At 35.6% G+C, this 62,589-nt stretch overlaps 1 protein-coding gene across 1 annotated transcript; it reads left to right on the top strand.

The window, feature by feature from the left end:
- Positions 1-17,757: 17,757 nt before the first annotated feature.
- Positions 17,758-57,618, top strand: LOC133214483 (coiled-coil domain-containing protein 102B-like). Its single transcript, XM_061357393.1, is given in 6 exon segments — positions 17,758-18,029; positions 29,215-29,850; positions 31,679-31,887; positions 36,214-36,322; positions 56,812-56,969; positions 56,971-57,618. Coding segments are annotated over 5 exon segments (1,191 nt in total). The 5' UTR covers positions 17,758-18,029; positions 29,215-29,226; the 3' UTR covers positions 57,062-57,618.
- The last annotated feature ends 4,971 nt before the right edge of the window (positions 57,619-62,589 follow it).

Below are 62,589 nucleotides of genomic sequence, written 5' to 3'. Positions count from 1 at the left end.
GGTATTTTTCTTGCATCTTCCCTATCAGGGCTATATGGAGGAGAGATTTGGGTGTATTATAGGGCTAAGTGAAGTAAAAATATATTTCTTCCAAAATGCAATGTTAATCAGTGTTTGGTTTTCATGTTTTCAGCATTTGTTTTATGTGTTTTGTTTCTGATTTGTCTGTTTTAGGAGATTGAAACGATGACCAAAAAGTTATGTCAGAACTAGTTTAATGTTGAGATCAACCTGTTAGTACATTAGTTAGTTGTAGTTTCTACTCTAGAAACACTGACTGACAAGATCAGGGCTTTGTCACCACAGAAAAGTTGTATAATACTCCCCGCATATGGCATCTTATAAATAATAGCTAATTACAGGTAATTGCACTGCATAATAGGTAATTACGTGGGATACTAAAGTTAGATCTCTTCTCACACCATGCCGAGACTGTCAGGCAGACAGACACAATCAGATCCTGGAACAACACCTCTGGTGTTACAGCAGCTTCTTTCAGTTTCTGTCCCTAGCCACCCTGTCAGGGCAGCTCTTGGCACCCACATACAGCAGGGACCTGCTTGCACAGCTCCAGCATATTCATGACCTCCTTGTCACGCAGCTGGGCATGTCCAGAAGCAGCTGCAAGCAGGTTGGCAAGTACTGTCATCCACCTATGGCCTTCTAAACCAGCATCTGGGTTTGGCTTTGAGGTAAGAAAAATCCCATCCACTCTTTCCACATAATCATGTGCTGCAGAGTAAGTTTTAAATGCTAGGTTTCAATATTTTACTCAAGGTGGTGGTGGGCAGGAGTCAAACTGAGTTTTTGCAGCTAATACGAACACTATTCACTTCAAGGAATATAAGTAGCATAGGAACATCCTTATCCAAATTTAGAATGAGGTTTTACAGCTTTTACCTTAATGAAACAAAATTGGCATTGCTGTTATTTTTCTTGGAAATTATCTTTGTGGGTTGTTTCATTGGTTTGGGTTTTTTTTTTCTTCATTTGGCAGTTATCAGACCTGTGCCCATGATGTCATTTGACAGTCTTTAAGGGCTAATTTGTGTAGTCATTTTGAGAAAAGTTTACAGTCACTTTTAAATGACTTTTTTGCAATGCTTACAGGAGTAGTGTTCACATCTGAATTTTTGTTATGCTTACTGCAGGTATTTTCTGTATGTTGCAACACTGATTTAATACAGTTTGAAACTACAAGAGAATAATTAATGCAAAAGAGATGTGTGAAACTTTAGGGATCTGTCCTATCTATTTTGTATTTAGCTTTATTATACTTTAGTTTTCACTATTCTGCTGTTGCCAGAAAACTTGCCCATCACTCTGACTGTATGAACCAGAGCAGATTCATGGAATTTTGTGGTGATCCAGAGGAAATGTTAAGAGTTATTCAGCTGTACTTTCTCCCCAACTTAGCCGCATAATTTTTGAGCAAAACATTCAGCATATAGAAGGAAGGAACAAGAGAACAAAGAAAATATGCTTTAAATTAATGTAAGTTAACATAGCTGGTGGTGTAATATACATCAGAATGCAGTAATACTGTGGTCAGCTAAATTTAGAAGTATTCTTGGTGTGCTTCAGATGCTACCTGGCAAATAGAAACTTTGTAGTTTGAGTCAGTAGACAGGTAATATGTTGAAATGATATGTGGACAGTTACTAGTGAATTCTCAAGGACCTGATTCACAGTAATTAAAATGAAGTTTACTTCATCTTGATCATTTTTATAGACCTGGCCTATAAAATTGAATGCCTCTATTTGCTAGTTTTCTGTTTCTTTAACAAAGACAGTCGCAGCCAAAGAAATAATGCTTATGGAATTTACATCAAGTTGTTTGGCAAGCTCTTCTTTGACTTGATGGAACTGTGCAGGATCCAGTATCTGAGAGCAAGCTTCCATTATCGTCACTGACTTAATAAGGGAATGGCTCCCAATGGTATGGAGTGCATTACATGTCTCATACCAGCACCACATGAGAAATTAAACTAGAATACACTTTTGCATTATCCTCATGTTCCTCTTGTTTCCCACTTGTTACTAATTATGAGGTCCAGATCGGCCCTTTTCAAACCTGTGCTTACAGTTTCCTGGCCCATCAGTCAGCAGTTGGAGGCTTCTGGTCCTTGGCATTGTCTCTGTTATCCCTTTTTTGTGACCAGGTTTTTGTCTTCTTCTTGTTTATGGTTTCCCCCTTTGCTCATTGTTGAATAAAGAATGATCAATGTATTGAAAAGGTCCTTGATCAGATGATGACCTTAATGAAGCAGGTGCTCTCCCCTTCTATATTCCCTTATTCCAATCTATTTCCCATTATCTATGATGCTGCACAGCCTGGTGACCTCTTCCTGCAGCTTCTTTGCTCAATCACAAGATGAGCAGACAGGCAAGTAGCCCATCTGTGCTTGCTCCTGCCCCAGCCAGAGGCCCTAGACATCCCTGCAGCCATGTCCTTGCAGAGCTGCAGCTCCTTTTGGAGCTCTCTCTGGGTTGAGGCCTCTGCTGCGTGAGGGTAACTCCTCTGGTGGAGGTTGGGGACTATCCTCTGTTGCATGTCACCATCACTACTGAGCACAGGGATGCTCTTCTTGGCAGATCATATGTCCCTTTCTGCACGCCCTACTGTGTCAGCTGCTGTCTCTCTTGGCTTCCTCCATGGGCAGCACCCTGTGTCTCAGAGTGTCGCTCATTAGTCACACCAGAGTGGATCTTTAACTGCTGATTGTGAGGTCAAGAAGTAGATACACTAGATTAAGGATTCCAGTTTTGGCATAGGAGCAAATCAGATAGATGGAGAGGGTTACTGTGACTAGTGCCATCAAGGGACTAAGAATTCTTTTAAGACTAAATCACTTTCTAGCCAGCTAACACATGGTAACACCGTAACAAGCAGGGAATTTTGAGATACTGCCTTTACAGAAGAGGAGTGCTCTGTCTGGACTTGCCACAGACAGTCCTTGTTTATTTTTAAGACCTCTGTGTAACAGTCATTAATCAAAACATAGCTGCCTTCTGATGATAGTGTTTGTGTGTTTAGCTGATGTTTTAGATGCAGAGAGTATTTCAGGTTTCTACTTTCTTTCTTCCCCCCACTCCTTGTTCCCATATAAGGAACAATATGTAAATTCTATAAAGCAAAATTATCAGAAAATCTGAAAGCATTTTCCTGTTTTGGAGATGGGAATGCTGAGACGGACAAGAAAAAACAGAAGGTGAGTTGTCTGTGCTCTGCAGCTTTAAGAGAACCCAGAGTTGTATAATAAAATATCAGAAAAGCCAAAAAATAGTACTTGGTGTTTAAAATCACTAGTTCTAATAAGTAGCCATTCAGCTACATGTTTGGAAAATGTACTGCATTGGTCAAGGAAAGATAAATGCAAATGAACTAGGGGTGTCTTACATGAAAGGGAGAAATCTACGAAGATGATGCCAAAGGTCTTTTCTCCTATGATAACTACTCTGCTTTGAAAATAGTCACAACATACACTTAGAAATTTCCTATATGTGTCTCAAAACTAATGACAAATGCATTTGAAGGAAAAAGACTAAATTATCTGCTTTGAAACGCTGTGTTTTGTTATATATGACTATTCTAGCAACTACTTTGTAGTATGGTAATTTTTCCTGTGTGACTAATAATATTTTATATAATTTTCAGCTGAAGAAATTACTTATGCCTGTGCAATCAAGGAGACAGCTTTAATATCAAAGTTGCCGGTATAATTTGCTAATTATTCAAATTTTAAATATTATATCCACTGTAGGATTAATAATAAGCTGTTTTCATTTTCAATCAATTTGCTTAAAATATATTTCTACCAATTTTCAATTATTTTATGTGCCAAATTTAATTTTCATAATTACTCAGTAAGCAAATCTATGTAAAAAGAATCATAAAATAGTTAGGGTTGGAAAGGTCCTTAAGATCATCTAGTTCCAACCCTCCTGCCACACTAAACCATCTCACCCAAGGCCTCATCCAACCTGGCTTTGAACACTGCCAGGGATGGAGCACTCACAACCTCCCTAGGCAACCCATTCCAGTGCCTCAGCACCCTAACAGGAAAAAATTTCTTCCTTCTATCCAATCTAAACTTCCCCTGTTTAAGTTTGAACCCATTATCCTTTGTCCTATCACTACAGTCCCTAATGAAGAGTCCCTCCCAAGCATCCTTGTAGGCCCCCTTCAGATACTGGAAGGCTGCTACGAGGTCTAAATAAATACCACAGCTATTGATAGAAAAATTACAAGCAAGCACTTGTATTATAACTTGAATTTTAATTTTATTTGATAGTCAGTTACTATTCACGATTAACTGTATTCTCAGAACGCAGGCCAGAAACTGCATAGATAAAATTTTCCAGTTATGTAAAGGATAAATGGACTGAAATATTTTGAAGGAAACAATTGCCAACAAAAGCAAAGGAAGAATAAAAAGATAAATTTACTTTAAATTTAAATTTACTGTATTGAAATAGTTTACCATAATTTATTATCCTGATACTGTGAAAAATCTGATTGCACCCCTCACTAGGCCATTTTTCATATATGTGGAAAACATTGTCAACAAGACACTATCCAACATTTGCAGGAGGAATTGGGACAAAATATAATTACAGTTGTTCTGCAGCTTACTTATTCTTTCTTTGGCAACTCCATGGTTAAAATCCCTTAAAGTTAAAATAGAAAATCATTTTGCAGTTTCAGGTCAGGGTGCCATATCAGATTAAATGTAAGTAAAATAACAAACGTCAACCACTGTACCTACAGATATCATTAACCACGCAAGAATAATCCCATTTAGACTATGCAAGTTTATGTGTGTGAGTTTATCCATATAACAACCTTCTTGAATTTGAAAAGATTAATTTGTTACTCCGGGTCTGCACATATCACTGGATACCTAAGTACTTTTTGTCTCCTTCTACAGAAGCAGTTTTACAGACATACAGTAGCATGGGCTGTAGTAGGGTTGCATGGTGGAAAAAAATTAAAGAAAAATTAATAAGTTAATAACTAAAATTATTTTTGTTTAAGAAGAACAATGCATTGTTTCAGATGGACATGCAAGCAAATTTTTGTTTGTAAAGATTCTGACACTTTTGCTTCTTCAAGAGCTTTTTAACAAAGAGGGTTATTAATTGCCAGTTGTTTTTTTTTTATTTTGGTAAAATAGTTTCTAAATTGCCGATAATAGCAAACATCTGCAGAGTTTTATTTGTAGAGCCAACAGGATGCAAGCAGAATGTGGGGTGCTCATGTAATAGCTATGATAAAAACCAGACACTGTGTTAAAGAAAACCAATCTCTTTGGCTGGTAACTATTGCAATTTCTGTATTGTAACTCTCTCTATACTTTCTGCATAATAAAATATGTGTTCTGTTTAAAAAGAGGAAGTGGTTTTTGCAGAATTTAAACTATGTTACATTCACAATATTTCACGCAGGACATCTTTCCATGACTGTACATGGGCAGAGGAGCGAAGATCACACCACCAGGACATCCACCAGCAGCCCAAGGCTCGGAGACTGCAGAAGACAAAGGGAGGAACCCTTGGGCCATTGCTGGGGCTGGTGCCCCTGGGGGTGCCAGGAGGGTAGCAGGGGCTCCTTATGGGCCTCAGGGAAGGTCCTGGCAGCCAGGTCCTTTCCCCCCCTTTAGTCAGGGCCAGGGCAGCCAGAGGCAGTGGGGAAGTTCCAGGCACTGGGCACCCCCCTGAGCTTATGGGTGGGCAGGGAGAGCTGTGCGAGCTGGGGAATGGCCCTGCTGGGGCTGGCAGTTGCAGAATGGGAGACCTTTGCAGTGGCCTAGCTTTGTGACCTCACATTGTCTTGAGGTTGGAGGCTTAGAATTAAGGTTAATGTTTTCCCATGGTTCAAAAGTCAGATTTATTTTTCATTAAAGTAATCTGAAAGTATTAACATATTATCCATCCACACCCATTTTTTGTTTTGATACACAATTGCAAAAATTTCATTGTGTGCCAGACAAGAACTTCGATAGCAACTAGATTTTTAGGATTCCAAACTCATGTAATTGACAGAAGTATAATTACAGAAGAATTTTCTAAATCCTGTCCCAAAATACCAAAATTTCAAAAGGACATATTCATCAGGAAAATACCTGCAGGTACAGAATTAGGTAGGTAATACAATGTAGATGAATAAAATGTTACTGTTTCATATATCTGGTGGGGTACAAAAATGACACACAGCTGTATGCCAGGCTGAGGTCCCTAAGAAAAACTTTGTCAGCCTATTTTTTTATAGCATGTGTAGAAAACAACACTGTTGCCAGACACTTTGTTGGAGTAAGATCTGTGATATCCACTCTGGAATGATGGCCAGCATCTTTGTAACAAACAGCTTAGCTTATGCCTTAGCTTTCCAACATCCCACTGATTTTCACAGAACTCTATGTCCTTCTTTTGGACTTTGAAGCTGCAAAAGAAACTTATGCTTCTTTGGCTTGTGAATCAGTCTGTCAACATCTTGGACTGTAAATTGCAGCATGCTTACTACAGTTTGCTTGAATTGGCAGAAACTAGTTGTACACGTCAGTATCCTGTGATTATTAGCAGCAGCAGAAACTGGAGGAGTTAATAAGGGACTAAAAATCATGTTGGGGGTTGCTGTTATGCTGTTCTGATTCTTCCATCCATGTGAGAAATTATTCTGCTTTTATTGATCTGAAAACATTATGTTCTGGTAGGCAATCATGCAATCTTCTTTGAATCGGAAAAAAAAAAAAAAAAACAAAAAACCTTCCATCATTTTTATTTATACTCTTCCAAATTTATTTGCTTGCTTTGGCACTTTCTTTTGCTCCTTTATCTAAGAATGGGGTTTCTGCACATTTTTTAAAGATTCTAATCTGACAGAGTCTAGGAGTCTGACTTTCAAATCATCTGTCATTTACTTCCTGTGTCACATATCCTGTATGCATTTGCTTCATATGCATCATAAAGTTGTGGGATCTAGTGTTTGTATAGTACACTCTAATCCCTTCCACTGAGAAGTCTCAGAAAATTTATGCTGTTCAAAAATTTGTGCTGTTCAAAACATTAACTGTCAATAATATGAATATATAAACTACACATAATTGAAAATCTCACCCTGGGAAGATTTACTTTGGCTTTGAGTTAAATAATTCAATATTATGTATGATCCATAGATATTCTCTGCATTATAACAATACCAATATGAAAAAAGTATTAAGGAGTTGATGTTTTTATACAGTAACAAGGGAACATGGGAGAAGTTGACATATTATATGAAATAAAGCTTTTGTAATTTCTATTGTTCCTTTATCACAGGTATTAAATTTCCCTGTTATCATTTTTAGTTTTTGTGATAGCGTCTGTATTTATAAAACTAGTTTTATCATTAAACCTTAGAGTACAATATGGATGAATTTGAAATATCCATGAACACCAAGGAAAATGTGTGAGGCAGGAGTTCCAGGTGAAGCCCAGAGTAGGAATTAAAGACAAGAATTTATTAACCTGCTATGCCAGGGACTTTCTTTCTGAGAAGTCACTGTCTCAGGGTCTTAGTTTCAAGAAAAGGGAAATAGCATGCTAACAAAAATTTGCAAGAATTTATATATTCTGAGGATCTTCTGTTTCCAAATACCTGCAGGAGTTTCTCAATAGGATTTCACCAGAATGTTTTGTGTCACTCTACGCTGATTTAGATGTACTTTTATTAGCTTCTTACATTGAGAACATCAGTTCCAGTAACTGGAAATTAGTTTCTATATGGATTCTTCCATAGTGGTGATAAATCAATACATGGTTTCTAAAAATATAAGTTTTCTAGAGCTGTCAGGCCTTAGTCTGCTTTATTTTAATGGAAAACCCACAACAAATCAAAATCCAAGTAAGTGTTTGTCAGCAAAATGTTTTTGATTGAAGGTGTGTATTAACAACAAAACTCTTGATGCAGAGCTGTTGTCTTCAATTACCATATCATGGGTGCAAAAAAAAGGGGGGGTTACCTTCTAAAAATGGCAGTACTTTGAAAATTAATAAAACACCCTTTTCAGTCACTATTTTTGAATTTTGAGATGACTATATAAAGACATGAAGTGCTCTCATTTTATTCTTTCTAAATGTTTCCTCTATCTTTTTATAGTTGGTGATTGTTAGAAATGTCTGTATAATAACTGCTTTTTAGTCTGCTTTCTCATAGACAGGAAAGCATTTTGCTAGCTGTACAATGGGCACAGCACCCTTTCTTAGAAGCTGAAAAGCCTCCTCTTTTTTCACTTTGAGCAGCTTTCACCATGAGAAGAGACTCTAACAAAATACAACTGAGGGGTATGAAGGGATTCTTTGTTGGGTAATACCTGTGGTGACAGGCTAGAGCTAGCAAGTGCTTAGGTGAGGTATTAATGTGCTTGCAACTTCTTTGAGAACAGCTGAGTCCTCTCACCTGACAAGCTGTCGGTCAGCTGGGGAAGGGCCAGGCTCCTCCAAATGGGCTGACCTTTCCTGCTGCTGCTGCTGAGTTACTGTCTTCCAGTTCTGTGGATCTGGCAGGTTGGAAAAGCCTTACAGTTTTGCCTCAGTACTTTTTCCTTTGACTCCTGGAGCTGTTAACTCTTGTTGTTTCAACAGTTGCACTTCCATCTGGTTTTGCTTTCCTTATCTGGCCTAAGTTTAGCTCGCCTGCTTTCTCACACCTTAGCAAGAATTTTCTCAGTGAACTGGAGTCAAGGTCAGGCACAGAGGCCATATAAACTAGAGCTGTGGATCTTGGATGTCTGACTCCTACAGCCGAAGTGTCACGCAGCAATTAACGGGAGAAGTTACTGTGAGAAAAGTACTGGAACAGAAGCCCAGAAGACAGTGAAGCAAAAAAATCAAAGAGAGGGATGTGTAAAACAGGCAAAAGAGCATGGCATACATGGCTTAAGACACTGGATTCATCACATGAATAGGATCTATTCAAATTCTAGCTTTGAATTTCATGTTCCTGAATGCAGGTATGAAGTCATGGTAAAGTATTGAGGTATAATGATGAAGGATAATGGTATCAAAGACAATTAAATCTTTGTAAATTTGTATATGGGATTGACTTCTCGAATACATTTTTGGTTATACTGTTTTATTTAAAAATACCTGATATTGACTGAACTGGAAAGAAAGACATCATTACATGCTTTGTGTCATGGTCCCAAGGCAGTGCCAGCTCTGCCTGCCCCTGCTCACTCCCAGGGCTCCCCCTGTCCTCCCCCCACCATCATCCTGCCAGGTTCATCCTGTGGTGCCCTGACTTTGCATGAAACTGTATTCAGAGAATATTAGCAGGAAAATATCCTGTGCACAGGACTATTCATCAAGGCACAGGATGTCCAAAAGTAATGTTTCAGTCTCATAATGAATATATTAGTATCAATTCAAAAAACAAGTGAAATTTAACCACAGGGAAGGCAATATGGAATAGTTAGTACTATTGCATTGTTGCTCAGGACATTATTTATGTTTTTTTTTTTTTATGGTTCTGTTACTGAGATGCTTGTAAGTATGATAAAGTAAAATAATTTCCCACCTAATTTCTTTATGGGAGAATAAAAATAATGATACTTTTGTTGAAATCTGCTTTGTAGAGATTCATTTAGGTTGGTTTTAGTGTTCAGGTTTTGTGGTTTTTTTTTTGTTTTTTGGGGGGTGTTGTTTGGTTTTTTTGTTGATTTTGGGGTTTTTTTGTTGTTTTTTTTCCTGAGATCTGTGGACAAAGAACTGAGATCCATACACGTGCATTACAGACCTCAGCCAAAATCTGCAGAAACAGTTTCCATAACTGTTGTGCTTTATAATACACATGTTGAATTCAAATAACTCTATCTGTTCTCAGTCTTATGGCAGGTTTAGGCTGGGTAGAATTCACTGAATAAGATCTTCACTCTTCAGTGTTTGCTCACAATGTTTGCTTCTGGAAACAAACCAGGCAAGAGTTCTGGCTTATTCATTATATGTTATTTCATTTTTAATCTTATTTTGACAGTACAAATGCTTCATATGATCATAGAGTAATGCTGAGTTTGAATACTATAGCCTGACTCACAATGCCTAAGTTACATAGTGTTCCACAAAACAGCAAAACATTGTTACTAATATTTAAGTCTTGTAAACATCATTATGGATAAATAATTTACAAAGTTACTTAACTGTTTATCAATATTTCCTTGATACCCTTCGTTTGAAACAGGTTATACTTAAGCCCAAGTGCCTGTACCATTGTCTCAGCTTCACTAGTCAGCTCCAATCAGGACACTCTTACTGAAACCATAAATACTTTTAATAAAACTGATTTAATCTTTTCCCATGAGGGAGCCACATGAATTCAAGCTGAAATAGAATATCCTTTTAACTACATGAAAACATGTATCCCTCCTGGAACGTGGATTGAGCAAAAACCATCTGAAAATACCAATATGTGCATGTCCAATCTTCAAAAGGTGGCAGAACTGATGTTTTTCACATTTGGAAATGATAGTACATGTGCTGAGAATTGTCCCGGAACATTTTTGTTGCTGAGTCACTTTTATTGGGAAGTTAAGAAAAAATCAATCTACAACATGTTTTTTCTCTTTGTATTTTGCCATGGTGACAAGAGACATCATTTTAATGTAACTATAGCCAAGGTTGTTTTTGATAGAATCTGAATCTGTAGTTCCATAACTTACTAGATTTATAAACAATGACTTCTGCAGCACAATTATTGCTCCAGAAGTATGTATTTCCTAGAGAATATTTGGTCTCTATCAGAAAAAAAACATATGGATAAATAGACAGGAAAATAGATATTTTGATTATTATATTAACAATAATATAAACAAAAATATTCTCAAAACTTCTAATTGTTTCCATAATGCAATACAGTTCAATTTTGCAAGCTTGCAAATTATTTGTATCATAGTATGCACAGAAAGTTTTATATAAGCAAAGATATTCTTGATTTCAGCACGTTTTCATATAGATAACATAAATAATCTCTAAACTGCTTTATTAGCTATTTCTTTTTACATTCTGCATTTCTCTTAGAAGAAATTTCTCTTTTTCTAGAATATTAATAATATTAACAGGAAATATCTGAGCTAGCTGTGGTTTTGTGCTCACAGGAAAAATGAGATAACAGAATAACTTCTAACGTTAGTTGTAGTCTAGTTCAGGACACCCAGACAGAAAGCCTTATTGTAACCTTATCCTGTTTAATATCAGACAGCCTATTATCTTTCTTACGTATATTCTGTTGACTTTTAATTTGTTTGTATACTTCTTTATGTTAGCATGGTAATTGACATATAAATATATTAGGAGAAATATAAGATATAGAAATGAATAACTACTGAGTAAAAAAGAATATTTGCACAGGTTTAATACTAATGCAGGTGTTCTTACTCATCATGAAAATCAGATATCTACAGGATTATAATCTGCTGAAAGCAGTTTTTCCAGTTTCTCTGTTATCTGATTACTAATTAAGTCTTGTTGAGCCATTTCAACTTATTGCTCAGAATCTCAAGCTTTGGAAGATGATAATATTTTAGATGGGATAAAGTAAGTTAAATGTACTCTGAAAGTAGTATCTTATCTTTAAAGTGGAAATGATATAACTTGGCCTGGGAGGACATAAACTACCAGTGCATATATAAAATATGTTCTAAATGCAGGTGATTTTGAAACTGGAAAAATAATAACTAAGGACTAACAGGTCAAATTGAAATTTAATTCAGATTTATAAAAGAGAATTCATGAATTGTTAGCCAGATGTCATATCTTGGTGCACAGAAAGAACAGTTTAAAGCCAAAAGCATGTGGTTGATTTTAAATAACCTGGTGTCATGTGTCTCCTCTTAGGAGTTAACATTTGCTAAAGCTAACGAGGAAGAAAAAACTCATGTGAAAGATTTCATGAGTGTTTTTTTGAGTATTGTAAAACAACATAGCCAAAGGTCTAGACTTACTACTATGGGAAATAAAGGTTAAACTGGAATCAAGATTCCCATTAATATATTTCCATTAAACATAACCATTCAAAAATAGAATTAAATTAATTCAGTAGTAGTCTTAATAATTTCCTGGGAAGTGGATGCGCTTCTCAGGCTAACCCATAGCAGGTATTTTCATATGTGTTAACTTCAGGACTCTCAAAGGTAGACTTAGAATGGCTTTGTTTACCAATGGGCTCCTTATTACCAAGAGGTTATGGGGAACAGTTTTTTTAAAAAGATGCACAAAGTGTGGGTTATCTTAGATGCAAGACATTTGTGACAATCTTGACGCTCAGCTGCATCGTGCTGTCTTCATGGGTACTTACCTCTGCAAACCATTGCCAACAGGTAAATTTGGATATAATAGAATCATAGAATAGTTAGGGTTGGAAAGGACCTTAAGACCATCTAGTTCCAACCCCCCTGCCATGGGCAGGAACACCTCACACTAAACCATGTCACCCAAGGCCTCGTCCAAGCTGGCTGTGAGCACCGCCAGAGATGGAGCATTCACAGCCTCCCTGGGCAACCCATTCCAGTGCCTCACCACCCTAACAGGAAAGAATTTCTTCCTTATATCCAATCTTAACTTCCCCTGTTTAAGTTTGAACCCGTTAATATGTTAATAGAGATGGCTGTGAGGCCACATGGAAAGAGACAGATAAATTGTGCATAGTACCTTTAATAAAAGGGTATTTTTAAACTAGAATAAAGATTCATGTCTTTAGATTAATAGCAACACTCTTTTGCAACCACTTCTAGTACATGGTATGGTGTAGTAATTGCAGCATATTTGTGACGTACAAGTACATCCACAAATACTGTTCCTGCTGTCATAACTGAAAAGTTATTTGCACCACAACGTTAATTCAAGACATTTGCCTGACACTCTGCCCAGACCAGTGCACTCTTTTTATTTGTTTAATGCTCTTCAGTAATATTAAAATCATAGAATCATAGAATAGTTAGGGTTGGAAAGGACCTTAAGATCATCAAGTTCCAACCCCCTTGCCATGAGCAGGAACACCTCACTCTAAACCATATTACCCAAGGCCTCGTCCAACCTGGCCTTGAACACTGCCAGGGATGGAGCATTCACAGCTACCTTGGGCAACCTATTCCAGTGCCTCTCCACCCTAACAGGAAAGAATTTCCTCCTTATTTCCAATCTAACTTCCCCTGTTTAACTTTTAACCCATTACCCCTTGTCCTATCACTACAGTTGGAAGTAGTTTGTATATCTCTTTGTGGCACTTTCTTGTTCTGTCTACAATAGTTTTAGGTGATTAATAATACTTGTTTTGAAGTTGTGATCAATTACTTTTACAATAATAACAGGTAGGTTAACAAATAATAGAATAAAAGCTTAAAGAAGAGTTTCCTATTTATTTGTCTCATTAGGCATAATTGTGCATAAGAATTATGCATAAGAAGTACATTCTTGATCACTCTTTAATGGTGCAGAATATACTTGAGTAAAGAAAACTGCAGAAAAAGTATTCTATTGTTGTAGGTAACATTTGTGTATGAAAAACAAAGAAAGAAAATTACATTTACCCAGTCCAAAACCAAAATACAGATCATGCTTGACTTTCTACATATAAATATGATCTGTGTTCTAATTTTTATTTAATCCTGGGTAAGGACAACTGACCTGGTAAATGTCATCACAGCAGTATGGAGCAAGGTCTTGCACACATTCATGCTTTTTAAAGCTCTTTAATTGCTAAGGCACTAACTTTCAACAACTGTATGCTGCTGATGTTCATCTTGGTTTTGGACTACAGGAAAAAATACCAGGAACATGTCTTTGGATATTATTTATAATATTCTGATTTAATTACCCAGTTATGAATGATCCTTTTCTGAAATAGATGCAGAATACTCAGAAACCTAAATGAAAATATTCTTTTTATTAATAACATAGAACCTTCAGTCTTGCCAAATTATGTCACTTAAAATGCTAAAGCTACAAGATGTTTTCATTATTGAGAATGGCAACCCTACAGCAAGGGAAATGCTGTTGCTTGTAAAAATTAATAAACCATAACTTTTAAAATTTTTAACTGTGTTTGTAGTGATTACATTTTTTGTGTCAGTTCCTTTTGCTGTTTGAATATAGAGTACCAGCAGTACTGTTAATCCTAGTAAAAGAAATAACTAGTTCTACTTCAACAATGGCCATTGTGAGTTTTCATTTGTAGTGAAGAATTGGAAATACTTGTTTTTTCCAGAATGGGATAACTGGTGTTTATAACACAGATTTAGACATCTTCCCTGCTTAAGTGTGTTCTGTTTCTTATTCTTAGGTTAATTGAGGGGGAGAAAGAAAAGATTATTTCTAAGGCTGTACTTATTGATAGCAGTCACATTCTAAGGATTCAGAGTAGCATCTCATCCTGAAGTCTTCCCCACATGATAATGGAAGATGTATATACTTCTTGTACACTTAACAGCAGTATTTTTCAAACTTTTTTGAAAAAAATCCAACCACCCCAAAACCCACAACCAAAAAACCCCTCTTTTATTTTCTAATTGATATCTGAGGAAAACAAACTGAGATATCTGAGCATATGAATGATTATTCAAGAAATATGTTTTCCCTAAAAATGTGAAACTTTGAATTTTTTGTTATAGTGTGGGACCTTTCACATTTTTCATCAGAAATATATGTAGAGATTACTTGATTTCTTTGATAGGAATGTGTTGATTAGTACTGATTCATTCAAAGCCAGGTTTTTGTGTTTGATTAAGATGATGGAATAAAAAAATTTGCCAAGTCTCTAGCTTCTTTGCACCCACATATACATGTCTTTCTAATCAGTGCATTAGTGAATAAATCTAAAATTCACAGCAGCATCACACTTGTATGCAGTTAATGAGAGGTTTGGCAAGGTCTGCTGCAGAGATGAGATTAAAAATTATATGACATTTTTTCCCTTATCTGCTTCTTCATGCTTCATAGGTACCTTCTACTGCCAAATTGTCTTCTTTTTATTTTCATCATTTAAGGCTCTATATCTAGGGTTCAGGTACAGTAAAAAATGTCCTTCTATCCTTATATTTTTCAAATGCATTGTGATGTTTTTTGCTTCACTTGTATGAAACTGTATATAGCAACAGGTAAGATTAAAAAATAGTTTCATCAACAAAGAAGAACTGGAATGTTTATGTGTTTTTTGAGAATACTTAAAGAAGACCAGTTTCAAGATGTTACAATTCTAGTGCTTCAGACCCCTCTCTATTTTCTAATTAAATTAATAGAAATGTTTGGATTTATTGCTGTTTATGCTCAAAGTGCTTTATTGGTTTTTGACTTGAACAGTATTGAGATTTATTTTCTTATACTTGCTAAGGAAATTGCATCAATATAGTAAATATTGCTAACTTCTATATTTTGAAAAAGACTTGCTCTGTTTAATTTGTCTCAGAGGAGAATGTTAATCTTCCTTATTGGCTCAGTAATCCTAAAATGGGTCAGGCCTCTTCCTTCATGACCGCCAAAGGGTTGGATCCTGATATTTTAAAATTCAAAATTTGGCTTTCATTTCTGTTAATGCTTCTTGGTGGATCTTGGAAGAAGCAGGTCAGGCATACTGCCAAGGCTCATATGTACCTAAAGTAAAGGGAGTCTACCTCACATTAATCAGGGGTGCAAAAGTCCAGGTGACCTCTGACTCCATGTATCAGAACATTTGTTCTAGATTATTGATGCTGTTTACAGTCTTTATCATATTTTCTCAATACAATTTTCTTACAAGAATAATGATCAGAGCCTCATTCTCTTGAAAAGCGTATGAATATTCTTAGCATGAACTTACTAAGAATTGTTGACATACCTGGAAACTTCTAGGAAGATAGTTCAGCTCCCTGTGTGAAGGTCGTGTGTTAGCAAGCTTGCATGTTGGCATCATCTATTTTGTAATTATTACAGTGATAGGCCAAACATCAATGTCATGGTCAAACAAGACTGAAAAGGAAGAATATATTTGCAAGCAGAAATGTAAAAACAGCTGACTATTCCACTTCTTTTTCTTTTAATAAAAAATTAAATTGCTTACCAAATCTAGCACCATACGTGTGTCAGGTTCTTGCTACCTTTCCCTAATAGTATTGCATAGTACTTCCCCTAGTAGCTTGCTAGTATCAGGAAGAGTTGAAAAGTTGCAATCCAGCAGATTATTTAGTACAATAAATCTTTATGGGTTTTTCTTTGGGTTTTTTGTTTGTTCATTTGGTGTTTTTTGTTTTGTTTTTATTCTCTTACAAAGTTGACAATATACTTCATCAAAGTTTATAAAACCTGTCATCAGGGGGTTGGACTAGATGATCTCTTGAGGTCCCTTCCAACCCTTGGGATTCTGTGATTCTGTGATCTGCATAGTTTGGTCAATAGAATTTCACAGGGTAACTTCCCAAATCTACAGTATAAGTTTTTTTATTAAATTTTAATGCATCTTTAACAACTGTGTAAAATCAAGATTCCTCCAAGAATTGTCATTTACTATGGAATGTAACAGAGCCTGAGCTTTGGTTATAACTTTACTATTCATCTATTCTGCATTATTTTTTGTGCCTTTTTTCTTTCTTGAAAGAATATGGTTTTCCTTTCCAAAAAGTAGTCAGGAGAAAAAAAAAACCTGAAAAAGAGGCTTTGAGGATTTTAAGACCTCTGTGACAAAGAATTCAGCATAGTAAGTATCTAAAGGGAAGGTGTAAGGAGGATGGGGCAGACTCCTCTCAGTGGTGCCAGGTGATAGGACAAGAGACAATGGGCACAAACTAAAACACAGGAAGTTCCAGTTGAACATGAGAAAAAAACTTATCTACTGTGAGGGTGACTGGGCATTGGAACAGATTGCCCAGAGAGCCTGGGGAGCCTCCCCGTGGAGAGAGTCATGAGCCATCTGTACTTGTTCTTGAGCAATGTGCTTTAAGTGATGCTGCCTGAGCAGGAGGTTGGAATCGATGACCTTAGGTGGTCCCTTCCAGCCTCAATCATTCTGTGATTCTGTACTTCCAACAGGGCTACTTCCTTCATGTGGTGTACTAATGCTTTCTTCTTTTTGAATGATAAACAATACATTCTCTGTTACAGGTCTTCAGGTCTTCACTTGTGAAGATATTTTCAGTTGTGATCAAAGTGACATGATTTCCTCTCAGATAAAACTAATGTGCATCAATTTATTTAGAAACTAAGAATTTGTTTGAATATGGGCAATGGAACATGCTTCTTGGATGCATTCAGAGATTGCAGTAAGTGAATAATGGTGGAAAATGAGTTCTGTAAGTAAGTCATGAATGGGTTGGAATGTGGTTAGTTACAAAGAAATAAAATACTGTGTAAGTTATGATGTGCATATAACTTTATTTTTAAAAAGTGAATTCCTGCAGTAGGGGTAATGGAATGTAGACAGAGATTTTTCATAATTTTCAACATCTTCTAATTACTGAATCAATTATAAGAATACAGGTATTGGCTCGATGATATACAGTTATGCAGTGGGAAAAACTAGTTTGATTATAGGATATTGAAAACTCAGGAAATATAGTAAAAGCAAGTAGTGGCATAAGAATCTACCCAACCTAGAAAATATTCTTACTTGTGCTTAACTACTGTGATTGGAATAAATAGTTTAAAATTATATATAATACTTATATATATTTTTATATATATAATATATTATTATATATTATATAATAATAGTCTGGGATTACAGACTTCAGTTTAGAAAGGTAGGGAGAAATAAAAAAACTGAATAAAGCGATACTTAGTGAAGAAAATATGGAAAAAGTTTTATATTGCATAAATGGCTTATACTTTAAAGAAAAATGTGGGTTAAGTTTTGATAAAGCCTGACCAATGAGAATCTTCTTCAAGTTACTGTGGAGTGGCTTTACTGCTGTAAATAATCCTGTTGGCCACATCCCAGTACAGTGCAGATGAGAAAAGGATGCAGGAAATTCTGTTGTTTACATATGTGTCTGTAACACTGAGAAGCAAGAGGAGCCCAGCAAACTCGGAGGGTAAGGGCTCTTAAGCATGTGGGTTTGCTGTTTAATTTTTATATTTCTCTTTAGGGACAAAGTATGAGTGACTATCATGCTGATGATAAGAAGGAAAACAATGTGAAATATCCAGCCAAAAATACTGAAGATCAGAAAACAGTATTTGAAATACATGGCTAAGTCAGATTTAGCTATATTTTTCTCATCTATCTTTTTCACTACTTTCAGGGAGTATTAATTCTAACACCCCATTAATTGTAGCTTGTTTTTCAGATGTAGTAGGACCTTTACTTACCATAATCAGGTAAGTTTTCAAAATCTTCAAGTGGCATTTTGTTAAATTATTATTTCTTATTTTTTATTTAGAAATTACTATAAGTGCAGAAAGTTCAAGGATTATACTGTTTCAATACTGAAAAACTTCTATAAAGCACTATAATCTGCAATAGGATAAACTGATAAAGCATTCATAACTTTTAATCATTATTGGTATTACAAACATATATCATGAGAATATTGTTATGAGTTTGCAGCACTTCATATTGCATTTTTTGTTTGTTTTCACAGTGTTTCTATTTTTATAAATTACACTACTGAGTTGTATAATCCTAACTTCCTTCAGAAAATACCTGACGATAGAATAAGGAAAGAGAGTGTTCTTAGCTATATGATACTGTTGTAATGCAATGAAATATAATTTATGGATACTATGACTTGTTGATGCTGGGCAAAGATATATAGTTTACATTATTTAAAGGCAAATATCCCAGATGGTATGAGACTTTGTTGATGATCCATTCGTAATGAGAACCAAGGGACAAATTTCAAAAGTAATGTTGATGAGTTTAATAAATATATATAACAAGTAGTATTAACAGACCTCCTACTGACTATCCAGATAGCTGCATTTTGTCTTAATTCTCACTGATCCTTTTTTGCTAGAAACCTAGCTTTTGTTTTTTATTATTTATGTTAGAAAATTCACATTCTTTCAAGTTTGTGAATACAATTCTTTGGATAATATAATAAAGATAAAAGGATTTCTGTAATCTATTTGGTATAATTAATGGAACTGTCAGGTGCCCTCTGCAGAAGATTCTATGAAAAACTTATTGAAAAAATGTGAAAATAAGAAGTCTGTCATTTTTATGTATTTACATGTAGCCAGTTTTTAGTTGAGGCCATTCTTTTGCCTTAAAGTATTAATGTCAACCTCTAATAAATTTTTAGAAAATGAATAATCTATAGTAGCTGGTATTGAACAGCCATTATACACTGCCATTGACTGCAGCACCAAGAGGTTTATATCTCGGAATCATTTGAAATGTACAAATTAGTTATTCTACTAGTTGACACTTCTGTGGGTTGACAAGACTAGTAAATGTTACCCACTTCCATTCTGTCTGAAGAACAATATTCAAAACAAAGTATGCCAAAGGAGCCTGCATGAGTAACCAGTACATATTAATTTCTTCTCTTTTGGTGGGACTACTTGATGGCCTACTGTAGGTACTGAGAGAATAGCTATGCTTCTTTATGCATTTGAGTACTATTTAGACTACAGCACATGATAATTTGTGGATTATTTCATATGGCCACCCTAGGAACTGTAAAGCCATGGCTTATGTGACACTATGAATTATTTCTTAAGTACATTTCCCTCAAAGAAGACTTAGTGGAGCTGGAGTCATCACCAAATGCTATCTTATATCATTAAATCCCACAAACGAGTCCTTGAACTGTTTAAAGACATGAGGTGGTGCTAAAAAACTGCAGTGGCTAAAGACAATGGAGAATAATTGCATGCAAATGTCCAAGAAGTATTTTTTCTTCATACTTTTTTTTTAAGAATAATCATTAATTATGGAAGAAATTACTTCTAAAACTATCCTGATAAAGCTGATCGTGTCTTTGCACAACAATATCATTAATTCTGATACAACTGTATCAAAGTGGTCAAACAAGCCAAAGAGATAGGCTCTGTCCCAGAGAAAACAAAATATTCATGAGCATTCTTACTTGTCTTATGTGGGTGGGAAAATCACTTATTTCCAGACTGACACTGAATACTGTTTTGAAAAAAAATTGTTCTGTCTCCAAAAAAGCATTGGAATGTTTCATGGTCTGAAACAATGCATCAGATATCTGTGATTAGTTTTCCCTACTTCCAGTGTTATGAAATTGCTTTTGAAAGTAAGTCAGTCTTTCATTAGAAAAAGATAAATGGTTTCAACTATAACAAGACTATTCTTAATCTCTTATATCATAAAAATTCAGAATTTGTCAGAATATAAACAGGGATTAAAAACTTGACTTTTTTCAGGTACATGCCTTTATATCTTCACATATTGAAAACAAAATTAAAAAAGCTCTCAGTGTTGTTTTGTTACTAAGCAAAACAAGCCTATAAATGAAAGTGAAGCTGTCCAGTTTAAAGTAACATTCAAAAAGTTGTCAGAAATTTGATATAAACTCTAGAAAATAAAATTTTGATGATTTTTTCTTTAAGCAGTGAAGCTTCTCTATACATTTAAGTGACCTCTGCTGTTTGGATGAACAGGTATTACAATTGTATCTAACCTAATTCTTGTTCAGTAAAGTGCTTTTCAGAATGAGTAAAGAAGTCTGTTTTCAGTTGGCTTTTCCAACTTCCTTTTGAAACTGAAGGAAGCTCGGCTGACTTTATCTAAAACTCAGTGTGAAAAACATGGGGAGAGGAGGAACAGAAGGGGGACCAAAAATAAAAAAAAAACCTAAACCCATAGATCTTTGAAGTGCTCAGTGCCATTTCGGAGTAGCTGAGCATCTTATATTTTAGCTATACCAAATAAGAACTTATGGAGGCTCTCACAAAGAGGTTAATTTGCATTTTAAAATAAATAAATAAAAAACCCCATTAAATAGTAGCATGCTAATGTTAGCCGTGGCTGGCAAAGGAACCTAAACATTGAGAATCTGACATGACACAATGGTATTCATTTTTAATAGTGTATTGTAAGCTTATTTAAAGCTTACTTGCAAATATTTATGTTTCATATATCTTAAATTGATTAACAAATACCCTGGATAAACAGTGAATGAAATGATTTTGGCTTCCTTTTCTTCTTTGACTTGTAACTTACAACTGGCTTAAATGCTTGTAAATTTTAACACTTCTAAAATCATTTATGAACGACATGCTCAAAGGTAGATCTAATCTTGTGGATAATGTATGTCTTGGGTATTATTCCCATACTTTTCCTTCTTTCCAGAAAAACAGAGCAAATCCATGAAAGGCATTCTTCTGTGTCATGTTAAAGGACTGTCTGTCAGTATAACCAAGATAACAGATGTGTGTACTGGCTGAGCTGCATATCCTATATTTACACACTGACAGCTCTGATTGCATGGAGTATTTTGAGATATTCTGTTGTTGATTGACAACTGGTTCGGTTGCAATTTAGCTGATCAGTGTAAGAACCTACCTGCTTAACTTACATATCTCCAGTAAAGGGGTTATGACAACTTTAGCACTGATGTTCACTTCAACGTGCAGTAAAAAACGTTTGTCATATTAAACACACTAACTTTGTCTGCTTTCTGTGGAAATGGAAGAGGAAGACTCATGCACCTGGTTATTCTTTACCTCAGCTGTGGAACTGCTGGGAAAAAAAAAAAATCAGAAACCATTTTAATGTAATTAAGAGGAAATCTCACTGCATCTGAAGAACAAGATGCCTAGGTGCTTTCATAAATCACATGAAGAGTTAATTTGCATCTTTACCTATAAGCACTGAAAAAATATAGTGTTTCAGTATACTGAGCTGATATTAGCTAATGTGAAACCTATTCTTCTGAAGCAATTATCTGTTTTAGTTTCGAGAGCAAGTTACTATTGTTCTAAAAAAAAAATCTATGCTATGCAGGAGATGCTTATTAGGCCAGACCTTTAACCGATAGGAATTCATCTGTATGAATTAACATTGCCTTAGTTTAAATACAGTCTGAATTTACTATGAAGTTATTATTCATAGCATGTCTTTCCTAATAATTGTGCACAGCATCATTCAGAAAATAAAGGTAGATTATCAATATCCACATAAAATCAATGGGATGAGATTAGAACTCACGTAAATTGGCTACTTGTTTAGTCCAGAAGTTTACACTGGGTTTTATAAACCTGTTTGTATGGTGTATAACTCGTAAAGATCTAAAACTTTGACTGTTCATACTTATCCTAATTACCTAGGAAGTTGATTTTGCTTCTTTTTTTGCATTGATCATTTACAGAATCACAGAATCCCAAGGGTTGGAAGGGACCTCAAAAGATCATCTAGTCCAACCCCCCCGGAAGAGCAGGGTAACCTAGAGTACATCACACAGGAACTTGTCCAGGTGAGCCTTGAATATCTCCAATGTGGGAGACCCCACAACCCCCCTGGGCAAACTGTTCCAGTGCTCTGTCACTCTCACAGTAAAAAAGTTTTTCCTGATGTTCACATGGAACCTCCTATGCTCCAGTTTACACCCATTGCCCCTTGTCCTATCACTGGACATCACTGAAAAAAACCTAGCTCCATCATTCTGACACTCACCCTTTACATATTTGTAAACATTGATGAGGTCACCCCTCAGTCTCCTCTTCTCCAAGCTAAAGAGACCCAGCTCCCTCAGCCTCTCCTCATAAGGGAGATGTTCCACTCCCTTAATCATCTTTGTGGCTCTGCGCTGGACTCTTTCAAGCAGTTCCCTGTCCTTCTTGAACTGAGGGGCCCAGAACTGGACACAATATTCCAGATGCGGCCTCACCAAGGCAGAATAGAGGGGGAGGAGAATCTCTCTTGACCTACTAACCCCACCCTTTCTATGCACCCTAGGATGCCATTGGCCTTCTTGGCCACAAAGGCACATTGCTGGCTCATGGTCATCCTCCTATCCACCAGGACCCCCAGGTCCCTTTCCCCTTCACTACTTTCCAGCAGGTCAACCCCCAACCTGTACTTGTACATGTGGTTGTTCTTCCCCAGATGGAAAACTCTACACTTGCCCTTGTTGAATTTCATCAAATTTCTCCCTGCCCAACTCTCCAGCCTATCCAGGTCTCACTGAATGGCAACACAGCCTTCTGGTGTGTCAGCCACTACTCCCAGTTTAGTGTCATCAGCAAGCTTGCTGAGAGTACACTCAGTTCCCTCATCCAGGTCGCTGATGAAAATATTAAACAGCACTGGTCCCAGCACCAACCCCTGAGGGGCTCCACTAGTCACAAACCTCCAGCTAGATTCTGCCCCATTGACCACAACTCTCTGCCTTCTTCCCTTCAACCAGCTCTTGATCCACCTCGCTACCTGATTATCAAGCCCACACTTCCTTAACTTATCTATGAGGATGCTGTGGGAGACAGTATCAAATGCCCTACTGAAATCAATAAAAATTTCTAATAAAAATGATAGGCAACATCAAAAAACAAACCAGGCAAACTCTTGTGTCTCATAAACCACAGCTAGCTAGTTCAATTGAGTTAAGCTTGTCTTCTGCTTAACACTTAGTTCTGCTTGAGACTCTGGGAAAGTTCATTTCACACACATTCCCCTCCCCTCTGCATGATCAGATTATAAAACTTATTTTTTCAAGTGTGGTGGCTGAGAAATGAGTATGAAATCTATAGACCCAAATGTATGAAAATTATGGTTGATGCATTATGAAGGTTTGTAATCAAACAAAACATTCTTGGGAAAACTAAATTGCTGTAAATTTTACTTAAAACAGCACTTCAGAGCTTCATTTGGCCTTACGGGTAGTAAATAACAACATCTGTATGTACAAATATTTGTTATACATATTTAACTCTAAGTATTTGAATACAGTGTCACACGTGAGAAACCATCAGATTCTCTATGCAAAAGAATTTTAGAAGATGCTGCAATGATAGGTAATGAGTTCTGTTAACCAGTAGACCTAAATCATAATGAATACATAAGTAGTAACCAAACTGCTTAGAGTTTATTAGAAGTGGCAGCCAAAAAAGGCAAAAAAGAGTAGAATTTGTTTCTTTTTGAATTTATTGTAATCTGTGGCTACCTTCCTTTTTTTTTTTTTATGAATGTGTATGAGGGTAAACTGACAATACGACTGGTGTGACTAGACTGAGCCACTTAGGACTGCTTCATATTTCATTTTGTGTAATGATAAATTATATGTATGTATAATTTTATTGTACATGTCTTCATGTGAATTTTGAAAAAATCAGGAGAAGTAAGCTATTATTAACAATAGAAAGTCTTTGTTTTCAAACTTTTTAGGCTTGATATAGTAGTTGACAAACTTTGTTTCTGGCTTTCTTTAATGGAAGACCAAGCTTGGTTCTCTATTTTACCTTCTTTCTCTCTGTCATGTTATTTCTTCTCCTCATCTAGCAGTAATCAACTCAGAAGTGAGATCTGACTCTAGTTTTGTGCAGATTCTACTAACAAATGCTTACTTACATTTGGTCTTACTCCTTTTACTGCCTCTGAAATTTTTTAACCTCTCCTGTGATTAAATGTATTTATTTATTTTCAAGGCAGAAGTGTTTATACCATGAGGAAATAATGAGGTAACTAGTGAGTTTTTAATCCTGTACTTTGAAAAATAAGGAACTTTGAAATTGAGATTTAAGCCTGACATCATCTCTTATACTTCAAAAGTTCAGGCTGAGGATAGGTTCTAGAAGGAAGATGAGGTTGCATAATTTTTATTTTATCTGTCAGGACAATAATGAACTGTGGCTGTGATTTCATATTATTTGAAAGACACACTTAACACACCATAATGTCCAAATTGATGCAGTGAGGAAACATTTCTTTCAGGCACTATAGATATTTCATAATTGAAAAAAAAACCACCCCAAAAGTAACCAAACCCACAAAAAAACCCTCACAAACCCACAAATATTTCTCATTGTGAAGTCAGAAACATAACTTTACATTTTATGGTTTTCAAGCATAAGTTTTTTTAGTTACTGGACATGAGAAGTGAATCAATTATGGTTTGGAAATAAATATAGGTTTGTATTGGTATTTTGATATTAAAAGGAATGTAGCTAGAGAAGTATAAATAGGAAAAATGACCACATAACTTGTAACAGGAAGTAAATAATTTGCATTGTTTGTCTCTTCAGGACTTTTTTTGGCTGGTTTTAGTTATGACACATATATAGAATATGATGTTTGGAAACAACAGAAAACAAAAATATAGCATATTGTTTAATATTGTTATGTCTTATAGCTGTGGAAAAAATAAATAGAATGATCTTAAGCTGTGCACTGAGAAGTCATGAAATCACTATCTTTAATTTTCAGTTCTAAAACAATAATTTTCTTAACTTGATCACAGAGACCATGATCAGACCCAGATTGTGGAATTATAATAATCTGCATCCATTGTAATAGTCTGTTTGGGTCTCTCAAATTTACAGCACAATGTGCTCTGTAAATTAAATTCCATTTTGTGACCTCATTTGAAAAAAAAACAACTAAAACTGAAGGAAATAAATCTCTCCCCCCCAAAAAACCTATTAAAATACACAAATGTCCAACAGTGGCTGAATCATCTTTGTACATACTAGTCCAACATGTGAATTCAGAAATTCATTATTTTATTAATTCATAAATTCTCTAACTCACAAGTTCTCTAATACATAACTTATATATGAGCAAAATACCAAGATGCTGATGAGAGTGCTTATTTGTCATCCCCCATCACGCATGGATGCCCCCTGTATCACACTGGCAAACTCAAAAGCCTCATCAGTCTGGCTGCTGTTGGATCTGCTTCAAAAAATTAGGTGTAAGCTGAGATATTTCTATTTTTAAGCTCAGAAATTTGATTTAGAGCATTTCCAAGAGTTCACCGATTCTGAATAAACTGCTAGACAGCTACTTTGCAAAGATGCAGGAGATGCTGGCTGCAGGTGATAGCATCCCTTTTCTTTTCCTGTTCCTTGTGTCCTATGTATGTGTTGCTCTTGCTTTGGTCTGATGGCAATGCTCTCAGCATATATCAGGCTTTAGCATGAGCTGCATGTTTATCATTAAAATATTTTTACTTTACTCTTTCCTCTAAACATTTCCCAGGTTCCCCTAGCCTCAGTTTCTTCTAATACTGTCAAATTATTTGCTAGGGTTTCAATATCAAATGAATTCTTTTTTTAATACCAATTTCATCCAGCAGAATTTGAATAATACCTCAATAAGCATTCCTCTGGAACTGTGAGATTCTGACAATTGGAGGCACTTTCATAATAGTCAATATATTTGTATTATTTTTATGTCTTTTTTCCTTTCAAGAAAAATATTTTAGTCTATTTCTTTTAAAACAGATGCAAGAACAAGTCTTTGTTGTTCATAGCTAAACCGGAATGCCTATTGCTTATTTTAATCAGTTGCTCTACAGCTCTGTAACAACAGATTTGCTCTTCAGACATAGGCATAGACGTATGTATCCAGTATTAAACTAGCTGCATAAGAATATCCACCCTTAATTCTACTAGCCTTGTGTTTTAACACTCACAGGAAGCTATTACTCTTCAGATAAAATGAAAATACTTGTGAAAAATACCTGCAGAAACTTGAACTTTACATTAAAATGTCCAAGTCTAGACATCTAGTATTTTTATACATAATAAGAATAAAAAGAAGTTGGGAAATGCATTACAGTGATGTGTGGCAGTTCATTTGCTTTTGTCACCCGTGGTCTTAGAGGCTCACTAACCTGACAGCGAGGGTCACCATAATGGATCAGCATGATACATCGTAGTTGTTTGCCAGGAAAGGAAGTTTGCAGGCAAAACCACACAAGCCTTTTCTCCATGGGAGAGCAAGTCTGCTCTAGTCTTCACTGAAATGCATTCTCTTTTTTCAGTTGCATACAGTATTCTCACAAAAGTCAAACACAGCATTTTAAATATAATCTTGAATACTACATATATACTTTGTTTTGTTCCCAAACTCTTGACTGGTAAGATATCATTCTACCTCTTGCAGGATTATAGGAGATTCATAAAAAGCTGTTCTGAGTAGATTTTCTGAATTTAAGACACATTCAGATATCTCCTCTTCTTCACTATGGTGGGCTAAGACAATACTAATGTTTCCTGAGGACAAACAATTTATTCTCTTTTTTGTTTTAATTTTAGGTGCAGAGTTAGCATCACGTATCTATGATAAAAAGTCCAGGCAAAGGTCAGCATATCAAAAAATGATTTGAAGCCTGCTAGGCTACTGTACAAGCCTACCTCAAATATAACAGCTTTAAGTTTGATCTGATTAGTGGTGTTCCAGCCTCAAGACCAATAGAGCCACGCAGTTGTGGGGGGCCAAGAAATCATGGCCAGTGAATGAGATCACCCTTTTTGGCAGTAGTTTGCAGTAAAATTACCTCAAATCAGTAATGAAACCACAGCAACAGGTGATTCCAATTCATGAAGATTTTTGTTCTCTTCTCAGGTCTTTTGAAGTTTCGGACAAAGAAAATTATTTCCATTCTTATTTCTCCAACTTTTAAGATTTGTAAACTGTACACTCCCCAGGTTCTGCCATATTTCAGTGAATATGCAAAGCTACTAGCAAAATCCATTTATAAAACCTACTGAACATAGTAATGAATGTCTCCGCAGGCATCTACTAGTCTGGGATAGAAACAAAAAATGTGAGAAAAAGTTATTGTACTATTTAAAACCCCCCAAAACCTCAACTATTGCATTATATACTTAAAGTTTACAGTGGCTTGGTTTTGCTTTGTTTTAATTAAATCTGTAGGAAACAAAAGGCATTATCACAAACCAGAAGTTAAATTAACAACTTATTGTGAAAGTTAAATATTGTGTTATTTTGGCTCTATTTTTCCTCATACAAAATTCTGGGTCTTAATATCTTAGTATTTTGGATAAATTTTATTCAAATTGAAATTCTGGATGTAGGTCAGGCAACAAGAAGGGGGTTGGTGGTGATACACCATTGATCATGGAGTCTTTTACTGTCTTTTTCCTGCTCTCATATCCATACTTGATGACAGTAGTTCTGCATAAGATTCTAACAAATGGCAAATAAATGTCCTGGAAAGCACAGAATAGTTGAAAACAGCTAGGAAACAGGAACAAAAAAATGTGTAAAAAATTCTATTCAGCTGAAATGAAACATGACTGAATCATAATGCCAAGACTACCCTTCAGAATTTTGTTTTCTGCATTGGCCTTCCACATTTCAGACACAGGTTTTAACACTAACATTAACATGATTTTTTTACAGATGGATGTAGGAATGTAAGAACATTCTTTTTTCGGGTTTTTTTTTTTTTTAGCCTAAAATATGTAGTCTTCTACTGATACAGCAACATTTCTAGTCTTTTGGGGGTTTTGGTTCTTTTTACGAAACAAGGAGACAAGAGTGACTAGTCTCTACAGACTGTCCACAACAGCATTTTCTCAGCTCTGAGGTGGAAAAGCAATTTCTGAGGCATTGATTTACTTCTGGGCCAAATAAGTAATAGCAGATACATAATGAAAAGGAATGCAGCAAGGTTTATTTGCAGTCATGTCATCATGAGGGGCACTATACAATACAGTAGGATAGTACTACCTTTTCAAGAATATTAGAAGAATATAGTTCCTGGAGAACATCGAGAATGTATACATCAAAATAAAGTCCCTAGTAAAAAGATTGTGTTTTTTTTCTCATGCATTAAAGAAAATCCAAAGGTCAGGGGTTTTGTGATTTTATTTTTTTTTCTCCCCTTAGGTAAGCAAATTATAAAGTAAGTTTTGCTTAGTATGAAGTTCCACAGTTTGGGAACGAAAGCAAGTGAATCTGTGGTTGTAGATTATACAAATACTTCTCTCTTACTAGACATTTAAAATATATATTAATTTCATCTTGTCTTGCAGGAAGATGCTTTTGTCTGGTTTGTCTAGACTCAAAAATTTTTGAGACCACTATGATTATTTAATGGCACTTCTTTTGCTAGCAATTCCTTATCAAATAATAGGTATGTCTGTTTATACTGTACTCAGAAAGTGTACATAAAATGTATTTAATAGCTCTTTCTTGTTGATGAAGCATATTTCTAAAACATCAACAGCATTATTAAGAATATCTCATTATTAACAGTAAAATAAACTACTGTTTAAGGTTATTAATATAATTTAATTGAGGAAAGCTAAATTATTTATCTTTGTCTTTTTTTTTAGGAGTGGAATTGGATGATTAATCAAAACATTAATTTAGGCTCAGTTCAGAAACTAATGGAAGAAATGCAGGTTTTTGAGACCCAACCAAGGCAACCTTATGAATTGGCTGAAGGCTGCCAACCAGATGGCCATTTGTGTAATTCAAATCTGCCATCTCAAAGTTTCTACCCATATTCATCTTATTATCCATACATGCGTGCAAATTACAGCAGTGACTGGGAAATTTCTGAAGCAGTAAAAATTCAGGAACTGGAAGAAGTCAAAGCCAGAGCTGCCCAAATGGAGAAGACCATGCGCTGGTGGTCAGATTGTACTGCTAACTGGAGGGAGAAATGGAGCAAAGTTAGAGGAGAAAGAAATGAAGCCCAAGAGGAAGCAAGACAATTGAGAATCAAATTAGACAATGTTGTAAAAGAACTGAGTATGCTTAGAAAAATAAATCAAGATTTAGTAAGTGAGAAGAAAAATTTAGAAGATGCAACTGCTTGGAAAACAGAATTCAGTTGCTCAGAAATATCTTATATTAAAAAAGACCTAAACCAGCTCACATTTCTGGAACGAGAACCTGTGAATGAGCTGAGCAAAATTAACAAGATTCCTGGAATAGAAGACACAAAGGTAAAGAATGGGGAATTGGTTTAGGTCTTGAAAAAGCAAGAGATGGTAGAGTACACCTAGAAATTTTCTAGGATGTTTCAAGGATTTTCCCCAAACACTACCTGAACCCTTGAACAGCAAAAACACTTTTTTTTCACCCATCTATTATTTCTAATATTCCTAATATAGAGAAGTACAGAAAACAATTCATACCTTTCACCTATGGCTAAACATTTAGGTAACAGGGGCAAACTGTTACATCCAATAACTTGTTCTGACTCTTGTGTTTTAAGATAACATTACCTCTGTTATCTTTATTTTCCATGTTTTGTGGTTTGCTTTTCTTTTTTCCTCAAAAAAAAAATCAATGTAGATTCTTGGCTTCTAAAATAAAATAATTTAATTCGCCTTTAATGCAACTTCTAAAATGTGAGAAGAGGTGAGGCAAATCCTTCTGCAAATTCACAAGATTTTTTGCTTGGTAAGGAGAGCAATTATGTTGTTATGCAGAATTAAACAATCAAGTATGGGCATGGTTTAATTACAGCTCCAAGTTCTATATAAAAGAAACTGCTACATTCAACAAAATGGAACTATTTTTCATGTTATACCAGTTTTATTACTTTGCCTTGGCATGAATTGCATAGTCCTCATAGAAAGTGCTATGTAAAAACTATACTTGCTATTTTTCTGACTGATAGCAGTCATTGTAGTAAGAAATAACAATTTTTTTACTTCAGTTCAATGGAAACTTTCAAGATCTTAGGCCTGAATATATTATGTCCAGAATTTTCTCTTTTCTCTCATTCTGTAATGCATACAAATTACATTATATTCTCTTGAATTCTGAAAAAAAAAAAAAAACAAACCCACAACCAAGCCACACCATGGTGTTGTTAATAAGAAGAAATTTGGAAAAATAAAAGCATGAATTTCATATTTTTGGGCAGATAAACATGCCATAACAGGATTCCTTGAAGGAAATGACACAAAATATATTTTAGCTGTTACACTTTCTGCTTAGTATAAAATAAGGCACTACTTGAAAACTGAAACTTTATATATGAATGGGAAACAGTCTTTTCAACAGTTTCTAATATTTTCTGATGTAGATTACAAGCATTTTAAAACCTCAGGAAAACAGAGTGATATGAAATAGCACTGGTGGTAATCTACTAAAGCTTTAAAAATTTCAGCAGAAGTGATAAAACTTTAATACTTTAAAAAAGTATACTACTGTTTTTAAGAGATGTTCAGTCTTCCTCACAAATATGTATTTTACTTTTTAATGTTTGTTTCCTAATTGTTATTATCTTTGCTTATGTTTTGTATTCAAAACATGTATGTCTTCAAAATAAACATTATAGTGCTTTTAGTTTCTGAATGGGATCTAATTGCTATGTTATGCAGGTAACTTTGCTCCTGCTGTGAAACTTATATACGTCTGTCAACTGCTTCAACATGATTTCCACTGGAAGTATGAGTCCTTACACAGAGTTTCTCAATATATTATTTGTATGCATAAATTGCATTCCTGATTTTGTTAGTTCCAGGATTCTGTCTTCAACATAGTTATAGCTAATTAATGATAATTGGAATTAATTTCTTTAGTAAAGATGCATTAGAAATATTTTGGATATGAAGCCTGTCATTACAGAATGTGTGAGAATCACAGAGTGAAAATGATTCAACTGCAGTGACTTTTTTTGCACATTCTATCCATATGCAACTGTATAGGATGTTACTTATTTCCTTTTTCTTACATGACTTAAATGTCTAGAAAAGTCTTGGTAGTCCCTGCAAAAGTTATGCAAGTCTTTTCCTTTCATTTATGTTTTTCTCAGATGTCATATTTTTGTTTTCTCAGGATGTATTCAAAGACCCAAGTAATCACAATCAAAAAATTGCTCCAAAGCCTCACGATTCCTTTCCCAGTGTCATTCCCAGCACTTATTTGGAGGAACATAAAAAAAGTTTGGACAGTACAGCTGAGACAACAGAGAATGATTTAATACATGTTTCAGTCTTGCATTTGCAGTTGGCTGAAATGCAGAAAATCTTGCAGAAGGAAAGAGAGTAAGTGCAAAATATATCATACTTGGGATAATTCTATCAAAAATAAAGGTTTAAAAGACACTTTCTAAAATAGGTATGGCAATACTTTCATAGCTCATCTTTTCCATTTCTAAGCCTTATTAACTGTTATTTACGTGACTGATAATTTAGAAAGAAAATCCACCATAGTGTGTTTATGGATTTTCTTAGCTTTTCTGTTGTTTAAATAAGAAGTATTCCATATAGAGCTTTAAAGAATATGAATTTAATAAAAAATATATACTTACTGGAAATTTGGTATCAATACAGTGATATCTAATGTATATAGTTATTGGAGTCCTTTGTGCATAATAACGAATTTTCATACATTCTGCCATCAGACTGAAAGAGTCCAACTGCAGACTAACTAAAATGGTTTTGAATTAAAAATACATGAATACAGCTGCAAAATTCTGTTAAACTTAATTCTTCACTTGTAGTATGGTCTATGTCAAAAGCAGGTAACAGAGAGAGAATAACACACTTATTGTATGCTTATTGTATCATATCAAGTTTACTTCACATAAAGACTAAATGTTCATTTTTATGGACTAAAGAGATTATATGTTGATTGCACACTACATGCTAGAATGTGAGTCTGTTAGTAGAAATTCCATGCGATTTTGTATAGGCGATCAGTATTGAGGAAGATTGAATCACACCAAAAAAGACTTTCCAAGGAAACATGTGCTACATGATGTATGATGAATGTAGTAGGAGACTTCATGCACTATGTGACAGTAACTTCAAAATCAGCTGAAGTTAAACAGAAAATGAAAAAAGAAAACATTCCCTCTTTTGCAAATATGTTCAAGAGTTTTATTTTAGAGAGTCTGTCATGGGAAACTATGATAAAGAATTTCCTTCCTGTCAGGTTGGGTTTTTTTCTGCACAACTGTCCTGTAGGTAGTACAAGTCTGAGTAAACAAACAAAAATATTTTTAAAATCTGCTAAATTCCTAACTAGTGTTTACTGTGTTCTGCTATAGGAATTAGGTAGCTGTGGAAAACACACAATAATAGCATATTGCAGCAGATCACCAGAAGTATGTTCTATCTCATTAAAAAGGATTTAGATTTTTATGAAAGCAAAAATCCCAAAATGCCTATATTTTCCAGCTTGTCATGGTATTTTTTATATGTGAGTTAAGAGACTGATGCCTCACATACCCATTTTCTTCTAGTTGAAGTATTTAGAGTCCTAGGTACTTAATTTTTCAACAGCAGTCTCAGTATACATCCATGCATAATTTCTCAACTGTTATTTTTTTAATCCCTTCAATGGATTTTGCCATTTATGCCTAGATACATATTGACTGTGGTATATAATAATAAATTTACTGGCACATTGTAAGAACTGGGGCATGTCTACACCAGTGCCAACCCCTGGCAGCAAGTGCTCACAGAGCAGCGATTTCTGTATAACAGAGGGCATTGGTATAACAGCTCCCTCTCTAGGTCACTTTGGGTAATATCTCCTGTGCGCAAAGATGTTCTGTAAGCAGAATATATGCAACTTAAAAGTATGAAGCAATTATTTTGTGGCAATGGAGACAATAAATAGCTGGGAATAATGTTACAAGGATAAGTATTAACATAGTCACCAGTCTCTTGAGACTTTGGGTCTCAAGACTCACGAGTCTTTGTCGGACAGGTTGTCACCTGCCAGCTCAGGTTGGTCTCCACTCCTTGGTGGATTCAGATGATTTTGCTGAGTTTCCATCCTCAGATTCCTAGGTTTTCCTCTTAGTTTTAGACTTGTTCATGTCAGCTTTTCTGCTGCTGTATCCTGGAGCTGCTAATGATTGTTATCTCAACAATCTCACTCCTGTTTGCATTTTTTACTTATCTTGCATGGCTAAAACTTAAGTACTTTCTCACAGCTTCTTCCTTGCAACTTAGCAATTTTCCCATCAAACTTGAGCCAAGGACACACAGCTGTGCTGCATCAAAAGGAAACTTGGATCATTGACAGCTTGAACCCTAAGGCCGAAGGTTACCTTGGCAGTCAGTATGATCTTACTCATACAGCACAGTTCTCCGGTTTACATGCAGTACTCCCAAACTGGGGCCACATTCTTTCCATAATCGTTAGCTCATGCAGATCCAGTGTTTAGACTTGCTCCTAGTTACCTGACTAATGTCTCCATGAGATGTTTTGTTTCTTCACCCTGAGAGGACCTCTGCTTCATGCATTCTGTTTAGAGCTGTCTTTGGTAATGCCAATATTATCCTTCAGCCATAGATCAGGCTTTGCAAAAGAAAGGAGCACAAAAAAACCCCAAAACAACAAAAAAACTTCAAAGCTTATGTTTTGACTATCAAAGAACTTTATGGTTAGGTAAAATCACACATCAAAATCCTCTACTAAGCACACGGCTGATATCAAATGCACATTTGAGGTTTCATTGACCTTACTAGTTGCTCAGTATTTTAAAGAATCTTTTTCCTAAAATAGCTATCTTTAGTCATCTTTTGGATCAATGTTCTCATCTTAATGTCTTGTAGTTTCAAAATATTAATTTGTTCCCTTTTGAACTTTAAAGTATTTCTTTGCTTTAAAACCAAAACCTACCAACTACACCGGTGTTTGACCGTATCAAAGAGGAATTGCTTAGTGCTGCATGGGTAGGCTTAGCCAACGGACGCGAAAGGTGCTGCCTGAGCATCAATAAACACTTTTTTTCTGTGATGGTGACTTGGCACAGGTTATCTAGAGAGGCTGCCGAGTCTGCATTGTTGGAGACATTACAAAAGCCATCTGGATGTGGTCCTGAGCAACCAATTCTAGATGACCCTTCCTGAGCAGGGGGGTTTAGACCAGATGACCTCCAGAGGTCCCTTTCAACCTCAACCATTCTGTTTAATTCTGTAATTTAATAAGATAAGAAGGAGTTAAAATAGGTGGCTAGAAGATCCATTAGATATGCTCTGATCTTGATCTTTTGTTAAATAATGGTAGGCTGCTTCACTGATCTCTGCCTGCCAATAATATCTTTAGTAAAAAGGCTGATAAATCCCATTAGCCTCAGAATAGAAAATAACTACTGTGGCATACAGCAGTTTTTTTAGTTGCCAGGATTGTCAACATTTTTTCTTTTCTGGTATAGTAGCTCTTCATCCCTTCATTTTCACAAAATTTATATGTTGCAAATTTTTAATCTCCCAACATAATGGTACTTATGTGATTTTACTGTTTCTTGAATTTTAAATTTCTTCAGTGTCCTGACTTTGTTCCCATATTGATGTTTATCACCAACAGAACACTCCAGAATTTTTAACTGTGATATTATTTTATAAGAATATTAGAAATATAACTTGATATATATTATTTGCAATTAAGATTTTTCTCTTTAACTTTTAATTATGTTCCAAATTCTACTTTGTTGCCAAATTGCAAAATTAACCATATGCACTACACAAATGTAAAATTAAATTATTAAGGAATTCTATAATGTGAAATTACGAGAAGTTCATTCTTGTCTTTGGAACTTGGCTAATTGTGTTTGCTGTGAACACAGAAAGGAATTCTTAATTGGGCTCAAAGACAAGAACATCTGAAGTGCCTCTGCTGCTTCATATTTCTTTCATTATTTCCTGAATGATTGAAACTATTTTAATTGATTAGAAGGATAAGTATCAAAGTTCATTGTTTCAGTAATACGGTACTTTTCTCTGAGGAATCATCATTCATTCCTTGTGAATTGTTTATCCTAAATAATTTTGCTGAATGTAGTAATGGACTTCAAATAACATACCAGAGAAAATGCTGAATGAGGGTTTAGTGCCTCTGGGCTATATAATAAATTTTCCTAAAATTCTTCTAACATTTTCTTTCAAGAGTAATTATTTTTTGAGACATGAGTTACACACGTGTAAATTAGATCATCTTCAGTTTCAGTACTGTCTACATAGAATATATATATTCCCCCCAATGTGTGTGTCTAAAATAGCATTCTTCGTGTACCCAAATAAAATTGATACCAAACCTTTTCTCTGAGGATTTTCACTAAATCAGAATGTGTTAGGTGATCTGAATCACTAACTGAAGGGTGTTCCCAAATTTTCTTCAGCTTATCCCCAAATGTTATTTATTTTTAGTTTTTAATTCTGTACTGCTGGGATTCTTTGTTCTCTTTAGCTAATATTTTTGGTAAATCTCCTGTAATGATATGATGATAATACAGGCTTTTATTAAAAAGCAGATATACAGCTGACAAAGGCAGCAAAATGTAACTCAATCTGTGGGAAGCAATTTATTGTCAACCTCAAAAAGATGCAATGCTGACTTGTAAAATACTTTTTCAGAATGAATGCATTTCTGCAAAAAGAAATGGAAAAGATAGAAAATGAATTATATCTTTGGAAATGGAAATATGAAGAACTGCATCAAACCAAGCTGGAAAGCCTCAGACAGGTATGTTAGCAGTACATTGTTATCTCATTGAGTAAGAAACAAAATTGATACTTCTAATCTCCTGTGTTGTAACTAAGAGTAAAACCTTATCTAGGGTTTATGAATGTGATAAATCAACCATTTATCAATTATTTATCCATATAGCCTTGCAATAAGGAACCTGAAGAGGGTATATGGTCAAGCTGATTTGTCCTGATACACAGGATAATAGGTAAATGTGCCAGGAGACTGATTTAGCTTAGCAGAGAATTCTTGGTGGAGTTCTGATGATAGATGTCAATGTACTTTTATAAAGGACATCAAAAGAGTAATTTAGGAACATTACCTGGTTATGTAGGAATGGTTACTGGAAAAAAGAAGTGTTTATATCAATCCAAGTTCATCAGTAGAAGAAAAAGATATATTTGTGATGCAGCTTTCAGGACTAATTCTTCCAAAACAATGGGTTGAGGACCATGTAAATCCAACAAAACTCAAAATGTGTGTCTATATAACTAAATATAGATATAGAATTTAAAATTTCCTATAAATTTAACACCTCATTATATAAGAATATTAATTATCTTTCTTTTCACATTTTGGAAAATATTGCAGGCAGTCTATAAAATTCCAAGTTCTAGTTACCTGCTAACATATCCATGAATGGAATTTCTTTCACAGTTGAGCAGCCACAGAAACAAATTAACATCTATCTGTCATATTTGAGTTCCTTCAGATATTAGTTCTTTATTTTCTGCTTGCTCATTAAGCAGGATTTTAGCTTGACATACTTCTGCACAGCAGAGGAAGTCTAGATTTAGTTAATTAGTTTAAGAAATTTAGTCTTTATGTTTTATGTCACTGTCAGCAGGAATAGAACAAGTAAAAACTTACTGAGAATTGGTTGGAGACTGATGGATACCAATTTTTGTATATGTGCATGAACATACACATGTATATGCACTGTTTCTTTTTTCTTGGGAACATGTTGAATTGCCTTAATTGTTAACAGGAGGTGATATTTTGAGCATCCTTATGAGATTTATAAGGTATATATATATTTAGTGTATACACCTAGTTTTGAAATTACAGGAAAACATTGGTCTTGATGAATCTGACTAGTGTGAATGAAATAACTTGCATCTGTGCATTTCTTTCTAAGTGAAAATTCTTCCTTTATTGAAACAAACCCAAATGTTGTCTGTAGGTGAGGCATCCGTGAATGTCACTATATATTACTGTTGGAAGCTGGAACTCAATACAAGGTTTTTGACAGTCAAATATTTGCAAGTGAAATAAAGGAAAATCCAGATATGCTAGGCTAAGCATGGAATCTGATTTGTATACATACTTACAGTACTAAATCACAATGGAATTTTTAGTTTAATAATAGATTAATCATTACCTCTGGAGTATTTTCACATCCTTGACTAAGAGTTTTGGGTTCAGTTATGCATAAATTAGTCTGCTCTTTCCTTTGGTAGATCCTGACAGTCCCATTGTGAATGTGGAAAAAATGCTTGGTTTGCAAGTGACAGCAACAGTGAAAATTCAAGCATTTGTAGGGATGGTTAGCTCTGCTAGCCTGTTGGAATTCTGAGAGATTTTATGTAATGTTAAAAGCTTCGCAGCCACTTAAATTGAAGTACTAATGCTCTTTCTGTTAAAAGATTTTTGTTAAAAGAGTATGCATCTCAAACAAACTAAATATGGAAAGTCTCTGTGACCTTGATGATCATATTTTTAAAAAATTAAGCATTCTAGATAACTTCAGAAATTGTAGGTAAGTTTTTAATGTATTAACTAAAAAAAAAGTAGTAAAATGGCAAGTCTTCCTCAACATTTTATATCTGTCTTTATCATTTTTAAAAGGCATGCTTCTCTGATGGCTTAAAAGTTAAATAAGATGAAATATTTACAAGGAGATTCTACATTATACTGAAAACAATGAAAACATGCATATACTGCTATACTCCACTTGTGTGCGCTGTAGACTTACAAATGCCCCTATAGGCGGTGACTTCCGTGTTTAAGAATTTTCTGCTAGCTGAATTACAGAATGTTCCCTTACTCTACATTGTCTAGCTTGTTGGCAACTGATGAGGGATATTCATATCCCAGTTTGTGGAATGTGAGGGAAAATTAAACTAGTAGGTACTTAAAGCCTATTGGAACCTCAATATCAAAAGAAGTATCCTTAGATAACTATTCTATCATTCTATGATTCTATGATAGACGAAAAGGGGACACAGGCTAAGTTAACATTTTATATCTTAGGCAGAGACATTTCTGTTCTTCCTATTTTCTGTCTCTGTCCATAGATGTTTTACACTGTATATTATGGCAACCCACTTAAGTGCGCTACTTTCTTTAAAGGAAGGGTAATGGTTCCCTTCCTGTTTTTTCCCAGGTGGTGGAAACTTCACTAAGGTTAGTGAGGATTCTGGATAAATCAAGTTTTCTATTCTCACTGTAGGCATTGAGATGCTGTTTAAACCAGAACAGCCTTTTTGGAGACTTGGGTTGTTAGCAGCTAGTTCTTGTTAAAGATTTCCACCTTTTCCAGAAATCTGTATTATGAAATTAGCTTATAGCGTGACAGTGCTGCAGAGGTGCTTACCTATAATACCTATTTTCATTCACCTAGTATATGCATGGATTGGAAACAGTGATACTCTGATGATCTCACAGGAAATTTAGATACGTGTATTAAGACCACATATTTTGTCCCATGCACTTTGCTTGATTGTTCCCTGAATCCTGCAGAAAACGTAATTATTATCAGACACAAAACAGTAGCCTTAATGGTTGTACTGACTACTGTAAGTTGTTCTGTTTAATTCTCATCTAAGATGCAGAGAAATACAGCATAGATATCACAGGAATAAAATGAGGTACCCAAAATTAAATTTCTGATGATCTTACATACTACAGAATAGCCAGTAGTGGTTTAGTGGTCTAAAAGGAGTCTTTATAAAGTCTGATATCAGAATCCTCAAGGCTGAGTTTAGAATATCATTAGGCACTTTTCTGAGAACAATGCCTGAACTATTTGAGAACTCACATGACCTTATAGAGTGAAAATTCTGTGCATTCTTATTATTTTCAGACTAGATCCAGAGTTTTCCTTACTGAGCTTAGTCCTTCATTTTTTAAAATGACTTGTGTGATTTTCAGACTGAGTAAAATGTGATGATGATGTCCCAACACCTCTGATTTGTGGTTTGATAAAAGGACTTAAAAAAATTACTCTGGATATACACATTTATTTTTTCTGACTAAATTACAATAGTTTATAGGTAGGTAGTTTGAGAGTAAGGGGAGAATCCTGGACCGTGGCTTAAGCACAAATTCTTGTGCAGCCTTAATTATTCTTTCCACTGTATTCATAAATCAGGTACCAGATTGTACTTAGTGTTATCTCTAGAAATTATGTACTTAACCTGAATGTTTTTACTGCCCATCATTAAGTATATTTTGTGATAGGGCATAATCATAGAAACATAGAAGGTTGGAAGGGACCTCAAAGATCATCTGGTCCAGCCTTTCTTGGCAAAAGCAGTTTAGACAAGATGGCCCAGAACCATGTCCATCAGGATCTTAAAAGTGACCATTTTCAAGATTCCAATTGACTGCCTATTTTCCAACAATTTCTGGAATTTGGAAAGTGCTGGGAAAATCTATTGTTTCATAGATTTTCTTTTTTTTTTTTTTTTCCCCCATACTGGCTACTAACAAGATATTTAAACTGTGTTGAGTTCTACTTGCCAATATTTCCTGGGTCTTCATTACATGCTTAGGAATACAAACACAAACCAAGGACATTCTGTGACAACTGAAAGATGACAACCTCATATTATTTCTGTGGAGGCAATATGTTTAGAAGAAACTTATGTGCATATTGAAACCTACACTGATTTTCTGTGAACTGAATACTATGCTAAAGAGGCATAATGTGTAGAGGTTTGTTTGCTTTTGTCCTAGAGGCTAGCATTATATTTTTAATGAAGCCCATTTTTCATAGCTTAGACTGAGAAGTCCAAAATGATGACAAAGTTACTTCTTAATACTGTATTAGTGTGGTCCTTTTACCATGTAGTTCTGTATAGATATGCTCTTGTTCAAGTGTTACTTTATTTATCCAGGATCCTTTGTACTTTCAAAGAGTTTGCACTGTGGACTCGAGCAGGACTGTTAGGAATCGCTGCCTATGCTAGTCGAAAGTCTATACAGCCTTGTGAAATCCATTGCTGTGTAATAATATAGAGTTTCATGTTCACTATCTGGTAAATAGCTTAACTAATTTTTTACATGCCTTTGAAGCAAAAACGTGTGAGGAACTGGAATGAGGTTTCTTGGGTTTAAAGGATCTTATAATATTCTATGAAATAAAGAATATGCCTGAATATTTAGTGTTACAACTAAAGTAGCTTCATGCCTGTCATCTGTGTTACAGTTATATTGATACAACTTTCAGGATGGTTAGGTAATTTGCTTCCTAACTTATGTACATGGAGTAAAAATTCATATTTATTGTTTTATTGTCACTGCTGAAATTGAATTTTCTTTTTGACTTAGCTGTAGCATATATAACAGAACCGCACTGCTTCCGGAACAAAGAGGTAGTACTTCCATAAGAGGTAGAAAAGGAAGAAAACCAGATATGCTGGAGTTTTGTTGTTGTTCCCCCCCCCCCCCCTTGTTTTTCTATTTAAAAGGTAATAGAAATTTTCCTCTTTGGTCTTCACATGTAAAGAGAGCTGTCTTGCACTGAAGACTAAGTAAGTGCCTCTGCACTGAAGCATTATATTTTCAGATAACTTTGAAAAAAAGGATTAAATCTTAAAATAATGAGTGTTCTGTTTGGATACAGTCACAAAACTTGTTTTGTTTGTATCAGTGAAATGCTGCATATTTCCTTGAGCAGCAGCATGAGTGATGTCACTGAAGTCAATGGTAAATCTGCTGATTTCAATTATCAGTTCCTGATTTGAAAGGTCTAGTAACACCTAAAATTTCTTTGACAAGGTCAGATCCTGCATTTCTTGAATCATGGCAAACTTTCTGTTTAGAAGGGAAAATAAGCTTAAATACTGGTTTAGAAGGGAAAATAAGCTTAAATACTGGTTTAACCTTCACTTTTAGCATAGACTGTTTAAGAAAAAAGCTCACTGTGCCATAACATGGCAATTTGTGGAATCTGATGTATAGTGCACATTACCTGCACTTTAAGTAATGGTGGTGCAAGAGTCTAGTATTCATCATGCAACTTTGATACAATCTTGATTTTCCTGAAAATTTAATATTATGCCCTATCAGACTTTCAAATTTTCATTAAGTATGTTGTAATGCACTGATTTGCCCACAGGAAAGTAATGATTACAAATTCTAGTGTGGTTTCACACTGTTTATTATTTTAGTAATCTAAGATGTATTTATCTTTAGAGACCTACAATTACAGCAAACATCCAATTCCCAGCACCATTTAGCTATTAATCTGAAAAGTCAACAATATTCCTCTGTTAGATTAAGTGATTTTGCATAGTTCCTAACTTAAATGGCTTGAACAGCATTCTGATCTGCAGCATATAATACAGATAAAGTCTAGGAAATTCTTGAGACTGATGACAATTTGAACTTGCTTTGAGTGCTTCCACTCATGCTGACCACTACTGATTGAACAGTTTCTTACAGTTCCTTATTTTTCCATACATTTGGCTTAGTTCAACAAGCTAAACTTAGGATGGAAGGTTGCCTTAGAAATCAGTTGAAAACAGAGAGGTGTTGACCTTCTGTATGGCAAATAAAATAATGTAAATAAAAAAAAAAAAGGATATTAGCAGCAGAGGCCTATTATAATTTTATTTTTTGAAATGTAAACCAAAATGTCTAGAATTGAACCTTTAAACACACTGGGGGACTAGTGAGCAGGTTGTTTTTTGGTTTTGGGTTTAGGGCTTTTTTTTCCCCCCATAAAGATGTCACTGAGGCAAATTAAGGGATGGAAGCTCATATTTAGCTTCAGATCTTTTTGGTTAAGAATCCTCCAAATCAGCTGCTCTTTGAGATTTCAAATTAAGTTAAGAGAAATAATTGCTATAACACCTATGCCTGAAACAATTTCTGCCATTTACTTGGGGATTTTTAATGCAGTTTGTTTAATCTATTACTGCTGTCACCCCTTCTGTGTTTTGTCATAATCCAATCAATTGCAAGAAAAGCATGCTACTGTTTGTAAAGCAAACAAACCAAACCCTATTGGTGTGAATATGGAGAGCTCCGGTTTTCCCTTGCTTGATAGTGAAGCATAAAGAATAAGGTGTAACTTATTTCTTTCAAAAAATAAACTAATTTCAGATTAATTTTCTACTTAATATGGGAATTTTTACTTGCTTATTCCATGGATTAAAAATTCAACTCTTCATGAATAATAGCAAAAGCAACCATGCACTTCTTAACACATTGGAGTTCTCACTTTCCAGAGGAGTGATGGCTTGTCAAATTTTGAGAGGTTTGGTTTATGTGTGTCCCTTATAAATTAATTTCAAGCAGTATTCTCCAAGGCATTAGCTGAAATGTGAATTCTTTCCTTGACTGAGATTAGAGAACATTTTAATTCACCTAAACCAATGTATAATATTCATTTAGATTAATCTTTGTTGATCTAATATAATTTTGTTTAGCTTTAGGCAAAAAAGGAAATGCAGTTTGAGAATTAAGTCATATTATCCCATTTCAAATATCACTTGCATTAGGAATATAGCAAATGGGCATGTTGTACATGTCGTTTTTATGTAAGGTCATACTTATGTGTGCACCAATATTTTGCTCAACATAACACAAAATTGACAATTAGAAGACCTTGAAGTAAAAAGGATGTTACAAAAATACGTACAGCCAAAGGAGTTTAGATTCAGTCTCTGTTTCTAATTGTGGGAAGCACTTTAAACTGGGGGATTTTGTTCTTTTTTAAAAAATAACCTTCAATTCAAAGGCTAATTAAAGAATGACTAATATTAAAGTTTTGAATACATAGTTACTGAATTGTGTTGGAACTAAGGCTTCAAATTTTTTTCTGCAATCAAAAATTACTCCGAGGGTTTGTACAAGGAGGAATGAAAACCATTTGATTTATGAGCTGTTTCAATGAATTGAGAAACCTTTAGAACTGGTCAGTATGAAAAGTAAGCTAGAATGGATCCCAAGTAGAAAGCTTATATTGAGTGGCCTGAAAAGCATAGGAAAAAGGAACTTTCTTAAGCAATGTCATAAATTTGAGAGTCAAATTACTGATTTGAGCTACTGCAGCAAACTATCGGCACAGCCAAGTAAGGCCAGTATGACCTTTGATGTAATTGTTGGTATATTTTGTACCATTAGCATTACTTTTAAAATACACCAAAGCTATAGGAGTAGGAGGGCAATAAAACTGAACAACATCTAACTGAGCACAAATACTAACAGAAGCTCTGGAGTTGAGGCTCTTTGTCCCAGTCTGAGCCAGAAGCTTAGGTTAGGTCTGAGCAAAAGAGAAAACTTAGAGGTGCTGTTGGAGTGGGGCTGGAATTGGGGAGCAGAAGGAAGGTTAGGACAGGCAAGACATCTGTACAAGGTCTTAGTCCCAGTCAGAGCTGGAAAATAAGTTTAAGGGTCAAGTCATTAATAGAAAGCCAAGCAACGTTGTTGGTGCTGGGGAGTGAATTAAAAAAATAGAGAATATTAAATAAAGTTTGAACATGTGTCAACAGTGTGATCTTGCAGCAAAGAGTTGTAATGCCAGCAGGTTGAAAGAAGTGATCATTTACCTCTGTTTAGCATTAGTGGAGGCCACACCTGGAGTAATGAGTCCATTTCTAGGCTCCCTAGTAGCTGGTTGACATGGACATATTAGAGACAGTCTAGCAGAAGACTACTAAGCTGATGAAGGGACTGGAATACCTGTCATATTAGGAAAGGCTGAGAGCTGCGACTCTTCAGCCTGGAAAAGATAAGGCTCAGGGGTATTTTGTGAACTTTTGTAAATACCTAAAGAGAAGGTGTAGAGAAGACGGAGCCCAGCTTTATTTGGTGGTGCCCAGTGATAGGATCAGAAACAGTGGCATGCACTGAAATCAGGAGGTTCCCTCTGGACATCAAGAAATAATTTTATACTCTGAGGTTGACCACCCACTGACACAGGTACACAGGTTGCCCAGAGACATTGGTGAGTCTCCCACCTTGGATATATTCAAAAGCCATTTGGACATGGTCCTAGGCAAGTGGCTCTCTGTGGTACTGCTTGAGCCCAGCAGGTTTAGACTAAATGACCTCTAGTAGTCCCTTCCAGCCTCAACCATTCTAGGATTCATTGGTAAGGTATCCTCTACTTTTTCTTCAGGTAATAAAACCTTTTGCTACAACTACTATTGCCCACAATTAAATGTAACTGTAAAGTCAACTGATATGTCTGCATAAAATTATATGTATATATGGGTTGGGTATATAATATGAGTATTTTCTTTAAACAACAGTGTAAGTTTTAAAGGAACAATGACTTGATGGACAACTTATTATTGGTAATTTAATTATAAATATTTTTTATTTCAGTAAGTAAATAGGTGTCACTTATCATGTTCATCTTATGGGGGAAAATGGCATTCATTCATAAGCTGCATCAAACAGCAAGAAGCAAACCTCCCTCATACCAGCAGATGAATGCTACCATTCTCCCACACTAGGAGTCTCCTCTTGCTATTATTCACCACTTCTTTCTAGTGATCCTGATGGCCCAGACTGACCCTCCAGAGAGTCTTCTCACCAACTGCAAGGGAGGTGAACCTGTTCTGAAAGTGCAAGTTGTCAGGTGGGTCGTAAGCCTTCTTCCTAGTATGAGAAGTCACCAGCTTCCAACCTTCAGCACCATGGGAGTTTCCGTTTTCCAGCTTCATAGACATAGGCTCTTCCTGACCCTCCCCTACTGCTAAGACTCTGGGTTCTTGAAGCTGAAAGGTCTCAGTGAAGATTTAGTCCATCTGTTTCTTACCCTCCTTGATGCTGTGCAGTCTGGCGGCTTCTTGCCACAGGTCCTTTCACAAGGAAGCACAATCCTTTGACAGCAGCACACCTCTTGCAGGCTAGGAGACCACATGTCCAGTCAGAGGCTCAAGGGACTAACTGCAGCCTGGCACTTGCAGAGCTGCATCCTCCTGAAGCTCTGTCTGGATCGAAGATTCTGCTAATGAAGGGACAGTTATTTTAGTGGCTCCTTACATGGAAGCAGCATGTACCCACAAGTATCTCAGAGGGTTCCTATGAGTCCCCCAGTGATTCCAAAAACTCAAGAAGAGACTTAAACCAGAACACTTTCAACTTCAAGCTGGAGAATGTAGTCACAGTGATTATTTCATCTAGTCTACTTTAGAAATACATTCAATATCAATATTGATAACATTCAGGAATGGTTCTTACCCAAATATTATATTTTGAGCTATGCAAATGTATGGCCTGCTACCTTTTTGACTCCAATAGATGTACAGTAGGAAAGCTCCCCAACCAGGAACTGTGGTAAAATATAGAAATATTTCTATTAGCAAATATGTGCCAAAGTTGCACCAAGAACAAACACTGGGATGAGGCTGATATTCTGTTTTATTTTGCAAAGTAGATTAAATTGATCCTGTTTTGTTTCTATTATTTTTATTTTTGCTGATTGAATTTGCACGTAGAAGATGCATCAGTGCTCTTAATAATAAAGTATAATTTTTTTGTACACATGTGACCAAGGAATCAGTTTCTTATGTGCTTCTTTCAGTTAAAACTTTTTTTTACTGATAAGAAAAATGACAGAAGGTTGTGCGGATTGGTAATGTACGAGGCTTGAACTTTGAACTACGGATTGCTAAGTTCTGTTCTGAAAGAAAATAAAGTACATAGTTCATTTTTCATATACATTGGTAACTTAATTGATCAGGACATGTGGACATGTTTGATATATTGTCTGGCTATAAAAATGAATAAAACATTTACATATTTGCTTTCTTTAGACCATAGGTGAAAGTCCCTCATTTTCCTTGGCTTATATATCAGCCAAACTGTTTTCTTCTTACTACTTCATTCTTCCTTGTGTCTAACCTGAACTTCCCCTATTTAAACACATCACCCCTTGTCCTATTGTTACAGTTCCTGACAAATAGTCCCTCCCCAGCATCCTTATAATCCCTCTTCAGACACTGGAAGGCTACTGTGAGGTCTCTATGAAGCCTTCTCCAGGCTGAACAGCCCTGACTTTTTCAGCCTGTCTTCATACAGGAGGTGCTCCAGTCCCCTGATCAACCTCAAGGCCCTGCTCTGGACTTGCTCCAACAACTCCATGTCCTTCTTATGTTGAGGACCTTTTTTGTTTGGCTTTTTGTTTGTTTTTTTTTTTTTTTGTTTACTTTTTAATTTCATTTATGATTGATATCTCCTTATGATACCGCTTGGTCTTTGGGAAAGCTGATTTGCCTATTAGTTTAGGGGTAAAGACACAGGTGCTTTCTATAAATTCTTTGTTAGTGTGTAGCTTCTGGTTATGTACACCAGTGAATTGGCAGCAGCGCTTTATAACGTTTTTTTATTTCAGAAAAAAATATATTACTGTGGCATGTGAAAATGCCTGGTTTGTCACTATACTGATCGCCAGCTATTAGAGAAAGAGATACAATCAGAATTACAACTCTGATTTCTTGTGGCAGAATTTATTTATTTATTTATTTATTTATTTATTTATTTATTGCTAAAAAAATAATCGATTTCATGATGCTATCTTTCAGACGCCTATAAACAAGGCTGTAGAATTAAGGCCAACAGATTTATGGGCCTACTGTGTCTTGAGATTGTAAGTGCTTTTCAGTGGATCTGGTTTTGTTAAGGCTCATTGGATTTAGCTGCAATATGACATATACTTGTAGCAAGCCTCTTAATCATTAGTTGTTTTTATTTAAATACTAAAGTATATTGCCTATGTAAGATGTATTTTCAGTTTCTTATAGGAAAACATTTCAAATCTGGTTATGACCAAGCTTTTAGCACTGGCAAGTATTGTTTTGTAGACTTTTTTTGACCTATTCAGTAGTGTTAGAAATAGTGATAGTGCAAGTGCAGACTTCTTTCTCCTGCAGGTGTAACTAAAGCAGATTTTTTTGTCTTTTAATTTCATTTGGTTGACCGAGATTTCAGAAGGAAACCGACTACTTCCCTTCAGTTTTAAATCCTAATTATCAGCTGTCATAGTTTACCTGACAGATTTACTGTTCTATTCCATTAATAGTAAAATCAATTTTGGGGTTCAGTGGGGATACAGTTTTTAATTTACTCAATGTTATACTAAATTGTTGGGTCTGAGATGATAAGGCTCTTAGGGGGATCATGTAATTATGTATATGAAAATAGACACCATTTGGGAGAAGAAACATCTAGAATAGGACAAGATGTATCAGAAAAAAAATAGCCATACTCTTACTTTTTTTAAATATTCGTTCAAACATCCATGCTTTTCTGGCAAGCCTTCAGGAATATCTGTTTAACAGACTTGTGCCTATATCTTAGAATCATAGAATCATAGAATAGTTAGGGTTGGAAAGGACCTTAAGATCATCTAGTTTCAACCCACCTGCCATGGCCAGAGACACCTCCCACTAAACCATGCCACCCAAGGCTTTGTGCAACCTGCCGTTGAACACTGCCAGGAATGGAGCATTCACAACCTCCCTGGGCAACCAATTCCAGTGCCTCACCACCCTAACAGTAAAAAACTTCTTCCTTATATCCAATCTAAACTTCCCCTGTTTAAGTTTGAACCTGTTACCCCTTGTCCTATCTCTACAGTCCCTAATGAAGAGTCCCTCCTCATCATCCTTATAGCCCCCCTTCAGATACTGGGAGGCTGCTATGATGTCTTCACGCAGCCTTCTCTTCTCTAGGCTGAACAGCCCCAGCTTCCTCAGCCTATCTTCATACGGGAGGTGCTCCAGTCCCCTGATCATCCTTGTAGCCCTCTTCTGGCAGTCTTAAGGCAAACAGATGTATTATTTATAGCATATGTTTTAACATCATTGTTCTAACAGTCCTTCCCAGTTCTAACTTGTTTCCTGATATCTTTTACAATAGTTTGTTATTCACATATGAAAATGTGAAGTAAGAAGTGCTTATGTCTTGGTAGTCACTGACAGTTTGATATTCCTCTAGTCTGTCTTTTTTATTAATTGTGATTACAGCAAAGAAGGCTAGTATACAGCTAGAATCATTCAGTATTTGTTTAGTCATCTTCTCTATTTTTTTCACCTGAAAAATGCAATGGTCTCTTTTGTTTAAAATAAGATTAAACATAAAAACATACTATAAGTTTACAGTAAAAATGAGTGCATGTTGTGCACTCATTCTTTTTATTGATCTCAACAGCTAGATAAAAGCAGTCTGCAGTTTTAAATTATATTCAGATAATTGGTTAAAGGAGAATTTTGAACAGGCTTTACGGATAATTTCATCTGATACTCATTGATAGAAAATCTTTTTTCCTTGAGTGCATAGTACATTGTCCTGAACAGCAGGTGGTAGATATTAAACGACTCTTCATGTGAATTCATTGTTTTGAATGGGGCTCCACCAGACACATTATGATCCATGCAGATGCTACATTTTAGACATGAATGCAGCAGACAACATCTGAAATGTGGGGAATATCATGCCCTGATGTGCATGTTAACATTGACTGTTAAAGCTGCATTAAGAATTCTATAAGATGGACACCATTCCTAGTTTTTCAGTGAAGATGTTAATGTTTATCTTAATGTAATATATAGTCCATATAAACTTGAACTTTAAAGAAACTGATAAAAGCAGTGCCAGAATCATAGAAAGGAAGATCTGTCAGATCAAGGGTAATTTTCCTAACCTCACTTCTAGCATTTTCCTATTCTTGAAATTATTTGTGCCTCTCTGAATATATTATTTATGACTGTTGTAAAGTTTCAGCCCTTAAGTTTTTTATGTATCTATGGACAACATATATTGCTGCAGAAAAAACTTGTAGTAAATTAGTCATACACACAAAAGACTTTTCTCTGTGTGTAAACGGCAGAGAGGAAAATAAATGCCTGTAAATCAACAACTGTTCTTTTAATGTCAACATTGTGCAATGATACCGGCTTGCAGCAGACTCAAACATTTGAGTTGTACCAGAAGGAAGAAATATCTGATTACAAATCAAGCTGGTGCTCAGATAGACACACTGTTATAAATACAAACATTCATTAAAAGTTCAATTTGTTGCAGGGCTCAGTGTCTCAAGATATTGTCAGGCACATTTATCATGCTTTCAATATAGTTTCTGATGGACTAAATGGTGTTCTTGGCAGACTTGCTCACAATAAGAGAAAAAGCGAAGTAAATTTATTTTTCCCATGTTGAATATTGAAATGCTTGTAAAATAAAAAGGTAGCCAACATTTGTCTTCCCTTTCATGTAGTAAGAATGCTATGGATTCTGGCAGTCTATGATGACTTCTTTTAGATGAAAAAGTGAAAAAAAAATCTAAAAAAAGTCACATGCACTATAAATAATCATTGCAAAACCACCTTGTTTCACACATGGTAAATAATAGTTTTGCTTGCCAGCGAACATCACACCTGTGTACAGCAGTGCTGGACTTGGAAACAGGCAAGCTAGTGGGTTTCCTTCAAGGCTTTAGGAGCTTCTGCAGTTGTCACCAAGCTCTTACAGACTTCTAGCAGTAGAAAACTTAAATAAATCTCCCCCAAAACACCCAAAACAAACAAAAATCCAAACCAAAACCAAAACAAAAACAAAACAAAAACAAAAAAACCCAAATTATTATAGTGCAGATAATGAAGTTTCTCGAAAGTATTTCCTATTCAGTTGGACATAGGTGTCTTGATTACATGAAGTCTTCCTATTTAACCTTTCCCAAAGGGAGGTATGCAGTGGAATTGAACCATTATTATCTTAGTTCTGTAGACACCTCTGACATAAAACCAAGAGGGATTTCAAAGAATGAGATTCAGCAGTCTAACTGATCTCTTCTCCTTGTATATAGTATCTTTTTGAAGATATTTCTGCTTGTATCAGTTTTTTCCCTGATCTCCCAATCTCCCAGTACAGACTTTCTTTTTTCTCCCAGTTGTGCTGAGAGTGTCTTAACAGTTTGATACCATTCGTTTAGACCATCGATAAAAGATCTTCAGACCCAGTATTATAACTGTGTTACAAATTTTAACAATGTATCACAATGCATTCTTGATGAAGAAACACACTGCTCCTGCTTGATGGTTGACTCCTCCGGCAGAGCTTGATTCTAATTCATTTCATCCAATCTACCTAGGTGTCATATTTAAGGAAGCTGCACTTTTGCCAGTCCTTCTAGAAACTGAAACACATTCAGTACTTTAAAAGTTGACAAAAGCTCATAAATAAACGAAACTATCAGTGTGAAATGGTAGATTCTCTGTCCTTGCATTTCTTGACAATGTATGACCTGGAGGATATTTGGTAAAACTGCACAACTATTGAGTTCTTGACTCTGGCTTTGAAAAGGTCATTGGATATGATTTTTTTGAGATTTAGTATTCCTGTCTTCCTTACAGAAAGGGAACATTTGCTTCAGAAACCAAGAGCTTTCTTGTGCCAAGTTTTGTAAGTAACTGTGGAGAAAAGATAGTAAGAGTCAAATTCACTAATTCCTTTATGAAGCTTTATAGTTATTTCAATAGGTTTTCCTTATTAGGAAAGTGCCATGATTCTTAATTCATAATCAACCTGTGACTTATTAAACTTTCAGATCAATGTGTCTTTGCTTTAAGTTTGTAGAATGATTTGTAGCGTAGATGAGTGGAAATTACCTCCATGCACAATATACTGAGGATATCAAGAATCTTGAAGATGCATATTCATTCATCCTGCTTTAACACCTCAAAAAAGCTCTATGCAGTTTTTTAAAGCACAAAATTGCATATTGATTTTAAATTTTCGGTTTTGATCTGTGTAAGCTGAAACAGATGTTTTTACAAGTATTTGAGTGAGGCTGCCAGAGGTTTCTTTTTATTAGTTTAAATAGGAATTCTTGCTTCTCTGGTTCACAGGTCTGTAGGTCCGGATTGTAAATAAATAAATGAAACTTTTGTTTTCATCTGTTCTGCTGTAGAAAAGACCTTGCATATAATGTGATATATCTTGCATAGACAAGTTTTATTTAGGATGTTTAGAGACTCTCAGAAAAATGCTGTTGTAAACCCCACCAATTTTGTAAAAAAAAACCCAACCTTTTGAAGAGAGAATTTCTGGTTGAGTTGGCATTTTTTCTGCTGATGTCATTGTCAGTCATATCAATTTCTGATATTGTTGTTAGATCAAAACAAAACTATACCTATTTGCCATTATGCTTGTGTTCTGTCCATCTCTATTTTAAATGCTTCTTTTAGAAAGTTGGAGATGATAACTAAGTACACTTTCCTACCTTTTGCCAAGTTTTATAAAAAGTTAACAAAAGTTTGTGCTCTAACCAAACAAAAAGTGCTGCATTCTTAATCTCCCTTGCTCCTGAGGGCTGTGTAGAAAATTTTCCATTTTCCATCTGAAACCATATTGACTGTTACATCTCTTTTTTGTCATCCTCCTTTTAGCTGTCATTACTTCCATTAAAAACGGGTAGGCAGCTTAATTGTCCTCCATCTTACTTCATCTTCCCATGATGAAAAGGAAGGAGAAAAAACTTGTTTCAAATAAAATCTTTTGAGCCTCAGTTGCTGTCGTGATGCCTTAAACTGAACTAGAGCATTAAGATTTTCTCGCTAATGAACTGTACCAAGAGGAGCTCCTTTTTCTGTGACTGTTTTTTTTCAAGATTCTGTCTTTCATGTTACTCATAAAATGGTATAAATTAGATTTAAGATGTTATTATCTAGTTTCAAAGACAGTACACCGTACTTCATTGCCACCACTCATCTCAGCAATTATCCACTTCACTCACAATAACTTGACCTCACTCTATGCTTTCACCATTGTTCTGGTCTTCCTATTGAAAATTGAAATTCAGTGCAAGTTTGTAGAGACATTTTCTGGAGAGAAAAAATATTCACATTTGAAGGTAAAATAAAATATCCCAAGGTGCTTTTTGGTTGGTGTTTCCTTTTTTTTTATTTTTTACATGTTCCAAATTGTTTCTTAAGTTTTCAATTCCTTTATAAATCAGAATCTGTAGTTCCACTCAAAAGCATACTTATTCTCTGCACAGATTATAATGTATATTTTATGTGAAAAAAACCCAACCCTGCAATTCTTTTCACTGTAGATGCAATGTAGATACCACTGCTATTGTCAATTTGCATTTGTTAACTGAAATTTCAGTAATAAATTTCAAAATGAAAAATAAGTATGATGCTCATATGAAATGCTTTTGTGAAAATTGAAAGGGGAGAACAGATTTTAAGACATCAATAGATTAATTGAAAGGGTGTGTGTTTTTCATGTAATGAAGAGAAAACAATACAAAACAGGTTCTCTTTAAAGAAACACAGCAACATAGAATCATAGATCATCAGCTCCAACCATTAAATTAACAGTGTCAAGCCCACCATTAAGTCATGTCCCAAAGTGCCACATCTGCAGGTCTTTAAAAAGGGAAGTGGGTGACTCAACCACTTCCCTGGGCAGCCTGTCCCAACACTTGACAACCGTTTTAATAATTTTTTCCCAATATCCGATATAAACCTCCCCTGGTGCAACTTGAGACCCTTTCCTTTGATCATACTGCTTGTTCCCTGGGAGAAGAGACTGACACCAACCTCTTTTCAGATAGCTGTAGAGAGTGATAAGGTTTCCCCCTAAGCCTCTTTTTCTCCATGCTAAACAGGGATCAAGTCTGCTGATGAAAGGAAGTGGGGGTGAGTTGCTGATACACCTGTGCTGCCGTTCAGTGGGACCTTGATAGGCTGGATAACTGGTCAGAGAGAAACCTAATGAGGTTCAACAAGGGCAAGTGTAGGGTTCTGGGCCTGGCGAGGGAGAGCCCCAAGTACCATGTGAGGGTAGTAGAATACTGGAAGAGGCTGTTCAGAAGGATCGTGGAGTCTCCCTAGGGGCTTTCAAAACCCACCTGGGCACATTCCTGTGTAACCTGCTCTAGGTACTCCTGCCTTGGCATGGGGGTTGGACTAGATGATCTCCAGAGGTCCCTTCCAACCCTAACAAATCTGTAATTCTGTGATTCTTAAAGTTTGTAGACATCTTGGGTGCAATGAATTGAAATTTTAAAGACAGATAAGTAAATCTGTGTTTGACATAAGAGCTTGGTTTGGTAGTTGTCTTGTGCTTAATTATCTGACTAAAATTCCACTTTGGATAGTTTTATGCTTTCTCTCTTCTTAAATGTGCCAAAAATGACTTGGTATTAATCAGTGTCATCACTTTGAGGCTTAGAATTTGAGCTGTGTCTTTTGGCAGATGTTTTGTAAGAACATAGGGATTTCTCATGTTCCAGATATTTCATGGGTACTTGTAAAGCATTGTGTCTGCACATTTATGTGAAAAAAGGGGGTTGTGATTGTAGTCCAGTAGATCATATTTGAACAACTATAAATCTACACAATTTGAGGCAGAAAAGTAATTAATAAATTAATTAATTTGATGCTAAACAGAGGTATGTGGTCTGTTAATGTCTAGTTATTGTACAGAAATTCAGTGAATAGAGTTTAATGACCTCATTAGGAATATGTGAGCATCTAACATTGTCTTTTGCACTGAATTAACGTCTTGTACTCCATCACCAGTGGGCAGACTATGCCAAAAATATCCTGAACTTCCCCTGAATTGTAGCTACATGCCATTTCTCATGTTCTTCTCAGAGAGATAAGATCAGCACCTCCCCCTTGAAGAAGCTGCAGGCTGAAATGAGGTCACTCCTCAGCTTTCTCTTCTCCAAGCTGAACAATCCAAGTGACCACAGCTGCTCCTTATGAGTCTTGCCCTTGAAACCTTTCACTATCTTGGTCACCTCCTCTGGAGACACTCTAATAGTTTGATGTCCTTTCTATATTTATGCACCAAAACTGTACACAGTACTTGAGATGGGACTGCACCAGGGCAGCATAGGGTAGGAAAACCACCTTCCTTGACTGGCCAGCTATGCTGTGCTTGATGCACCCCAGGACATGATCTGCACTTTTGGCTGCCAGGGAACATTGTTAACTCACATTCAACCTGCCATCCATCCAAAACCCCAGTTCTCTTTCCATGGGCTTGCTTTCCAGTCTCTCATTTCCCAGTTTGTATGTATAACCAGGATTACCCTGTCTCATGCGGAGAATCTGTCCGTTGCTCTCGTTAAATTTCATAATGGTTGGTGATTGTAATACAGTATGTGAATTGGCTTTGAAATAGAATTTGGAGATAGCTCTAATTAGTTTGCTAATGAAGTACTTTATTGTAATGTTTTAGTTCTTTTGCCTTTGATTTCCTATCCCATGGATTATAATTTATTACTTAGATGCAACTTCATAAAGTGCTCATACTTGATAATGTAAGCCTGTGGATATTATGGACCTCATTTTTAAAGGGGTAAGCTTATGATCACATTCTAATTTTACATGGAAGCTGTTCGAAACATCAGCCCTACTGCCTGTCTTTTATAGTTCTTTATCAGCAGAAGATGGAGCTTATGGTGAAAAAAAATACATTGCCTACTTCTTTTCCTTTTCCTCCCCCCTACTTTACTCGGTCTTTTGGGGAATTCTCTAGTTTGTCATATATAGAATACTAGCTAGAGAAATATCTGGAAAATATAATCATTTCTAGTAAACAAGGACTTGTTAGTTTCCTTTGAATATGTTTTTTTGTCCATACTAAGGAGACTCAAAAAGCATTTCTGCTTTCCTCTGAAAATCTGAATGAGACTCTTTGACTTTATAGTTTCTGATTCTCTTTATTTGCTCAGAAATAAGGTGGGAACGACAGGTTTACAATTTGATTTAGATAGCTAATCTGATTTTGATGATTCACAGGGTCTGAATTATGTTTCTCTGATGCTGTAACACCTCATTCTCTTTGCTTCAGGTTCAGTAGCTTTCCATTATTTGCCAGAAATTGATTTAAAATTAAAGTAACCAATATCTCAAACATACACCTCTCCAGGTCTTTCTGAAGCCTTGTTGGAACAGATATTCTGTTTCTTCAATGAAGAAGTGCCTTGCACCCTTGTCAGTTGCTACTTTTATCAAGTAATCTATTTTAGTTACAACAGAACTGAAAATTGTCAGTTGCTACTTTTATCAAGTAATCTATTTTAGTTACAACAGAACTGAAAATTGTGTAGCTGTAAAAATGTTGACATTATGTGTTAGAATTCCACTTTTTTAAATCTCAGTTGAAAGAGCTGGAACCTTTCATTTTCATGTTTTTTTAACCTGCCTTATTCTCTTTAATCTTTTCATAAGTACTAGTAAATAATAACTTTTTAATAGTAAGTACTTGTCAATAATAATCTTCTGATAAAAACCTGTTAGTACCTGACAAATAAATGCTTTATGCTATAAAAATAAATGCATTTTACCAATTTTTCTTTTGAAATATGAGAAACATTTCATACATTCTTGATAAAACCTCTGACTATCTGTCTCTGAATAGTAAATAAAATCAGTTGTTAGATAATTACTTTATATGACTTAGTAACATGGCTTTTTATGATGTCTTTAATTACTCCTACATGTGGATTAGATGAATGAATTCAGAAAGCTTGGTTATCCTAAATTAAGTTTACAGTATTGGCCATAAAAAGATAATATTTCCCTTAAGACTATTAGTTGTGACTTCAAGGAACAGATTTTTGCAAACTTAAAAATACTTCTGCTTGTTAGGCTAGTGGCTTCTAGTACTGGACACATACTTCAGAACTAGTTCAGTTTGATGAATATTCATTATCGTTCTTCTAAAGTATAAACAGACCATAACTAGAAACATGCTGATTTTTCATCTTTTGGGGAATAAAATGTGAACTTTTATACTGTCAGACCAAAATCTGTCTGAATGTTACTTAAAAAAAAAATATTGTTTGTTTGGGTTTTTAATACTTTTGTGCCATAAATAGCAGGAAAATAAATTAGATTTGATTTCCAGTGATTATATTAAAACATTACCTATGCTTTAGTTTTGTAAAGGTACAATTAGTGAAAACTTGACTGTCTTGTTTGGTTTTTTTTTCTTTTTAAATTCAAGTACTCAGTTTTATGAAACATGGAAAACATATCTTGAACTGATTTCTAAGATGTCCTCCTTCCTCTGAGGAGAGGCCATTAGCCTCATCTGGTGAAGAACGGGATTTTTGAATCAAAGTATTCTGATTATTATATATGATTATATATAATTATATCATATAATAATATAATATATATTGTATGTATCATATTATTATATTTAGACTCATATTACTTTTTTCTCTCCCCCCCCTCTGTTTTGCTTCTTCCTCCTCCCACCCCAACCCTTCCCAGCTGGAAAGACTGCAGTTTGAGAATACCTCTGGATGGGGGAAGAGAGAGAGACTTGAAGCAGTAAAGCAAAGTTTGGAAGAAGAGAACAGAAGTTTGAAAATGCAGGTAAAAGAAATTCAAGGGCTTCCTTAGATGAAAAATAAAGCAACACTAAGTAAATTGTGATCATCAAAATGCACTAAGTAAGCGGCTGATCAAAAATAAGGTATGTGCATTGCTTCATTTGGTTACTCGGGGAGCAGTCCCCTAAATAATTACTATTTCATAATGTCAGAATGTGTTCCTGAAAGAATGATTGTGCAAGGTAGAACAGCCTTGTTAGCATCTCAGACCTGGACAATTAGAACTCAATGACTTTGAATTTCTGTAGGGTAGAGAAATAGCAAGAAGCATCTTTTCATATTTAAAAGGAGCAGGAGGATATGACAAGTCTGACAAAACTTGGGAGCAAAAGTGGAGACTGGTAGGAAGAGAAGAAACTGAGGAAGTTTCATAGCTGCAGAGTCCTGATGAAGGTCAAAGCAAAAAAAGCTGTGAGAATTTTTTTGTTGTGCTGAATATTGAATCTCTTCTTAGGGAAGAGAGAGCTGAAGGAAGGGTCTTATTTCTTATTTTTGATTTCTCTAAAGATCTGATCACTTTTAAATCTTATTGTACTGCTAAAAATGCTGTGATAAATTATTCAGAGACTTTTAGCTGTGAGTATTTCTTTTATTTTGTGGTTTTCTATGCCAGTAATTAACTAGCAATTCAGAAGGCTCCTAATTTCAAGGTGACTCTGAAAGCTGGGTGAAAGAAAGCGAAAAAAACATCTCCTAACCATATGCATACTTGATATTACAAGCAAGGGCAGTGAGAAACAGTAACAGTCTTTTGCCAAAAAAACAAATAACGTAATGTCATCTATGTGCATTTACTGTTGAATAATGGCAGTCGGAGGAACTAGGACCAGATTAAAGTTATAATTGAAAAAAGTAATTTCTCTTGGGAAAGATTAGCAGGGAAAGGTTCTGTACTTGAGGTCTGCTTTTAAATGTAAAATATGTTTTTCCTATATTTCTTTTGTGACTCAGGAAAAGCAAATTGCAATTCATGCATATGGCTTACCTTTATAAAATATCTTACATAACAATCACCTGTTTTGGATTTTCCTTTACTAGTATTTATTTTATCCTATTGAATCATATCATACCATAACATTTCATATCATATCCTATACTAATTTTCATGTTTTCTTTGTAGTATATGTAATTTGAGGTTGGAAATGTAGCCAGAAAGATGCTCATTTGCTAAGGCATGCAAAGACCTGGCCTCTGGTTGCTGGCAGAGTAAACACTACCACATTAAGTAGTCTTCTATGACACCAAACATCCATTGGAAACATGAGTAAAATAAAAGATCAACAGTGTTAGAGGAAAGAAGGACTATGGTGAACCCTTAATGCCACAGTGAACTCTTCACAGCAGCAAAATGTTAGTTAAAACAGATGCAGCCTTATGAGAAAAATTACTTTGGCAGTGAGTTCATCCAAATCAGTCATGGCATTGGAGACCTGGGCAGCCATATGTGGAGAAGACAGTTGTTTGTAGAGATAGTTAGCATATATTTTAACCTTGTTGCTGCCATTAAATGAAAAATAAGACTTAGGGAAGGACAGAGTGGCTTTTTGAAAGACTGCAGCCTAACTCATTTTATATCTTAGACGGAACCTGCCTATTCCTGCGTAGAGACATCCTAGTGTCACTGTTGAACATTTCTAAATTCTGAGAGTCTCTCAAGCAACCTGATCTAGTTGAAGATGTCACTGCACAGTGCAGGGGTGTTAGACTAGATGGACTTTGAAGGTCCCTTGTAACTCAAACTATTCTATGATTCAATGATCTAATTTGCTGTAATACTGTCAATATTCTGAAAAGAATGGCTTTGACTTCTGATTTAGGAGCCTTTTTTCTTGGGAAGGTAGCTCGAGTTCAAATAAAATAACACATTAGAGGCACTGTTAGAAGAGTACAAAAGGATGATTTCTATAAAATATGGGTGATGGTTATATGTTTAGGTTAGCTAAGGAGGTAATATGCAAGACTGAAACTGTAGCTCTCTAAAGATCTTTGCGCATCTTACTCTGAATGATCAAGGCTTTATTCAGCAGATAGACACAAGTGATATGGGTAAGGTGTTATGGAATGAATTCCAGAGGAAACCACAGTTGTGTAACACCCTAGCTTCTCCAAAACCTGTATTTATGAGATGATTTGGATGATCCATTGTAGTTTACAGCACTACAGTGTTATTAATTGTTGTATAGCTGATTCACATTTTTAAAGAGTATAAATAGGGGCAACATTTTTTTCCTTAATTACGGTTTTAGTTAAACATGGTATCAAAATACAGAAGTGAAGTTCTTATGTCCTTGTCTAAACGATTTCATGTTGACACTTGATTTTCTTGCTCTTTAGTATGTATACTTCCACAGAATGTAGAATTTGTGCAATCTCTTACCACTAACAGTAGCAAATCATGCAGATTGAAATTCTAAACACACAAAAGTTAATATTAATTATGTTTTGTACAAAATGTGAGCCCTTGATATTATTCTTAGCTGGCAATATGTTGGTTTAAAGTGTTTCCATATACAGTTTTTGAAAGGCTAACTTCTATTGTACAAAAAGATGAGCAGAACTGATGAAACAATTGAGATCAGACGTTACTATGTGGTCTTATTGACTGTACTTCTTGAAGTGGAAAATACTGTTTAAATTATTAGCTGTATTATTTGACAAATAGCATGGCGACAAATGTTAAATGGATCTAACTGGTTCGTCTAGGATGGGATAAAATTAAGAAAACCCCCGAACTTGCTGATAGTATAGATCTATACCCAAAACTTGCTGTTTATGGGAAAGATTTTTGCTATTTCATCAGTGAATATGACCTTGAAATAAACTTATTGATTTTGAGGAATAATAACAGCTTTTTTGTATTATCTCTAATTATTATGGGGAATATTTGGTTATTAAATGTGTGATTCACTGAATGTGTTTTGCAGTGGACTTGTACAGAATCTAAGTACAGAATGCTGAACTCTGGAGCTTGCTTATCATATCATAGACTAAATTTTTAAAAAAAGTTTCATTTCTGTCTTCAGTATTATAAAGTTAGGGAAAAAAAATCCATTGTTTTTAAAGATGGAATGATGGACAACACATTTTTAAAATGAAACCATTTTAGATTAACATTACCTAGCAAGATTTTGTTTAATTGTCAGTATTTGAGTTTTCAAAAGCAGGAAACACTGAATTTTTTTGTGCAAATAATAGAAAATTGTCTTGGGTTCACATGGCAAGGTTTTGATAGGACTGGGACCACCGGAGTGGCTTCTGTGGGAAAAGATCAAGAGCTGCCAGAAACAGTCAGCTCCAACTGGCTCCAAAAGGAACCTGCTGCTGGCCAAAGATGAGCCCGTAAGTGCTGCTGTTGGCTCATCTGTGAAGCCACATTTCAGATACAGAAAAAAACACTGAGCAGCAGTGTGTGATAGTGATGAGTAAGGAAAAAATGTGAGATGAACAGGTCTGCAGACATCAAGGCCAGAGAAGTAGAAGGGGTGGAGGTGCTCCAGGTGCCCACCACAGTCCTCCATGGGCTGCAGGGGACAACTTTCTTCACCATGGTCTTCTCTACAGGCTGCAGGGAAATCTTTACAGCAGTTACAGCCTGTGAGGGACCCACACTGGAGCAGTCTGCTCCTGAAAGACTTGCCCTGTGGAAAGGACCTGTTCAGGAAAAGTTCTTGAAGAAGTGTGGTCTGTGTGAAGGACTAATGCTGGAGCAGTTCATGTAGAACTGTATAACATGGAATGGACCTCCTCCTGGAGCAGAGGAACAGCATGAGTAGAAAGGTGTCGTGGTTTAACCCACAGCCAGACAGCTTGTTACCCACTCCCCCACCCCTTCTTGCCCTCCCCCTACTCCTGGGGGACGGAGAGGAGAATCAAAAAGAAATGCAACTCCCACGGGTTGAGATAAGAACAGTTTAGTAACTAAGGTACAATACGAATCACCACTGCTACCACCAACGACAACAATGATAAGAGAAAACAGCAAAGGAAAGGAGTACAATACCACGCGCCGAACCGCCAGTCCGACCCGGCCGACCCCCTCTCCTTCCGGGTTCCCCCCCAGTTCCCCCCTCGGCATGACGTGCTGTGGTATGGAATACCTCTTTGGTCAGTTTGGGTCAGGTGTCCTGTCTCTGCTTCCTCCCGGCCTCCCCTCCTCCCTGGCAGAGCATGAGACTCACAAAGTCCTTGGCCAAACCAAAACACCATTTTTATCAGCTTTGTTCCGAGCCCGAAAGTCAAAACACAGCACTGCACCAGCTACCAAGAAGGAGAAAAAATGACTGCTGCTGCTAAACCCAGGACAAAAGGAGAAGCAGAGACTGACCCATAACCTGCCGTTCCCCATCTGTGCATAGTTGGAGAACTTAGAGGAGTCAGGAGTGAAGGAGTGAAGCTGGGCTTGGGAAGAAGGGTGAGAGGGAACAGAGATTTTTTTTTTTGTTTTATCTTTGTTTCTCACCATCTTACTCTATTTTTAATTGACAGTATATTTAGTTTTCGCCAAGTCAAGTCTATGGCTGATGTGAGAGAAGTGTAACTAGTAAAGGCTAATAGTAATTGCTGTGTTTCATTCCTGGGTTTGTGTCACAAAGTTCTCTTGGATTGAGCTTTTTAATATAGTTTTCACTTTTCATCAGTACAAAACTCAAGAGAATCCATAATTACAATATTATTGTTAAACACTATGATACTTCATCTAGCACTGTTCAACCAATGGAGAATTATCTTAGTTTAGATGAGAACCTCTGGGGCTGGTTATCGTGATGGTAATGTGGCACCCGTTGCACAGTTCCCTCAGCAGATTTTTAGAAGACCCTATGTTTTCTCATAACTACCTTTTGGGACACAGTTATTTTTATATGATTTTTTTTTCCTTAGTACTTTTCTGGTGAAATGCTCATTTTAATTCCTTAGAAAACCCACTAAAGTATAAAACTAAAAGAAAATAAAAAGTGAATTTTACAGATATGTTCATTTCTTCTAAGAAATTATGCCCATCTTTAATAATAGCAAGGAAAAAAATACTGAATGAACTTCTTTACTGTGAGAGTAAAGAACTTCTTTACTGACAGAGCACTGGAACAGGTTGCCCAGGGGGGTTGTGGAGTCTCCCACATTGGAGATATTCAAGGCCCGCCTGGACAAGTTCCTGTGTGATGTACTCTAGGTTACCCTGCTCTTGCAGGGGGGTTGGACCAGATGATCTCTTGAGGTTCCTTCCAACCCTTGGGATTCTCTGATTCTGTGATTGCAAACTCTCATAGATCAACGCTCAGCACTCCATACTTTTCCCACCAAATTTTTTCCAGTTTCAAAAATTTGTAATTGCTGACAAGAAAAAGCTGAAGGTTAAAGACTGGACTTTTAAAACAGAAAAATCTCTCATTTTCATGTGATTAGTGGCATAATTTTGAGAGCGTTAGTATGCTTTAATTTTTCCATTTAAATTTAGTATTTTATCTCCTATTTTCTAACTTCTTGAATGGGCCTATAAATTGTATATTTGTACAATTTTTATACAATTGTACAATTTTTGAAGACCATAAAAATTTTGAATTACACATTTTATAGGAATACTAAACCTCAGGAAAAAAAATGTAGGTTTTGTTGATTCATGTTAATCAGTTATTAATTAGGACAAGATTTCATTCCCTCA

Source organism: Neopsephotus bourkii, unplaced genomic scaffold (assembly GCF_033783945.1).
Source record: "Neopsephotus bourkii isolate Nb327-2 ecotype Australia unplaced genomic scaffold, CSIRO-AGI_Nbou_v1 NB_894, whole genome shotgun sequence".
Classification (NCBI taxonomy): Eukaryota; Metazoa; Chordata; class Aves; order Psittaciformes; family Psittacidae; genus Neopsephotus; species Neopsephotus bourkii.
This window is presented reverse-complemented; position numbering and strand designations above follow the sequence as displayed.